This window comes from Phaseolus vulgaris, chromosome 8 (assembly GCF_051622355.1).
Source record: "Phaseolus vulgaris cultivar YP4 chromosome 8, ASM5162235v1, whole genome shotgun sequence".
In the NCBI taxonomy this organism is placed as follows: domain Eukaryota; kingdom Viridiplantae; phylum Streptophyta; class Magnoliopsida; order Fabales; family Fabaceae; genus Phaseolus; species Phaseolus vulgaris.
In genome coordinates this window covers 48809251-48881339 of record NC_143505.1, presented here as the reverse complement: position 1 = coordinate 48881339, position 72089 = coordinate 48809251, and the positions used below count along the sequence as shown (strand labels likewise).

At 33.1% G+C, this 72089-nt stretch overlaps 3 protein-coding genes and 3 pseudogenes across 4 annotated transcripts; 3 read left to right on the top strand and 3 right to left on the bottom strand.

Moving 5' to 3' along the window:
* Window positions 1-13694: 13694 nt before the first annotated feature.
* Window positions 13695-15731, bottom strand: LOC137826006 (7-deoxyloganetin glucosyltransferase). Of its 2 annotated transcripts, none has more exons than XM_068631843.2 (2): window positions 14983-15731; window positions 13695-14810 (listed from the first exon to the last, which is right to left on the bottom strand). In XM_068631843.2, exons 1-2 carry the CDS (start codon window positions 15515-15517, stop codon window positions 13870-13872), a joined length of 1476 nt encoding a protein of 491 aa, XP_068487944.1. In that variant the 5' UTR covers window positions 15518-15731; the 3' UTR covers window positions 13695-13869. The 2 variants fall into 2 exon arrangements, with proteins under 2 accessions (XP_068487944.1, XP_090150453.1); XM_090294327.1 differs by having other exon boundaries at window positions 13695-14756; window positions 14983-15675.
* A 5715-nt stretch (window positions 15732-21446) lies between these two features.
* LOC137825287 (uncharacterized) lies at window positions 21447-46986 on the bottom strand (annotated as a pseudogene).
* Window positions 46987-56866: 9880 nt separating this feature from the next.
* LOC137827361 (small nucleolar RNA R71) lies at window positions 56867-56972 on the top strand (annotated as a pseudogene).
* Window positions 56973-59222: 2250 nt separating this feature from the next.
* Window positions 59223-59968, top strand: LOC137825286 (protein-L-isoaspartate O-methyltransferase 1). The gene is made up of 2 exons (XM_068630961.1): window positions 59223-59355; window positions 59724-59968. The coding sequence occupies exons 1-2, from the start codon at window positions 59223-59225 to the stop codon at window positions 59966-59968; spliced, it is 378 nt and encodes a 125-aa protein (XP_068487062.1).
* A 136-nt stretch (window positions 59969-60104) lies between these two features.
* LOC137826504 (large ribosomal subunit protein uL22y) lies at window positions 60105-60750 on the top strand. The gene has a single exon (XM_068632484.2). It carries the CDS (start codon window positions 60148-60150, stop codon window positions 60691-60693), a length of 546 nt encoding a protein of 181 aa, XP_068488585.1. The 5' UTR covers window positions 60105-60147; the 3' UTR covers window positions 60694-60750.
* A 5790-nt stretch (window positions 60751-66540) lies between these two features.
* On the bottom strand, window positions 66541-67805 carry LOC150025629 (rust resistance kinase Lr10 pseudogene; annotated as a pseudogene).
* Window positions 67806-72089: the final 4284 nt, after the last annotated feature.

Genomic DNA, 72089 nt, shown 5'->3' with positions numbered 1-72089 from the left:
GAGCGAGTTTAGGCAAGTTAAAGACCTTCTCGCCGATGAGCGAGTTCAGGTGAGTTAAAGACCTTCTCGCCGATGAGCGAGTTCAGGCGAGTTAAAGACCTTCTCGCCGATGAGTGAGTTCAGGCAAGTTAAAGACCTTCTCGCCGATGAGCGAGTTCAGGCGAGTTAAAGACCTTCTCGCCTACATGCGAGCTTAGGCAAGATAAAATCCTTCTCGTCTCGAACGAGTTCAGGTATGGCGCAGAGGGTGGAAGAAGTTTGGAAGGTGGCTAAGGTAGGTTCGAAGAGAACGCCTAGTCAACCGGTCTTTTGTTCTGAAGTTCAGGGAGGTAAAGAAGGATCCCAAAAGGCGTTTCTACCCCCAGACAAAGAAACAATGGCCAAAGCATGAGGCTAGAAAGAAGCTGATATCACCAAGAGTCTTTGGCGATCGGGAAGAGTTCAAACAGCGGCGAGAAGGTTAAAAGACCTGTTTGGTGAAGCAGGTCGAGTGGAGCGGTGTTTAAGCCAGTGACTGAGTTACAGTTCATTGCTTGAGGGATATTTTTACGATAAGGTTAATTGCCTTAAGGTTACGAATTGTTAAGTGTTTGTTGCTTAAGGCTGAAGTGATCCGAAGCAGTTAAGCCAAAGGTTGTACCTACAGTTTTCCTAAGTCATTTCTTTGGAATTAAACAAGCAAGGAAAGTTGAAGCGAGTGAAGAAGTTATAAAAGGGAAAACGTAGCCTTTGTCATTAACAGTTAACAGTTCAGAGCATATACACGAAGGGACATAAAGTTTATTACAAGTTATAATACAAGGGAAAGCACAAAGGTAGCAGATGAAGAAGAGTTGATTAGTCTTCAGCAGGAATGACTTTTCCATCCACCACTTCATTGTTCAGCGACACCATGCCGAGATCCAGGTCGGGGAACAGGCAAGCAAATTGTTCCCGCGCAGCTTCGAATCCAGCAGCCAGAATTTGAGCGGAGTTCAGCTTGAGTTCTTCAATTTGCTTCTGAAGTTCCTCAATCCGTTTTCTGAGGTCTTCAGTTTGCTCTTTCAGCTCTTTATTCTGTTGCTTCAGCTCTTCAACCTGTTTCTTGAGTTGTTCATTGGTCTCTTGAGCCTGGAGAAGGTCTTTAGTAACCTTTTTGGATTCCGCTTGCGCTTGGGCCAGTTCAACAACTGCCTTTCCTTTCTCTTCGTTGGCTTTGGCAAGATCAGCTATGGCGTCGTCCCTCGCCTTTTCCACCTGCCCAAGGAGGGTCTCTCGGTCGGCTGACCTTTTCTCTAGTTTTTGCACCTTGACGGCGTCAGCCTTCATGAGAGCCTCCAGGTCAACCACTCTGACGCGAAGGGGCACAATCTTGCTCTCCAGTTCGACCTTCTCTTGAGCAAGTTGATGCACCTTGTGGCGAAGGTCAGCGGCCTCCTTGCGCGCCAGCCTGAGCTCGGTGTTCATGGCATCCTCCACTCGGGAGTGTTCGATTTCTGCGAGTGTCAGGCTGAAAGACAACTTCTCCACCTCGACCCTCATGGTGCTGTTTTCGGTTTTGAGGTTGAAGAGGTCGTCTTGGAGCCTCCTGGTTGAGCTCTCCACAGCTCTGGTTATGATCGCCGGGATATCTTCTGCTATGGTCTTCAGCTTGGCAGTTAGAGGCTCCCACATCCTTGTGACCTCCAAAGGGAGGTTTGCTGCTTGGAGAGGCACCAGGTGAGCCTGTTGTTGGTTCTTGTCGCCACCTTCCTTAGCGGGTTCTTCAGTAGGCGCTTCCTGGCGTGGCGACGGAATCGGGGATTCGGTGATCAAAATCGGAGAGGTATGAGCAACCTCATCCCCGATTGGAGCAACTTCTGCAGCTGAAGCGTTTGAAGGGGGACCCCCTCCAGCTGACACATATGGTGTAGAGGCGCTTGGGGGGTCCTCCATGAAGTTTGGCTCTTGGGCCTCAACTGCAGGCGGCGCAGTGGCCAGTGGGACCGCTTGGACTGGTGAGGTAGGAGCCCGTGGGGGTGGCGATGATGGAGGAGGAGCAGGCGTCGATGGAGGTGTTGAGGTTGGAAGAGGGGGTGGAGCAGGCGGTGAAGAAGGTGCCACCCTCTTCCTCTTTGAGACCAAACCGTCTTCGGTGGCCTCGTCATCTTCTTCCTCTTCCTCGTGGATCACCTGAGGGGCTTTCCTTTTAGGTCTCTTGAGGACCAATCTCTTGCGTTGGGCAGGTTCCTTGGGAGGTGATCGCCCTTGGACGATGGCTGTCTCCACCACCGAGTTGGGCACCGTTTGAGAACCCATCGCCAACCCGTGGTTTCGGGCGAGCGCCTTCAGTTCAGTGAGCATGCCTTTGCCCAACATGTTATCTGCATAGAACGAAAATGTAGGGGTTAACTCAAGGAAAAAATAAGTGCATAAGGTAGTACACAGCAAAGCAGATGATATGTGCAGGAAAGATAAAACCAAAGTCTTGCGCATAACGCACAAGACGCCCAGAAACAGCTAAACAGAAGCAGTATTAAAACAACAGTTTTTAATGTTCTAACCTATTCGAATTTCTAGCTGGTCTTCGTAAAATTCGAAGCAGATCAAGGTGGTCGTAAGGAAAGTAATGTTGGCGTCCGCCACCCTTTTCCAGAAGAGACAGAGATCTCTGTCCAATGCTCCCATGCTGTCAGGACTTCTGGGTCTCCTGAAACAGCTCTTGGACTCTTTCTTCCCCTTGTCCACCCAGTACAAGGGGAAGCCGTCGAGAAGGGAGGCGTCCTTGTCATTAGCGCGCACTTGGACGAACTTCCCCTTCCAGTCCTTGTAGGATTGCTGGAAGATAGCAAAGATGGACCTCCCAGCAATCGCGTTCAAGCTAACCCACAGGCGGTCTCCTGGGTGCTTGGCCTCGAAGAGAAACAGGAATACATCCACGGATGCGGGCAACCCCAGGTGGTCGCACATCACTTGAAAAGCTCGAACAAACGCCCAGCTGTTGGGGTGAAGCTGGGCGGCGGCAATGTTGAGCTCGGTAAAGAGTTCCCTCTCGAATCGGGTGAAAGGGAACTTGAGCTTCACCTTCTTGAATAAGGTCGTGTAGACGAAGCAGAAGGGCCCGTCGGCGCTCACCTTGTCATCGGCACAAACAGGCAGATCGGGGGGGCAAGGCAGCACCATCATCTTCTCGTCGTGCTCCTTGTGAAATGATTGATGAGGCTCATCCCCCTTAGTCAGCCGCAAAACTGCTCCCGCAGTGTTCACAGAGGATGTCTCCCTCAGAAGGGTCGAGTTGGCCCAGGGATACAAGGTTTTGAAGTCTGGCAGGGGAACGGGGGCTCCTCCGGCGATAGGTGGAGTTGCCTGGGCCAGGACAGGACGGGAAGACGCAGGCCTCTCAGCCTGGGAAGATGAAGCGCCACGAACTCGTGGTGGATCGTGTGCTTGTGAAGGGGGGTTTCTTGATGAAGGAGGAGGATTCGGGGTGATCTTTGTGCGAGTCATGGTTGCAGCTGCAAGGGAAGAAGAAAAGGAAAAATGATCAGGGGTTACAGAGGCTGACTCGATCATAGAAGGAAGGTGAAAAACGAACGAATGTAGGTTCGTTGCGACGATTGACGAAGCCCTAAGTTACGCAGAAGGAGAAATGGAAAAGCAACCCACAACGTATGCACCAGGCAGTTACAGGATGATGCGAATCGGTTAAAATGCAAGGAAAACTAGCAGAAGAAGGAAAGTAGGTACCTTTTGATGATCAGGAAAACGATGAAGGTTGATGGTGATTCAGAACGCTGGAGAGCGCTGAGAGTTTTCCGCAGAAGAAAGTTAGAGCGTTCGTGAATGCGAGGGAAAGTGATGGAACAGTGTTGAGTGAAAATGGGTTTAAGGGTTTTTTCGAAATGGGTTTAGGAAGCGCAAACGGCAGCTGAAGAGAGTCGTTGATGAAGCCACGTGTCGAGCGATGAGTGAGGGGTTTGGTGGAGCGTCAGAAAAGTAGAAGGTACAACCGTTTGGAATTCTGCGTCAGTGCCACGTAGACCGGTGTTGACGTGACTCTTTCAGTCTTTTCGCTAGACAAGTCTTCGCTTAAGACTGGGGGGCTTGTGTACCGCCCTGGTAGTCGGGAGTGATGACGTGGCATCCTGCTACAGTATAGGCGTGTTGGCAAGGCGCCAGGCTGGCAGAAGGGAAGGAAGTCGGGGGGCTCGTGAAGCCGCTAGTAATTAAGTTGGCGTGTTCCGATCTCCAGTATATCAGAATAGGCGATCACCGGGTTAAATATGAAGTCGCCAGATGTGAACTCAGGCGACCAAGCAGTTGGAGATCGCCAGAGAAAGCACATCGCCGAAGATGAAGGAGAAGCAAATTTTGAAGGCGGCCGGCGAGACCACAGGGAAGGTGTATGAGGACACCCTAACTCGCCAACTCCAGTAGAGATCGCACTCCCAAGTTAGCTATGCACTGGGCAGTACCATGCATAAGTAACTTAGCCAAAATGAGAGTAGAAGCAGCGCCAAGTCAAGGAGGCTCCAGATGATGGCACGTGTACGACTGGATGCGAGCCACGTGTCCAGGTCTGTAACTGCCAGGAGAGAGAAAACAACCAGGTATATAAGAGTTCTCAACAAACTTTCTGAGGTACGCATGTTCAGTTTATACTCTTTACGCTTGCGAGTTGTAGAGCTGACTGTGAGAGAGGATTTGCACGGTTCTTGTTCTCTTAGTATTTGGTGATTCGGTCACTGACTTGAGCGTTGGAGTGCGATCGGCCGCAGCGGCGCCGCTCTGTTTCTTTGCAGGTTCTTGAGGTGGATCTCGAAGAGGAACGAAGGTGAGAAGCGGTGCGCACGTCGATCCTTTGACGAGGCAGTTTCCAGCGTTCCGGTCAACAGGCAGGATCATTTCTGATTCTATATTGTTTGATAGAGAGTGCTTATAAGTTTATTAGAATTGATGTTGCATTGTAAGAAAACCAAACTTTTTATATTTGATATATTATCATTGATTAGAATTTTGTTGGCTTTCTGTAACGGGTTTCTCCTAGTCCACTTGGCTCAATTAGATAAATTTAATGGTTGATAAAGTTGTATTGACAGTGTCCTATATTCAAAGCATAACAATAGCTTTTGCTTTTAAACTTTTTATTGGGAAGATATATCTAATAGTAGTAAAGTGTTTACATTCATCAGGTAGTTTGGATTCTCATACAACTTTGAACAGAAAGGATGATTTGGAACTGGAGATATTTGTCTTCAATCTCTCTGTTGCTGTTGGGGTGATATTTAAGCTAGATTTCATAGATTTTTTATATTTTATGGTGCTTGTTAATAATTTTTGACTGAGTCTATCATCTCAGGTTTATATCACCTTGTTTAACATCAATTCAAATTGCATAACATTACTAGTTAGTTACATGACATCACGTACTATCAATTTGATGGATTCATTGATCATTGGGTAGAATATAAACAGAAGTTCTAATTTATGAAACAAAATATCTCCTTATTCTAAATTATAATCCCTTGAACTTTATTAAAATAATGTAGTGTATATTATCATAACGACTGCCTATTGCACTAAGATGTGGTGGAATGAACTTAAAGATTAACAGAGCAATATAGAACCAAGAAAATGTTACTTAATTTTTTAAATTGAAATCTAGTTTTAGAGAAAAATTAAATGAAAAAAATATTGTGAGTGGTATTAAGGGATTAAAAAAAGTATTGCAAGATGTCTAAAGATGCTCTTAATTACCTACGTGGGTATTTTTGACATGGATGATTGAAGTGATTTAATAATTATTTATTTAACATGTTTTTGTTTTCCTAGATTAGGTTGACAGTTGTCCTTTTTTATTACATTAGCTAAACATAATGAGGACAATTGGTTAAGGGTCCTGCACTAAAAGAGGAGGTTGGGGTACATTAGTTTATGGGATAAAATTTCGGTAGTTTCCTTAATGATTTGTTAATTTTTATTAGTCTGGTAACACCATTCAGTCTGGAAAAACCAAATTGTATCTTTTGTACACACTAAACATGTCACTAAATAATAATTCCAAATAAAATAAATTGATCAATTGACAATAATGAAAGTCATTTCACAAGGAGCAGACTCTTAAGTTCTGAAACACAAACCATAATAACTCTGATATTTTTTTTTTAATATTTAAATATATTTAAATTTATTTATTCCTTTTGCAGAATGGATTTCTTTATCGTGACAATAAGGACAAAAGTATCACAACATGGGATATCAAGTCTGAAAAAGTTGTATTGCTTGGAAGACGCACATACTTCTCATTACCAATTCTCAATATTTCTATATGTTTCTTATTATTTGACACTTGGATATTTTAGTTTGTATTAGTATTTGTCACTTTAGAAAACCATAAAAAAATTGATTATTTTTTTAAGTAATACCTCTATTTTTGGTTTTTCATCTAAATTAAATGAATAATAATTATAGTCTTTTTATCACAATATAGAAAATATTTTATTATATAATTTGAAACTGGCAAGAGACAATATTACATATAAAAAAAAAGTAACATTTTAAATAGGTGTTAATAATATATATAAAACAGCCACTGAAACTGATTTGGTGACTATATCTACAAAGCTGCTTAGCGACCGAAACACAATTGGTCGCTGTAATTAAAGAAATATTTAGCCATCGAAATAAAATTGGTTGTTATAAGGGTCTTCATTTAGTCACCGAACTTAAATCAGTCACTATAAGGGTCTCCATTTAGTCACCGAATTAGTAACCACAAGTTTTTTTTAATTAATTTTTTATTTATTTATTAGCGACCGAAAATAGTGGTCACTATCACATTCTATTTCAGCCACCGATTTAGCCACCAAAAATAGTGGTCGCTAATTTGGTTACTATATTTTGGTCACCAAATTTTCTGCGACTGATTTAGCCACCGAAATTTTGGTTGTAAATTTGTGACCACTTTATAATTCGGTCCCTAAATGTTTTATGACTAGGATTTTCGCTACCATCTTTATTTGGTGGTCGTTTTGGTTGCAGATATGTTTAACGACTAATTATAGTGCTTTTAGCGACCGAATTTGGTAGTCTCAAAACTGTTTCTTACATATTTGAAAACATAAACAAACCATTTATATTTTTCAAAGATTGGTCAAAGAAATTAATAAATGAGCGTATTCAGTTAGACAACATTTAAAACAGATTCACCATTCAAAACTGAATTTTGTTAGGATTTTCAAAAAAACAATCGATTGAAAGTACGAAACAACCGATTGTTTTGGCTTGACATTTAAGTCAACCAAACCAAAACAGTTTTCAACCTTTTTCAAAACTCCTAAGTGTTAGAATGTATGGCTTTAAACTAGAGGGGGCTGAATGGTTTAAAGAAGGTTTTCACAAACTTTTTAGTCTAGAATGAAATTTCTTTGAGAAAACTTGATTCAAAATTCAGTTTGCCAAAAACACAAAGAAATTTAATACAGCATCAGAAAAACAATCGGTTGTTTCACAGAAACAATCGATTGTTTATACCAGTTGACAAATATACAAACTGAAATTAAAGAGTTTAAGGGAGAGAGAGATTGCACACATAGTTTATACTGGTTCACTCTAAAACCAAGAGCTACATCCAATTTCCCAGAAACCACTGGGGAATCCACTAAGTAACCAAACCTAGATTACTTACACACACCACCAAAGAAGTAACCTTGATCCCCTCAAGAAACACACTTCCTTTGGCTCAGCACATACACCACCAAGAATGTTGATCTTGACAACCTCAAGACCACACAACACTTCTTGGCCTATCACTCTAGAGTTTACACAAAGTACAGAAGGATTACACTTGTTACAGAAGGATCTGAAATCAATACAAATGAAATCCTATTCCACTCTCCCTTGATCAAAGCAAGCTCAAAGCAATCTTTTAACTCTTGAAAGCAAAAACAGTGAAAAACTCAAATATATTTTTCTATGATTAAATCTCAGTTCTTGTTTGTTACAAAAGATGAACAAACTCTTTATAGCTTTCAAAGAATGGTCAAAGCATTTAAAACAGGAGCGCATTCAGTTACAAAATCATTTAAAGCTCAGTCAACACACAAAATAGTTTTCTGTTTTGAATTGAAAACAAACAATCGTTTGAATGTGTGAATCAACTGGTTGTTTTGGTTTGACAGCAAGTCAATCACCAAAAACAGTTTTCAACCTTTTTCAAAACACCTAAGAGTAAAACAATCGATTGTTTCGACAAAACAACAGGTTGTTTTTCACTTAGTTTGAAAAACACTTTCAATTCAAAAGGTTTGAAAATGCTTAAGCTTTGGATTCAATCAAGAGTGGATTTACACAGATAATCTACCCCAGATCCTATTCTAAAGCACCTCAGCAACAACAAGCACATCCAGCCTTCCATCAAACTCAAAGGATTTGAATTCTTCAAAGCTTGAACACACTTGATTCAACACTAAGAGCAAAACAATCGGTTGATTCGACAAAACAACAGGTTGTTTTTCACTTAGTTGGAAAAACACTTGATTTCAACAAGGTTTTAAATCACATCAGTTTTAGATTCAACAAAGGAGTGTATCACACTTTATTCTACCCAGATCCCACCTAAACACAACAACAACACCAGCCTTTCATCAATCTCCTTGGATTTGGATTCTTCAAAGCACATGATCACTCTTGATCAACAGGTAAATCCAAAATAATTGCTAAGGTAGTTCCATCCAAAACGTTGCAATGAAGGTTTATTGTTTTTTTTTAATGCTAGAGGTCTGGCAAATAAAAAAATTGTGGAGTTGCGGTTTAATTTACTTAAATAAGATAAACCGTTTATTGTTTTTATTGTTGAACCCATGATGCCTTACACTAATGCTTTGGATGTTCTTTTTAAAACTGTTAATCTACATTTGGTTACTAATTCTCGTATCGTTAATAAAGCTACTAAGATTTGGTGTTTGGCGGTTCCAAATCTTGTCTAACATTCCATGGTTAATTCTCATTTTATTTCTGTAAATTGCTTTTTGCATAATAAATGTTTTAGCTTTGCAGGGGTTTGTGAAGCTAACACTTACTCGGTTAGAAGATTTTTGTGGAGGGATCTTAGCTTCTTCACTAGCCCTTGGTGCATTTTGGGTGATTTCAATGTTGTTGTCTCGGCTGATGATTGCAAAGGTAGGGTTGCTCCTAATCAGGTTTCTTGTAATGAAATCCTTTATGGGATTAATAATAATAGTCTTATTAGTATACCTTTCTCTGGTCCTTGTTATACTTGGAGTAATGGGAGGAGTTTACATAGAATGGATAGAAAGCTTGATAGAGCTTTATGTAATGAAGAGTATCTGGATGAATTGGCCTCTTATACTTATCAAGTTCTTGTTAAAAATTGTTTTGATTACTCCCATATTCTTGTTATTCTTTCTAGTAATTATTTTCACAAGGTTATCACTTTTTGATTCTTTAATAAGTGGATTCAGGATAGATCGTGTATGAAGCTTATTCACGATTCTTGGAAGAATAATGTTGTTGGTTGTCCTATGTTTATTTTGCAACATAAATTGAAAAGGTTGAAAATTGAGCTCAAAATCTGGAATAAAAAATCTTTTTGTAATGTTCAGAATGAAGTGATTCTTAAGTAGACTTCCTTACTTGCTATTCAGCAAAGTTTAAAGACTACTAGTTCGACAGTTCTTGATATGCTTATTTGTCAAGAAAAGATTGCTAAAGAGGAGCTTGATCATGCCCTTCATTGTCAATACTTGTTTTTGGAAAGAGAAAGCCAAGATGCTCTGGTTTAAAGATGGAGAAAGAAATACTGCTTTTTTCCATGTTGTAGTAAAAATAAAAATCTAGTGGGATTCATAGATTACGAATTGATAATGGTGTTATTGAGGATCCTAAGCTCATTAAGGATCATATTTTGGATTTTTATAGAAATCTCTATGTTGGTTTTAATTTTAATGCTCATATCATGGGTAATATGAAAGATTTTATTTGGTCTTATATTCCTGCAAAGGTTTTCTCTGAGGAGAATATTATGTTAATTAAATGCCCTGATCCTGATGGTTTTTGTGGTGTTTTCTATCATTCTTGCTGGGAGATTATTGGGACAGATGTTTGCAAAGTTGTTCAACAGGTTTTTAAACAAAAATGGATTCTTCCTGGGATGAATAGTTATGTGGTTTCCCTCATTTCTAAGATTCAAGGTGTTGATTCTATTAAAGATTTCATACCCATTGTTGTTGCCAATTTCAAAATTTAAGATCATTTCCAAATTACTGGCAGATAGGCTTGCTATGGTGACTTCTAGAATCATTTTTCCTAATCAATATGGGTTTGTGCTAGACAGACAAATTCATGATTGTATTGGTATTGCTTCTGAAGCTATTAACATGCTTTCTAAAAGGGTTAGAGGAGGTAATGTGGCTTATAAAGTTGATATTCATAAAGCATTTGACACTCTGAGTTGGAATTTCTTATTGTTGGTTTTGACACGATTTGGATTCCATCCTTCATTTGTAAGTTGGATTAGTACAATTCTTCTATCAACTATGCTTTCTATTAGGATAAATGGAAGTTTTTTAGGTTTTTTTGCTTTCTATTAGGTGATCCATTATCTCCCTTACTTTTCTGTCTTGCAGAGGAGGTTTTAAGTAGAGGCATTTTTAAACTTGTGAATGATAAGAACATTCTGCATATGGCTAGCCTAAAGGTTATATCATTCTTTCTCACATTTTATATGTTGATGATATATTTGTTTTCTGTATGGTAGATAATAAGTCTCTTAAAAATTTGAGTATTTTTCTTAAAAAATATGGTGATTTTTCTGTTCAGTACATTAACAATTCTAAAAGTAGATTTTTTTTATCATGGATACTTCTGCAAGATTTGTTACCAAAATTCAACGTCATATTTCTTGCACTCATGGTCTTTTACCTTTTAACTATTTAGGGGTGCCTATCTTTGTTGGTGTTGCAAAGCGCAGGTTTCTTCAACCTTTGACAGATAAAGTCAAATTGAAAATAGCTTATTGGAAAGGGAAATCTCTTAGCATGATGGGTTGAATCCAGTTGGTTAATACTGTGGTTACTAGTTTCCTTGCTTATAGTTTTAATGTGTATAAATGACCTGTTTCTATTCTTAAGCAAGTTGAGCAGTGAAGCAAAAACTTTATTTGGACTGGTGATATTATGAAGAAAGGCATAGCTACAGTTAGTAGGGCTAAGATTTGTTCTCCTGTTGAGAATGGAGGATTGAAGATTAATAACCTCCAACACGAAAATAATGCTTACCTTTTTAAGCTTACTTGGAATTTTTCTTATAGTAATAAGCCTTGGTCTCTTCTCTTGAAAGCTAGAGTTCTTAAATCTAAGTACCGACTTAAATTGGCTTATAGATCCTCTTTTATTTGGCCTGGATTAAACAATTTTATGACACTATTCTTGAACATACCTCTTGGAAAATTAGTACATGTATTGTTATTAATTTATAGAATGATAAATGGTGTTTTTCTACTTGTTTATTAAACTTACAGGGGTACCTGATGGTTCTAGAATCCTGATGACTACAGTTTCGCAATTTTGGAATGGTCGTGATTGGATTATTCCCTTGCCTTTACAACAGGTGAATCATTTTTTTGAACATATCATGATTAGGTAGGAAAAGAATACTCCTAATTGGATTTTGGAAGACTCTGGTCATTTCCCTCTTAAATCTGCTAGGAAATTTTTCTTAGATTTAGGAGTTCCTTGTGGTTGGGGTAAAATCATTTGGTCTCCATATATTCCTCTTTCCAAAACTTTAGTAATTTGAAATTTTTTTCATGGGCGGCTTCCTACGGATCAACACATTCAGCACAAAGGTTTACATATATGTTCTATGTGTACTCTTTGTGAAAAGTAGGAAAATCTATTCAACATTTATTTTTTGAATGTCCTACTACATTGTATATTTGGAGTTGGGTTTGACAAATTTTTCTTAATTCCTATTTCTCTAATGTGGATGATCTCCTTTCTTTTATTAAGAGTGATAGTAGTTCTTTGCTTAATTTCATTAAATTTTTTGTGATAACCTTTTCTATTTGGATGATATGGCCTATGAGAAATTATGCTAGATTTCAGGTTAAAATTGATTATTTTAGGACCATTTACACCATTAAAGATTTCACTTAGCTAGTGGGTAGTTCGTCTAAAAGCTCTATGGTGAATAATATGTTTGTTTCAATGTACTTAAGTTCTTTTATATTAATACTCGTAGTGACAAAGTTTTTCATCCTCTTCCTGTTAGATGGGAGTTTCTTTCACTAGGTTGGGTTAAAATTAATACTGATGGTGCTGCTAGGGGTTCTCCTGGTTTTGCTCCTTGTGGTGGTATTTTTTGTGGGAGTATGGGGGAGTTTATTGGTGGTTTCTCTACTTTCCTTGATATTCAGACTACTTTGGTTGTTGAGTTTTATGGAGTTATACATGCCATTGAAGAAGCTCAAAAGATGGGTCTTACTAGTTTATGGCTTGAATGTAATTATGCCTTGGTTTGTGTTGCATTTTCTGCTAGAACTAGTGTTTATTGGATTATTCGTAATAGGTGGAACACTTGTCTTAATTATTGTGGGAAAATCAAATTTATGATTTCTGTTTTTCATGGAGGGAATGCATGTCCTAACAAGCTTGTTAACTTAGGCTTTATTCATAGAAAACAATTTCATTTGTATAATAAGTTTTCATCTAGTCTTTTCTTAGAATTCTTTATTAACAGGTATATATTGTCTAAGTATCGTTATTGTTAGATTTTTTATATATGAATTTTGATTTAGTCCTCTAATATTTGTTTGTATTTTTTATATTTTTTTAATAATATTCTTTTCATGTGGTGACAAATGATTGTTGTTACTTAAAGTCTGAGATGTCAAGTTTCATAATAATACCTAACATAAGAGTTTTTATAAGTTGTAGTAAGTGTTTTAAAATATATACAGTTATGAATTTTCGCTTTATAAAATAGGAGTGGATATGCTTTTGAAACGTAAATTGTGACTTTTATTCTAAATAAGTAAATAATTAAAAGATATTACAACTTATACACATTATTCTCTCTTAACTTATAAAAATATTTTAAAATAAAATTGTTAGGTTGACACCAAATTTAGAAGCAGATAATTACTTGTATATGTTTGATTAATTTTAATAACGCTATTTTAGTAAACTTAAAATGGAAGCTTTTGTAAATTTTATAATTGAGATTGTTAGCAAGAGATAGGAAGATTGTTACTTTGTGTTTGTGTTGTTGGTTTGAGAAAAAAAAGCTTGATGTAATTTGTCATATATATATCAAAATATATTGTAATAATTTTTCTCATTCACTTTGTAGTTCTCAACTGTTAAGACTCGTATAAAATATCCGTACTTGACAAATAGATGTTAATACCTACGGTGATTAATAATAGAAATAAAAATTCAATGTTCAAGTCAAAGTTCCACAAAGATACATTCACGACAGACATTAATTAATTATACCACGTTTCTCAGGTGACCATCAAACATATATTATAAAATTAAAGGAGATAAAAAAACAAAAAACGTTGACCAATAAAGAAAATTTAATATAATATATATGGATATTATTTTTCCTTTTCACACAAAAATCAGTGAAAAATATATATTGATATGTTTTATATACACCAGAAACCCCGTTTGCAATTGAGCTTTGAACTTTTAAAATCACTTCAAAACAGATATCAGAATTGAGAAGCTTAAAAAATAAAGAGGGAAATAAGAGTTACAGATAGAGAAAGCAAGAAAAAGTGAAAGGAGTAGATGGCAAGTGGAGAAGAAGACATTGTTTCACATAATGGTAAATAGATATGGTGGTGTGGTTAAGTACCAAGTTAATATTTGAAATCTTCTTTCGCTAGCGTTTAACACTTTCGCCCACAAGAACTTCACGAATCATATTCTCTAAATTAAGAAACGAAGATCCATGCGGACCATAAGTAGCACTTACTGCCAAGTCCTTCCACTGTATAGCTTTCTCCTTCATCTCTTTACCCTTTTCACCATCCATCAACTCCCTCACAAGCCTCTCTATTTTGTCTCTCTTAACATCTTCAATCTCCAACCCAATCCCCCACTCTTTGCAACAGAACCTACAATTGGTTTGTTGCTCCGCAAAGAAAGGCCAACATATCATTGGAACACCTCCACACACACTTTCCAAAGTTGAATTCCAACCACTGTGTGTCAAAAATCCTCCAATAGCTGGGTGTGCCAACACTTGCTCTTGCGGGCACCAACTAGACAAGAAGCCTCTGTCTTTGGTTTGTTCCACAAACTCTGGAGGCAGAACAACGTTTTCACCCCCCACAACATCGGGTCTTATGACCCACAAAAAGCTCTTGTTGCTGTTAGCAAGTCCCCATGCAAATTCATTTAGCTGTTCACTTGTCATAACCGTGATGCTCCCAAAATTGACGTATATAACACTGTTGGGCTCTTTGGTGTCAAGCCACTCCACACACTCAAACTCCTCCTTCCAAAGATTGGACCTAATTACATTCAAGTCTTCATCATCAATATCCTTCACGAGTAAATTCAAAGGACCTATGGAATAAACAGGAGGCAAAATAGACGATAATGCTTCCAAAACATCATGCTCCATAGCATCAAAAGTGTTCAGAATGATTGCAGAAGCTTCTCGAGCTCTCCCGCACTCCCACTGTAGGAACTCAATCATAAAATCATCCGAATCTGTAGTCCTAACGAAACTGGGAAAATCCCTCAATCGAATTTCCTTGATTCCTGGTATACTATCGATTTTAGTCTCCAAATACCCATTGGTGACAGAACTTGAATCTACATGTCGGACGCAAAAAAGGTTCAACTAATTAAACTCATACAAACTACACCACCAGACATTAAAAGTCATATGTATGAACTATATGTTTTCTTAATTTATGGTAAATTTTCATGTTCCAAAGTACCAAAGAGTTTGTAGTTGTGACAGAAATCAAACTAATTGAATTACCTTTGAGGGGTATTAGGCCCTTTTGAATGAGTTGTTCAAGCTGCACATAACACATGAACCCACATGCACTAGGGGTCCAAAACAGCGCCAGTGGGACACCCAATTCTTCTGCAGCATCAAGAGTGAAGCTCATGACACCATCAGCAACTAAGCAAGTCACTGGAGGGACATCTGAACTATTGATTTTAGTGAGAAGGTTATTCAAGTGAGGCAAGCAAGTTCTTCTGGTGGAATCACACAGGGAAGGTATATCCTGTGTGGCATCGACAGCAGGCTCTGGTAGACCATCAGGAATGGTTTCAAAGCGAAATGAAGAGAGGCCCTTGAGAGAATCAGGACCTCTGGATTTGAGAAGGCGTTTGTGGGTATACTCAGTGTTGACAAAGGTGATATGAAAGCCTTTGAAGTGAAGAAGTTTTGCTAGTTTTAGCATTGGGTTTATGTGCCCTTGTGTTGGGTGTGGTATGCACACAGCATGGGGCTTCTTCATTGTGGCTGAAGAAGCCACGTTTGATGTCTCTTCCATAGATTGCATCTCTCAAATAGAAAGAATATGCAAGTGCTTGCAACAACCGTTCCACTGACTCTGCTATCAAAAGCTAATTTTCAAAGAAAAAGGCGAAGAAAATTATTACACACTCGGCCTGATTGATATTTAGAGATAACCTTTGACCCGTATGCTTTGCTTGCACTTGGGTTAAGGTTGAAAGAAAATAAATAAATAAATAAGAAAGTAGAAAATAAAGTTGTTTCGAAAGAGATAAAGGCAACGAAGATGAGTAGAAAATGCACGCGAGTTTTTCCAATATTTTATATGTAAATATTAATATTAAAATTAATAATTTTATTTATATATATAAATTATAAAGTTGATGAAATTAAATTAAATATAATGCAATAGCATATGTTTACATATTTTTTTATATTAATAAATTTAATATAACATAACATAAATAAGTAAAAATTAATGAATAAATTTTTGCCATAGTAAATACATTACAATACAATAACTTGAACAAATATATTATATAAACAATTATCTAATACTATGTTCCCATAATGTATTTACAGTGAAAATGAAGTTCTCTTCACCAACCTTATGATATCTTCATGCTGTAATTTAATCTGCAAAAAAGCTCTCTGAAAAATTATTGCAATTAAAAATATAATTCATTATATTATACCAAGTACAATTATTGCAAAAAAACTACCAGTAAATGTGTGTTTCTTCCAAAAAGCATATTGTAGGCAAAATCATATTAAATTATGAAGTCACCTTTTATCATATAAATTAAATTGCATTGTAATATAATACAAATAAAACATGATGAAATATAAATACAATGAAATACTATTTATATAAATAACTAAAGATCTTAAAAACCATACAACAATAATAAACATATATGCATCGTCAGGTTTTTAGATAAAAACAACAACCATTAATACTTCAATGACTAATTAATAATAAATAATATACAAAGAATAAAATGAATATAAGCATTCTATAATATTAACACAAAATATATAAAATAAAAAATATGATCAAAGATTTTTATGACTTTAATATACTGACAATTGTTATAGTGTTAAACATATGTAATAATGTCAACCTATTATAAATATACTAGATAATGAAACAAAATTGTAATAATTTATGTATTCACGTTGCAAGAAATGCATGAACAAATAGAATATGAATACTACTAAACAGAAATATATAGTGAATATAATATAAACAGAAAGAGCACCTAACTCTTCAGGTTTCCAAAAAATTACAAGCAGAAAAATAAATATGTCTGAGCTTTCTTAATCACTGGTAACTATTATCCTAAGAGAATAATAAAACAAATTATGCATGATAGCTTAAACTGTGAATAGAAGTAAGTAACAAAACCCTGATATGAGAAGAAGGATTTCTCGTATCACATTCAAAGATAATCTTGTCTCCTTCACGAAAAGAATGAAGACGACAAAAATTCTTCCACCCTTTGCCAAGTTTAATCCGTCTAGAAGGAAACTTCCCTTTCAACACCTTGCATTCCACATCCATTAGTAGACCATGCAGAATAACCTTATTGAATTTCTCTTGTCGAATATATTGTGAAAATGGAGCAGGAAGATCCTACAACAATATCAAAATAATAAGTAAATAGAAATGAAGTAGAATATAATACAGAGCATTTTTAAATAAATGAATAGTATACTAACCAGATAACTGAGTTTGATACTTAATCGAGACAACTTTATGGAAAAATGGTCAAAGGGACCAATGCTTAAGGGTTCCTTCCCTTCAATTTCGTCCAAATAACGATTTACTCCACTCTCAGGGACGTCATCCATATAAACAATTATATGGAAAGCGTTGTGACCCACATAACGGAATAAATTATAGTTATCATCTATGAAACCATAAAAATCAAACAAATTAAACCATCCACTCAATATTTCCGGTGACAATAAATTTTCGTTATATTCCACTATATGGACGTTTCCTTATGAATCAGCTAGGGTCCACTCCTGTCCAAGTTCTTTTTGAAACTCGATGGCGAAAGGCCGATCTACATAACCAAGCTATTGATTTTCAAATAAAGAAAAAAAAAAGTTAGGAAATGAAGAAAATGTTTAAAAGATTAAATTTTTGAAAAAAAGATAAATATACATACTTCACCACGACTGTTCATGCACCAAAAGACTTTTCTTGTTTGAAGTCTAATGATTTCTGTTAGAATATATGACCTTAAACGAGAGGGGGGTGAATTGTTTAAGGGGGGCTTTTTCAGCTAGAACAAAATCCTTTGTATGAAACTCAATCAGAAATTCAGTTAGCCAAGATATAAAGCACAAAACAGCATAGCACCAGAAAAACAATTGGTTGTTTCTTCGAAACAATCGGTTGTTTATACCAGCAAAGCAATAGCAACTGAATTTAAATGAGTTTAAGGGAAGAAAGAGATACACAAACAGTTTATACTGGTTCAATCTTAAACCAAGAAGCCACTGGGCAATCCACTAAGCAATCAATTACAAATTACACACAAACACCACCAAAGAAGTGACCTTGAACCCTTCAAGAAACACACTTCCTTTGGCACAACACACACCAAGAATGTTGATCTTGACAACTTCAAGAGCACACAACACTCCTTGGCTACAACACAAGAAATTACAAAGAATTCAGAAAAAATTACACTGGTTTACAGAAAAAACTGAAATCAATACAGATGTAATCCTATTCCACTCTCTCTTGAGAAAACCGAAGCTGAAAAGTGAATGTTCAAAACTTGAAAGAAATCTCTCACAATTGAAAAACTCAAATTTGTTTTCTATAAAACATAAACAAACTATTTATAGCTTTCAAAGATTGGTCAAAGCATTTAAAACAGGAGTGTATTCAGTTGAAAATCATTTAAAGCACACTTAACTAACAAAATAGAATTCTGTTAGGATTTTCAAACAAACAATCGATTGAAATCATGAAACAATCGATTGTTTTGGTTTGACAGCAAGTCAACCAACCAAAACAATTTTCAACCTTTTCAAAAACACCTAAGAGTAAAACGATCGGTTGTTTCGAAAAAACAAGAGGTTGTTTTTCACTTAGTTTGAAAAACACTTTAATCTTAAAAGATTTTAAAAACACTTTAGCTTTAGATTCAACAAAGAGTGGATTACACAAATAAAACTACCCAGATCTTATCCTAACCACAGCAGCAACTCCAGCCTTGCATCAAACACTTGGATTTGGATTCTTCAAAGCCTTTGATCACTCTTGATCAACAATCTCCCCCTATTTGATGAAGACTAATCCCTGGTTGCTTGTGTTGGAATTGTTTGAATATGAAGCAGTACCTGCAAAACAAAACTTATGCAATAAAAAGCATCTATAACAGTAGGTTAGAAAAGTAATTCACTAAGCACTGTATCAGAAAAACAACCGGTTGTTTCCTCGATTCAATTGGTTGTTTCTGTCAGCAGAAGCAAAAAATAGTTTCAATTTCAAAAATTGGAGAGATTTAACAGTTTGAAACATATTATAGAGAGCAGACAACACAAAAACCAACCAAATTCTCCCCCTATTTGTCTTCACAAATAGAATGAAAAAAATAGTTTAAGAGAGATTTTGAGAGTCAAGAATACCTAACTCATTTCTCAAGAAGAAAAAATATCAGCCAGTTGCAGTTTTGTTTCAATGAATTTCACTTCACAATTTCCATGTATGAAGTGATGGCGAATCTTAATGTGCTTAGTTCTTGAATGTTGAATTTGATTTTTGGTGAGATTTATAGCACTTGTGATGGAGATCAAGCTCAAGTGGACATGGAGGCCAATCATCAAGAGCAAGAAGAGGTTGAGGCTCAAATGGAGGACGCCCATGGAGGTCAAAGCCCACCTCAAAGGCTTACAAGAGGCATGTTCAAAGCTTTAGGAGCTAGGGGACGTTTATTTTCTCTTTTTGTAATTTCTTTGGTTGAAGGTGCTTAGAGGGAAACATTAGAAACCTCTATTGTTAAAGCATCTTTTAGTCTTTAGTTAGGAGTCTTAGGAGGGGGGTGCGTTAGTAGATAGGTGTAGGAATAAAAAAGGAGGTGCCAAAGTGAGAGAAGAGATCACACCTTCCTCATGTCTTGTTTTAGGCGTCGGTTCCTTTTGTTTTTAGGAGGGAATTTTGAATTCTCTTAGCTTGATTTTCAGCACCTCTAGGCTATAAATATAGGTGTTGCCCTTGTACATTTCATATTTGAATTTTAATTAGAGAAACTATACTCAATTTTTGAGAGAGCATTGGAGAGCTTTGTGCCTTCTTCACTAGTCTTATCTTGATGGTTCCATGGTTACCTCAAGTGGCGGCTTGCACACTTATCTTGGAGTCTCCATCCTCCTAGTGGCGTGATCATCCAACCATACATCCATCTTCATGAGCTTTCTCTTCTCCTTCCTTCCTTCTCTTTTGATATTCATGTCTTAAGCTTGTGTTCTTGTGTTTTGGTTCGGCACTTTCATTTTCCAGCAGTTGTTCTTCTTCTATTTTGAATTTTGGTTCGGTGCTTTTACATTTCCAGCACTTCTTTTCATTATTCTTGCCTTTTAGTTCATTTTAATCGGTTCATTTCAATTCTATGTCAATTCTATTCGGTGCCTTTGCATTTTCTTTCAATTCAATCGATTCAATTTGACAATATGTGGAACTTCCATATGAGTTTGTGTTTTGGCACTAGTTTTGGTGAGTTCTTGTTCATAGAACCTTGATCCAATTCTATGATAAAGTGCCTATCTCATAACCAACTCAAGATGATTCCTAAGAATGTCAAGAATCATTCTAATTGTGCTAGTGGAATCATATCAACTTGTGTTGTCACAAAGCAAAGGAACCTTGCTAATCTTCAATCCAAAATCTGCAAGTTGTTGTTTAAGCCAAAGCTTTTGTGTATAGCAGCTTCCAGCAACAATGTATTCAGTCTTTGCAGTAGAAAGAGCTACACAAGCTTGCTTCTTACTATGCCAAAAGATGAGGCTTGATCCAAGAAGATGACAAGTGGCACTTGTGCTTTTTCTGTCCAGCTTACACCCTGCAAAATCAGAATATGAATAACCAATTAAGTGTATAGGAGAGTGAGAAGGATACCATAAACCAACCTTGGTTGTTCCTTTGAGATATTTAAGAATCCTTTTTGCAGCTTTGAAGTGAGATTCCTTTGGATTTGCTTGATATCTTGCACAAAGACACACGACAAACATGATATCCGATCTACTTGTTGTGATACAGAGTAAGGAACCAATTAACCCTCTGTATTTTGTTTGATCTACCTCTTTTCCAGCAGCATCTGTATCCATATAACAACTTGAAGGCATAGGTATTCTTGCTTCCTTGCAACTTTCCATTTCAAAGATTCCATCCTTTGTTTGCTTGACCTGCAATCCAAGAAAGAAAGAAAGCTTCCCCATCACAGACATTTCAAGCTCACCTTGCATAGCTGCCACAAATTCTTCACACAAACTATCTTGGGTAGCACCAAAGATGATGTCATCAACATAGATTTGCATTAGGATAATTTCAGAATTTGACTTCTTACAGTTATAAAATCATTTAAAGCTCAGTCAGAGCACAAAACAGTTTTCTGTTATGGTCCCAAAACAAACAATCGGTTGAATGCTCGAATCAATCGGTTGTTTTGGTTTGACAGCAAGTCAACCATCAAAAAAAAATTTCAACCTTTCTAAAAACACCTAAGTATAAAACAATCGGTTGTTTCGACAAAACAATAGGTTGTTTTTCATTTAGTTTGAAAAACACTTTCAATTAAAAGGTTTGAGATGCTTAAGCTTTGGATTCAATCAAGAGTGGATTTACACAGATAATCTACCCCAGATCCTATTCTAAAACACCTCAGCAACAACAAGCACATCCAGCCTTCCATCAAACTTCAAGGGTTTGGATTCTTCAAAGCTTGAACACACTTGATTCAACATTTGGCACCAATAACATTTTTCCCTAAGTGAGTTACCTGTAATCTTGTTCCATTGCAAAGTCCATTGGCTTGATCAATATTTCTTAGAAGCATTATTGGAACTCCAACTTTTAATTTAATACAATGATTGGGAATTCCAGAGCATTTGATATCATTCAAAATTTCAATTGTAAACCACTTAGCTTGAGCATTTTCTTTTTCTTCAGGTTTGCAAGGACTGTCTGAACTTAAATAAGTAACTTCAGATCCTGGTATTAATGATAAAATGAATTCATTCACTTGATCCACACATTCTATTGTAGGACATAATACTGCACCATCATCAAAAGAACCATCAGATGTCAAATTGTTTATGTAGGTGGGATAACCAAACTCAACCAACTGCAGTAAAGGTTGTTCAATTCTCTTCCGGTATTTCAATCATTCCTTGTCCCAACTCATTTAACTCCATATCTCCATCTCCAATGTGAAGTATCCAATTAGCAAACTCTTTTATTTCTGTTTGACTTTGCATTGATGTATGACTCTTTAATCTCATATTCTCTGTAAGTTTTAAGATTTTGCAATGTTTCCATAACTTCGAGTAATTTATTGTTGCCTTCACAATGTCATATTTTGATCCATTTTTTACAACAGGTAATATCTGACGAAAGTCTCCTCCCAATACAATTACTTTACCACCAAAAGGTTTAAGAGCATTTTCTTCACTTTCAGCTCTCATGATATCCATTAAAGTTCTATCCAAGGCTTCAAAACATAACCTATTAATCATTGGGGCTTCATCCCATATAATTAATTTAGTTTTGATCAACAATTTGGCCATAAGATTTTCTTGAGGAATATTGCAGGTTGACTCTTCATTTATTAACAAAGGAATGCAAAAGGTAGAATGAGTTGGTTTTCCTCCTGGAAGTAACAAAGAAGTTATACCGCTAGAAGCTACATTTATCACAATCAACCCTTTTGATCCAATAGCAGTGGACAATGTTTTCCAAATGAAAGTTTTTTCAGTTCCTCCATAACCATATAAGAAAAAAAAAACCACCAACCTCTGACAGGACTGTGGTCATTATATTCTCATAGACATCCACTTGCTCCGGAGTAAGAGATTGAAAAAGAGAACAATTCATTTCAGACATTTCTATTTTGTCATAATCCAATTCATCAATAATGAATCTATTTTGATAAATAAAAGAATCTGAATGAATAGGTTGTGGGAGACTTGGAAAGTCTTTCAAACACTTACCATTTGAAATTAATAACTCTTCTACTTGTAGAAGACAAAGGTTTTGTATTTGAGCATCATCAATTCTAAGACCTAGGAAAGAAATTATATGTCATACAGTAATTATAAATTATAAATTTCCAAGAAATAAAAGATTTATACCTAGTAGGACAAACTCCTTTCTTTTTTGGTATAAAATGTCATCTGATAACAACTTCCATGTTTTGTTCCACACTTCATCTGGTCTAGACATAGTATTCATCAGTAAAAGGGTAATAAAGAGTCTTCTCAATTGATTTCCTAAAGTAAGGTCACTGGACTCTATAATGGCATCAATAAAATCTTTATCATCTGCCAATAGCCCCATTGCATAGCATGCCTCTTTATATGTTTTGTGAATGAAACCATTAACAATTTTGATATTATCATAGTTACAGCAACCCTTTTGATAATTCAACAATAACCTCAGATAATATAATTCCCCTGACCCTGCAAGAATATATGTTAATCTTCACCAATTTTCCTTAGCTTCCACTCTCTTTTTTCTGCCATCCAAACAAAATATCTAGGGTATTCACAATAAGTCAATTTTTTTCCCAGTGGATAAATTTTGTTAGCTTCAAACCAAGCTAAAAACATTGTTCTTTTATGTTAATTAAAGTTCAATATTTTATCAATGTCGTCATTGTCTTTAAAGAGAATTGGTTGCTCGTACAATAGATGAAAAGTCAATAGTTGAACTAGAGGCCATCTATGATGAATATCAAAGGAAAATATTCTCCACACAGCTTCACATGGGGATATGTATCTACAATCATAATATTGTTTAATTTCATCAATTACTGGGGTCTCTGTAGAGTCTTTATCAGCAGTAGTAATTTTCAAATTGGCTTTATCTGGACCCTTGTTCAGATATTTAAACAAATACTTGATTGAATTTGATTTGTTGCAATATTATGTGTTAACATGGGCTTGGTACCTCAGTAGTAGTAATGGGCTATATGGCACAACATTTCTATTGTCCAACTTAATTCCATTTTTAAGAATGAATGTTCCATTATCTTGAATGCATATCCATCCTCATCAATAGTAGTCAACAATTTAAATTTTTTGGGGTAAAATTTCGAACATCTACCGTTAATCATGCAAGGTAAACTTATTCGACTTACCCCGCAAGGGCCATGTATCATGTAGGTTGTCACTGCCTTTGACAATTTAGGATATAAAATTGCATCCAGTAATTTTGTAGAGATGACTCCATCAATATCTGTTGGAGTTCTTAACTTTTTCTCTCCATCGAACCACAATAATATGTGGGCATGAGGTAAACCCTTTTTTTGAAATTCCACAGTGTACATGCCTATGAGAATATGAAAAAAATTCTTCAAAATGCAATACATAAAAATGCAATACTTGCATTAACTTTGCCAAAATAGTCATCTTTTTTTAAGTCAATCATCATTTGATCTAATTTCATCTTGAAAACTCTACAAACAATGGCTGGCCTATCAGCAGCAGTTAATCCTTTTGAAGTAACAAAATCACGTATTTCTGACCAGTTTACATTGCATGTAATAGTGATAAATAAATCAAGATATCCAAATGTTTTGCAAATGGCCATAGCATCTTGGCAATTGTTAAACATATACCTCATTCCTCTTGTAAAAGATGCAGGTAAAACTATATGCTTTCCAATTGCAGAAGATTTTGTTTCTCCTCGATTCATTGTGATGGAGATCAAGATCAAGAAGGGGTAGAGGCCGAAGATCAAGGTCAAGAGGAGGTAGAGGCCGAAGTTGAAGAGGCTCAAGAAGGCATTAGCTTACCTCAAAGGCTTACAAAGTGCAAGTTTAAAGAATTAGGAAGTAGTGGTAGATTGTTTTCTCTTTTTATAGTGTCTTTTGTATAAAAAGTAGAATGTTTAAATATATAGTTTTTAGGAAGGTGCTTAGAGGGAAACATTAGATACCTCTTTTGTAAAGCATCTTTAGGCATTAGTTTAGAATATTCTAGAAGGTGTCTCTTCATGTCTCACTATAGGCGTTAGAAGTGAGTAGCATGAAAGAAACTTTTGGTTAGCTTGTGATGCAAGCTTTGTTAGTCTCATGACCGGTCCTTGCTCCTATAAAAGGAGGGCTTAGGTCCTTCAAATAATAGAATTGATTTTTGATGTAATGAAACTCTCCCAAATTGGTGATTGAGTGAGTGAGAACTTGCCTTCTCCTTTTCCTAGTCTCATATTGAGTGCCTTGGTTCCTCAAGTGGCGGCAATTCACACTTATCTTGGAGCATTCACACTTCAAGTGGCGTGTTCATCAACCAAGTTCTTCAACCACATAAGTCTTCTCTCTTTTCCGTTTATATCTTTCATCTCCATGTCCATATGATCTCTTAAAACATGTCTTAAGTTCTTTCTTGCAATTCTATTCGGTGCTTTAGCTTTATTTCATGTTTTGTTCGGTTCATCTTCTTCTTTGCTGAATATAATCGGTTCATCTTCTTCTTTGCTGAATTTTAATCGGTTCATCTTCTTTCTTCTTGCTTTTGTTCGGTGCAATTCATTTGTTAGGCATTTTAAACGGTTCATTTGAATTCTTATGCCTTTTAACCGATTCAATTGACAAGAAATGGACTTCCATATGAGTTTTGGCTTGGTTACTTAAGTTTTGGTGAGTTCTTGAATGATAGAACATTGATCCAATTCTAGAAAAGTGCCTAATCATATTCCAGCTCAAGTTGATTCCATAAAATGTCAAAGAATCATCTATATCTTGCTATTGGAATCATATCATGTGGTATCTAGAGTTTAGGTTTATTCTTGTTTGTGTTTGAGTTGTTTGTAGGCTCTTTAATTCAAGAACTTTCTATTCTTGTTGTTTCCTTTCTGTTTTAGGTTATTTTTGGGTGTTCTTGCTGTTTTCTTTTTTATATTACATTGTGTTTGTGTCTTTTTAATTTTTGAATCCTTATAAGTTTTGTCATAGTCATGTTTTTCCAATAATGTTATCAATTCTTTGTGGTCCTTTTGTTTTAATTTTTATTTCTTGATTTTGTGTTAAGAACAGTTTTATGTGTTTGTTTCTTGATCCTTTGGTGCATTTTCTTTTTAGTATTGAGTTCATACTTGTATTTTAGACCTATACAAGTTCTTACACATATTTTCCATTGTCTTTGCTAGTTCTTAATTCTATTTTTCATTCCTGATTAGGTTTCCTCTGTTTTTCTGAAAACGTGCTAACTGTTTCGATTTATTGCAATTGATTTACTTTCTGGAAATTTCTGAAATTCTGGATTTGAGTTCGTCATAGTTTTATAAAAAAGAAGAAAAAAGAAGTACTTCAAAATTCAAAGTACAAAAAAAATGATAAATGAAATACAAACAGTGTGTAATTCTGTCGAAAAAAATACGGTAATCTGGCAGTGATTTTAGAAAATTTATCACAATTAATTGGCTTACTGTTTTTGATTAATTCTAGTCCCATTTTTGAGCTAAGATCTTGAATTTTCTGTGGTTACAATTTCATTATCCAGTTCGCTTTATATCATTCCAGATAAATCGGTAAACATCACGCACAGTTTGCACAAAAATATTTTTCAGTAGTTATGTTTTTGTTTTCTTCATCTACTCTAGTACTTTTCTTTAGGTCTCTTTTGTGTGCCTTCTTTTTCATTGAGTACCTTATTTTCTTGCTTGTCTTTTATTCCTTAATCTTTGAGTTTGTCATATATCTTGTATTTCTTTTGTTATAGCCTTTTCTTGTTTATACCTTTTCTTGATTGTCTTTCATTGATTCTTTGGTTTTGTGGTGTTTAGCTTTGAGATTGTGTGCTATTGCTTTGACATCTTTCATTTGAGGTTACTAAAGGCCTCAAGATCAGATTGGTAAAGGGGAGTTTTCTTTCTTTGGAGTGCTTTGAGTGACTCCTACCTTCGGCATTTTGTTCTAATTGTTGTTGCTAACTTTGTTTTCTTAACATTGTTTGTTCTTGTGTTTACTGTTTTCTTTTCTAATGGATACCTATTCAAGTGATGAATCTTCAAAGCCACGCTCTACTCATAGAGCTTATGTTCTTAATGAATTGAAAGAAGCAAGGAAGGCTCTTGCTCAAAAGGATGAAGAATTGCAAAGATTATAAGCACATTTGGCTAAGATTGAATTGCAACAAGAAGGAGTTGTCCATTCTTTGCATGAAATACAACCTTCTCCTAAGCATTCTTCCATGGGTTCTGCATCTGCTCACGGCTATAGAGATGATCCTAGACGAAGGAGGCATCATCATCATTCCAATGAGAGAAACCATCACGTGACCAAAGACCTCACCATGAGTCCAAGCCTCAAGTTCCTTTTGTCAAAATTCCTAGTTTTAATGGGGATAGTGATCCTAATGTATATCTAGATTGGGAGGCTAAATGTGAACAAATCTTTAACACCTATGAGGTTGAGGAGGACCAAAAGGTGAAGATAGCCACCCTAGAATTTGTTGATTATGCCATGAAATGGTGGCATGGCTATGTAACGGACATTTGCTATAACAAGAGACCTCCCGTGGTCTCTTGGAACAATTTGGTTGAGTGTATGCGCTTTAGGTTTGTACCACCACACTTTAGGAAAGACCTCATGTTGAAGCTCCAACGGTTTCAACAAGGCACGCTAAGTGTGGATGCATATTTCAAGGAGTTGGAAACGCTTTTGCTTAAGGTTAATTTGAGAGAGAGTGAGGAAGCCTTGATAGCTAGGTCTGTAAGTGGTCTAAGGAGGGATATTCAAGATGTTGTTGAACTTCAAGAGTATTCATCTTTGGTTCATCTTGCAATGAAGGTTGAGGCCCAAATTGCTAAAAGAAATGCTTTTAAAAATCTCCCAATGATGGTTACTACAACAACTCTTGGAAAAATAGAAAATCTTTTTCCAAAAACCCTTCTAAAGAGTCTTCTTTCAAACCTAAGGAATCTAGGCCTTCAACTTCTAATCCTAAATCTCCAATCAAATCATCTACTAAGAAATGCTTTAAGTGTATGGGTTATGGTCACATTGCGGCTAATTGTCCTTCTAAAAGGAATATGTTTGTGCATAATGGCATTGTAGTTAGTGAGCATGATTCGGATTCACATAAGCATTCTTCACATTCTAGATCATCTAGTGAGCATGAGAGTGAGAGTCCACTTGAAGGAGATTTGTTGGTTGTGAGAAGACTTCTTGGACAAGTTTTACAACCTTTTGATAAAAGTTTAAGGGAAAATATTTTTCATACAAGATGTCTTATTCAAAACAACATTTGTTCTTTAATAGTGGATGGTGGTAGTTGTGATAATGTGGCTAGTACAAGAGTAGTAGATAAGCTTGGATTGCCTACTATCTCTCATACAAAGCCCTACAAATTGCAATGGCTTAGTGAAGTAGGCAAAATCATTGTGAATAAGCAAGTCCTCATTAATTTTTCTATTGGAAAATACAAGGATGAGGTCTTATGTGATGTTGTACCCATGGAAGCAACACATGTTCTTTTGGGAAGGCCTTGGCAATATGATAGAAAAGTTTTTCATTATGGCTTTACCAATAAACTCTCTTTTGATTTCCATGGTCACAAGGTCATTTTGAAATCTCTCTCTCCAAGAGAAGTCCATGAGGACCAAATTCTTATGAAGAAGAAGAGGGAGAGTGAAAAAGTAAAGAGTCCTAAGCCTACGCTTCTTATTTCTAGGCATGAGGTCCAAAGGGATATAGTGGCTCGCAATCCTATCTTCTTAGCTATTCCTAGACCTCTTAAGTTAGAACCACTTGTAGATAGTCCTCATTATTTGGATAATTTGGTAAAGGAGTTTCATGATGTGTTTCAAGATCCTCCAAAAGGCCTTCCACCTTTGAGAGGGATTGAGCACCAAATTGATTTAATTCCGGGCTCTTCTTTATCCAATCGTCTGGCCTATAGGACCAATCCAAGTGAGACTAGGGAAATTCGCCAACAAATTGAGGAATTAATTGCTAAAGGTTGGGTTCAAGATAGCATGAGCCCTTGTGCTATGCCTATTATACTTGTCCCTAAAAAAGATGGCACATGGAGGATGTGTTCGGATTGTAGGGCTATAAATAACATTACAATTAAGTATAGGCATCTCATACCAAGGCTTGATGATTTGTTGGATGAATTGCATGGTTCCAAAATTTTTACAAAGATTGATCTTAAAAGCGGCTACAATCAAATTCGTATAAAACCGGGTGATGAATGGAAGACGGCCTTTAAGACCAACTTTGGTTTATATGAGTGGTTGGTTATGCCATTTGGCTTAACTAATGCTCCAAGTACTTTCATGCGCCTCATGCATCATGTTTTAAGACCATTCATTGGCAAGTTTGTTGTTGTTTATTTTGATGATATCCTCATTTATAGCTTGTCTTTGTGTGACCATAGGATGCATGTTAGACAAGTCTTAGAAACCCTTAGGAAAGAACATTTGTATGCTAACCTTGCTAAATGTATGTTTGCACTTGATCATATAGAATTCCTAGGGTTTGTTGTGAGTAAAAAAGGGGTCCATGTAGATCAATCTAAGGTAGTGGCCATTCAAAATTGGCCAACGCCTACCAATGTGAATGATGTCCGAAGTTTCCATGGTCTTGCTTCTTTTTATAGAAGATTTGTACCCAACTTCGGTACCATAGTTGCACTTCTCAATGATATAGTGAAAAAGGATGTGGTTTTTAAATGGGGAGAAGCACAACAACATGCTTTTGATGTTTTAAAAGAAAAATTGACTAATGCTCCCATTTTAGCCCTTCCTAATTTTGCTAAAACATTTGAGATTGAATGTGATGCTTCAAGTATAGGCATTGGGGCTGTTCTCCTTCAAGAGGGCCACCCCATAGCTTATTTTAGTGAGAAATTGAAAGGAAGTCATCTCAACTATTCCACTTATGATAAGGAATTATATGCACTTGTTAGAGCTTTGTTTACTTGGCAACATTATCTTTTTCCTAAAGAGTTTGTGATTCATAGTGATCATGAATCTCTTAAATATTTGAAAAGCCAAAACAAACTTAACAAGAGGCATGCTAAGTGGGTGGAATTCCCTGAGCAATTTCCTTATGTGATCAAGCATAAGCAAGGCAAAAATAATGTTGTGGCCGATGCACTTTCTAGACGCTATGCCTTGCTCAATCTTTTGGGTTCTCACTTTCTTGGCTTTGATCACATTAAAGATCTTTATCATGATGACTTTGATTTTTCTCTTATCTATCAAGAATGTATCAAAGGAGGACACAAAGATTTTTTTATACAAGATGGCTTTCTTTTTAAAGGAAAAAGTCTTTGTGTTCCCCAAAGCTCCATTAGATTATCTCTTGTTAGAGAAGCACATGAGGGAGGATTAATGGGTCATTTTGGGGTTGCAAAAACTTTGGATGTGTTACATGAACATTTCTTTTGGCCGCATATGCATAAACATGTTCATAGTTTGTGTGAAAAATGCATAGCTTGCCGTAAAGCTAAATCTAGATTGCATCCCCATGGTTTATATACTCCTCTTCCTATCCCTTCAATGCCTTGGGTTGACATTTCTATGGATTTCATCTTAGGATTACCCAAGACATCTAAGGGAAATGATTCCTTTTTTGTGGTAGTGGATCGTTTTTCAAAGATGGCTCACTTTATTCCTTGCCACAAAGTGGATGATGCATGTCATATTGCAAACCTCTTCTTTCAAGAAGTGGTTCGTTTACATGGATTCCTAGAACTATTGTGTCCGATAGAGATTCCAAGTTCTTGAGTCACTTTTGGAAGACCTTGTGGGGTAAGCTTGGTACTAAACTTTTATTTTCTACCACTTGTCACCCACAAACCGATGGTCAAACCGAAGTGGTAAATAGAACTTTGGGACAAATGTTGAGATGCTTTATTTCTGGGAATCCTAGAGTTTGGGAGAATTTACTACCACATGTTGAATTTGCTTATAATCGTGTAGTAAATTCTACCACTTCACATTCTCCTTTTGAGGTTGTCTATGGGTTTAATCCCTTAACACCTCTTGATCTTCTTCCTATTCCCATACTTGATGATGTCTTGTGCAAAGATGGTAATGACAAAGCTTCTTTTATTAAAAATTTGCATAAAGACATCAAGTTGAGAATTGAGAAGAAGGTTTGCAAGTATGCTGAACTTGCCAACAAAAGGAGAAAAGCATTGTTATTTGATGAAGGTGATTGGGTTTGGCTTCATTTGAGGAAAGATCGTTTTCCTACTAAAAGGAAGTCCAAACTAATGCGTCGTGGTGATGGATCTTTCCAAGTCCTAAAGAGGATTAATGATAATGCTTATGAGTTAGATATGCTTGATACATACCTTGGTAGTCATACATTTAATATCAGTGATCTAACTCCTTTTTCCGTAGGTCTCCAGAATTCATGGTCTAATTCTCTCCAACTCGGGGAGTATGATGGAGATCAAGATCAAGAAGAGGTAGAGGTCGAAGATCAAGGTCAAGAGGAGGTAGAGGCCGAAGTTGAAGAGGCTCAAGAAGACATTAGCTTACCTCAAAGGCTTACAAAGTGCAAGTTTAAAGAATTAGGAAGTAGTGGTAGATTGTTTTCTCTTTTTATAGTGTCTTTTGTATAAAAAGTAGAATGTTTAAATATATAGTTTTTAGGAAGGTGCTTAGAGGGAAACATTAGATACCTCTTTTGTAAAGCATCTTTAGGCATTAGTTTAGAATATTCTAGAAGGTGTCTCTTCATGTCTCACTATAGGCGTTAGAAGTGAGTAGCATGAAAGAAACTTTTGGTTAGCTTGTCATGCAAGCTTTGTTAGTCTCATGACCGGTCCTTGCTCCTATAAAAGGAGGGCTTAGGTCCTTCAAATAATAGAATTGATTTTTGATGTAATGAAACTCTCCCAAATTGGTGATTGAGTGAGTGAGAACTTGCCTTCTCCTTTTCCTAGTCTCATATTGAGTGCCTTGGTTCCTCAAGTGGCGGCAATTCACACTTATCTTGGAGCATTCACACTTCAAGTGGCGTGTTCATCAACCAAGTTCTTCAACCACATAAGTCTTCTCTCTTTTCCGTTTATATCTTTCATCTCCATGTCCATATGATCTCTTAAAACATGTCTTAAGTTCTTTCTTGCAATTCTATGCGGTGCTTTAGCTTTATTTCATGTTTTGTTCGGTTCATCTTCTTCTTTGCTGAATATAATCGGTTCATCTTCTTCTTTGCTGAATTTTAATCGGTTCATCTTCTTTCTTCTTGCTTTTGTTCGGTGCAATTCATTTGTTAGGCATTTTAAACGGTTCATTTGAATTCTTATGCCTTTTAACCGATTCAATTGACAAGAAATGGACTTCCATATGAGTTTTGGCTTGGTTACTTAAGTTTTGGTGAGTTCTTGAATGATAGAACATTGATCCAATTCTAGAAAAGTGCCTAATCATATTCCAGCTCAAGTTGATTCCATAAAATGTCAAAGAATCATCTATATCTTGCTATTGGAATCATATTACATTGCTTCTTGTACATCTTGCAAAAATATCACAACGAATTGTTTTTTGGTTTAGCCTTATGAACGACAAGCTTTGAGCTTCAACCATTGTATATGAATCAACCAAAAACTGTTGAAACAATCAACGTGAGTGGACTATATTCCCAAACTCCACATTTCTTTCTTGAATTCTAAATGCAATAAATTCCCTTAATGAAATACGACTTCTCTTACGTTCTCTGCTCTTACTTCCAGAATTTCGTATTGGAATCTGTTCTTGATACCCATCCTCTCCAAAGGGGAATATTAATGGATATTGTAATGGAATAAAGGTTGTATGTGTTTCATGGAGTCTAAACAATTGTCTTGAACTTTTTTTCAATATGATATCTCGCCCTACATCCATGTTGCTCATATCACCCACAATTAATGCTGCTATCTCATCTGTTGTAGGGGTATTGTACAACCTTGGATCTTTGCAATGTAAAATCTGAATTTACATCATTATGTACAAAATCTCTTACTCTTCTAAAACTTTTTGCCAAAACATTGTTGTCATCAATCATCTTGGTAAGATCTTCCATCAAGGATTTGTCGAACTTCACATTTTTCACTTTCGACCTACATGCAATTTTTAAAAATATATCATTAAAAATTATCTTTGAATTAATTCAGTAAATAGAAAGTAAATCATTAAAGTAACTGAATATAACACATACCCAAAGTGAGATAATCTATTTGACACTTCATTTTGAGTGTCATATATGTAAAGTTGTGCAAGCTTAGGAGATGATCCACTATCGGGGAGCAAGCTTCCAATCCTATGATAGTTTTATCCATGCAGAATAAATTGAGGAGGTCCATATCCATCATTTATCGAAGAGTGAATATTCCCTCCAATTGAAGTAAATGAAAACATACTATTGTAACTTCTAATATTTTGTAGATAGTGTTGACTTCGACTATCTTGCCCATTTAATAACTCTAACAGCAATTTAGGAGGTTCTTGTAAGAAAGTGAGTTGTACTTTTCCCTTTTGACAACAAATAGAAAAAACATTAACAGAAGTCTTAGATTTCTAAGATCTTTCTTCATACCAGACCTCGCCCAAGCAGTATTGACATTGAATAGTAGGTTGTCCAAATTCAACAGTATCTATTTTCAGAAAATTAAGAAAGGTGATCTATTACTTTTCTGAGATAAATGGATTTAGTTTGCATGAAGAAGTGAAGAAGTTAGAGTTAAAGATATGGACCTTCATTTTCAACTTTTGAATATAATTCAGAATTAGAAACTTGTGGTATCATCGTAAACAAAATAATAATAAAAGAAAGTGGTTGTTAAAAAATTAAAATAAAATAAAATTATAAATTAACAATTTTTAGTACCATTATTTTCTTCATTTTGGACACCTTCGTCAAAATTCAATCTCTGAGTCACTGATTCAAGGATTTGAACACTGTATGTACCGAACTAGTTATGTAAGTTTAGTGTGTTACTAACTACATACCCTACACTCCCTGCAACTGAATTACCTGGATAAAATATGTTCCAAAGCAGCAATTAAGTAGTAGTAAAACATCAGTATGATTTTGAAATTTAATTGTCATAAAAGAATAACGAAAAATAATTTACATTGGTTTCCTGAACTAACCTTCAAATTTAGGGGTAGTACAGATTGTTTGTAAACATGACAATGATTGAGAAGTTGCATCCATCACGTTCAAATGATTCTTAGGGGTCACTGATTGAGAAACACAATGATTTAGGTTAAACAAATGTCTTTCATTAAATGAATTTTCATTTGAATGATGAATTATTTTATAAGTCATTATTGAAGGAATAAATGTACGAAAATGAATAATGTTTTAGTTTATATTTCTACTACCTCTAGCTTGATCACCCGTTTGCATCTTTCCCAAAATGTGCACAAATACAAACAAAAAAAATATTTTCCAAAAAAAATAAAGAAATAAAATTCAAATGTATTATTGCTATAGATTGTAATCAAATATAACGAATAATGGATTGTAAACTAACCATGAAGACGTTGAGTGAGGATAATGTCTCCATAAGTAATTGTTTGCATTCATGACATTGCTTTAGTAGTAGAATGCATCATGTTTAAGTCATTGTTAGGAGTAAGGTTGTCAGAAAAAGGGAAATTTGAGCCTGTAATTCTAGATGTTTGAGAAGCAAAATCCTGACTTGATTTAAGAGTACTTTGACCTAAAACAAAAAGTTTCAATGAGTGATAGAATAAGATAAATCAATTAACAATCAGTATATAAGAACTTATAAATTCTTTTATATTAAAGTTAATCTTTCAACAATGATTTGAAGAACTTTAACATTTTAGTGTGTTTGAAATATATATATATATATATATATATATATATATAATATGATAATTATTGCTACTTAATGATTTCCGCTGATTAAGAAAAAATATAGTAAAACATAAATTAATACTATAATAATAAATCTAAACTGTCTGTATATTTGTAATAATACTATAATTGTAATCAAACCATGTGAATGATCCATTAAGAACTAACCATGAACCTGCACTTTAAGCCCAAATTCTTCATACTAACTGTACCCATTGTTGACAATACTTTTGTAATTGAAGGCATGGTGTTGAATTCATTGTCAGGAGTCAGGTTTACAGAGACAGAATCATTTATGCTTGTATTTTGAGAAGTTTGACACAAAAATTGCTTAGTTGAGTTCACAATAGTTTGACCTACAAAAAAATAAATGAGGCATAAGAGTTGACTTTAGTACTATAATTAGAAATTTCATTGAATGATATACTGCGAGAGTTAAATGAAATAAAATGTCATTGTTACTACCTCTTGTTTGATCAACCTTTTCTCGCTGATCATAAATGAAGTTTTTCCCCTCTGACCTTGCAGATTTTGCAACATCTGATTAATATAAACAACAAAAAATGATTCCACAAAAACAATATATATAAAAATTAAAATGTCTATTGATGTAGTATTAGTATAAATTGTAATGAATATAATTTATAATACGTTTTCACTAACCTTGAAGCAGTTCTACATTACTAGCAGTACCCATTGATGACAATACTTTGGTTGTTGAATGCATTAATTGATTGTTGGGAGTAACCTTCTCATAAACAGGGATATTTGTTATCATAATTCTTGATGCTGGAGAACCAAAATCTTGATATGAGCTTGGAGTACTTCCACCTACAACAAAAAGTCAGAATGAGTGATAAATAAGGTAAACGAATGACAAATTACTATATATTTCTTTTACACATTTGATATCAATTGAAAATTAATTTGAATTGGTTTTACACATTCAATATCAATTGAAAAATAATGTTAATTCTATTTTAAATATAAATCTAAATATAAATATATATATATATATAAAGGTAATTAGGTTTCGCTACTTGTTTTAACTTCTTTGTTGCGCAGTTCATATAATATAATTCTTCTTTTTCTTCTGGCATATTTTCCATTATCAGCATCGAGAACTAAAAAAAAATTACAAAGAAAATCATATATAAATAAGATAGAGTACTTTGAAGTAAAGAATATTCTTAAAGTTATGCTTACCATTGCTGGATTCATATATGCATGTTGTGTTTGGATTTTGATTCTGTAGAAAATAAAACCCATGTAAACTAATAAGCTGTTAAAAACTATAACATACCATCTATTTTTTTATATATTTTTACCATAAATTGTGTTGAGAGTTCATTCACTCTGACATTATAACTGATTATTAACTTCTTTTATGAACCTAATTTTTAAATATATATAATAAAAGAATTACATACCATTAAAATTAAGTTCATATAATTATATGACATAAGTGTATTCCATTTGAATTAACATGTTTCAAAATAAGAATACATGGATAAATTTTTAGTATTATTAATGATAAAAAAAAAGGTAATTATGTTCTCTACCTGTTGTTTTGACTTTTCCGCTACGCAGTTCATACAATATATTTTTTCTTTTTCTTCTGGCATATTTTTCATTATCAGCGTCGAGAACTAAAAAAAAGAATAAATTGGAAAGAAAATCATAAATAAATAAATAAATAACATATAGTACTTTCATGTAAACAATATACTTATATACTTAAAGTTATGCTTACCATTACTGGATTCAGATATGCATGTTGTGTTTGGATTTTGATTCTCTGGAAAATAAAACCCATGTAAAACAATAGGTCAAATCATAAACAGACACTAAATCTATTAAGAACTATAACATACCATTTATTTTTTATATATTTTTACCATAAATTGTGCTGAGAGTTCATTATATATTATTACATCATAATAAACTATGAAATTGTTTTCTGAGCCTAATATTTAAATATATATCTATATGTATGTATATATGACACTTAAAAATCTAAATATACGTTGTAGTTGTTGTACCTGATACATTAGAATTTGTTTGAGAAAGACTAACAATCCTATTTCTTCTATTAATATTTTGCTTCAGTTGCTCCATAACTACTGAAAGCTGAATGATTGAACTTCAGGGAGTATTGTAGTAAGAACTATTTTCAGCCATAAAAGTATGTACTGTTTTGAGGAGTAAGTGTGTACAATATATTGTTCACACTAGTTTTGTTTTGGCTGTTTGTTTTGGCGCCAATTTTGACGGTACATGGTCAGGAACGGGACTTCCTTATATGTTATTACTTTGACATAATGCAGTTATTAATTAAATATTAAAATATTGAACAAATAAAAATGTGTAGTTTTTTTATATAATAATAATGATATCTAATTATATATAATTATATAATAATGATATTTAATACTTAAAAATGTTCAACCAAAAATTTACCTTTTAAAAGGGATAACTTGCACCTTTTTTCTTTATTTTGCATAATAAACAAAGTTCGAAATGTAACATAATTAAAAAATCAAATAATAACAACCATAAAAACATTTACAAATTTAGATAGTATCAATGTTCAATGAAGAAAGCTCATGCAATGCATGTCTAGAAGTTGTTGTGAAAAAGGGGAACTTAACTTTTAAGATCTGAAAACAACAAATTCATGTTCCAGTCCAAAAAGAACAACGTTCTACTTTAAGCATTATCATTAATGAATTGTTGGTTGACTTTTTGAAAGAGCAAACTTGCAAGGAATATACTTATCAGATTGTATATATAATAATATATATAGTAAATATTAAATATAGTAATATATTTGAACCAACATTTATCTAGAAACAATCATCTCTTAAACCACAGAAGAACGAAGCAACATCGAAAAACAGAAACATAAAGTATGTCAATTATAAAAAAATATAGCATGATCTGACAACCCTAATAAGCAAAAAAAAAAGAAAAGAACTTTTGCTAACTTTCTTTTGCACCATTATAGAACAACTTTTCTGTTTAACAAAAAAAAAGAATCCTTGCATTGGATATATCTAAAATAATACACAGCATGCAAAAACACGTAATATATGTATACCGCCCAAAAAAATTGACTAAAATAGATATGCTCATTCTGTATTTCCTAATTTGACTAAAACAGAAATCAACGAACAAAACATATAAATGAAAAAGATGGTAAAGAAAATTATTATTATAAGCCCATTTTTTTATGAAATGTATATACCTTAAATCTATGAACTAAAAACATTTAAAAATGGAAACTTGAATCAATATTTATGCTCAGAATGAAAAAAGATCCAAACTTTAATTACCTTTTCCATTCTATATTGGGAAATCACAGTAGAAGAGAAACAATTTTTATGTCTTAAAGCCTAAGAATAGACAAATATTATTATAACAACATTTTTTTTATGACATGCATGCACCTTTAATTAATATTTACGGTCGGAATGAAAAAAGATCCAAGCTTTAATTACCTTTTCCGTTCTACAACGTTTCACTTGTATCTCCCAGAATCAAGCAGAAACAAAGTAAACAATCTAGTAGATCTGGTATTTGGTTATTTGGTTATCTGGTATCTGGTATAATGGATAAAAAGAAGTTGCTGAGACAAAGAATAGAGAAACTAAGGTTGTTTCTAAACTGTAACAAATAGATATCAGTTGGGTTATGAATGTCGAAAAAGATGAAGATGATAAAGGGAAAATGAGTTTGAACTAATATTAGCACACCCAACTTTATGTGCTTTTCCAGAAACTTCCTCAGTCATTTGTTAATGATTTACTCTGAAAATTGTGTTATTAAGTTATTTTGAATTTGCACTAATATTAGTTTTTTTTTTAAAAAAAATTTCTTTTTAATTTAACTTCAAAATTTGTACTCAGTGTGAAAGTAATGATTACCTGAAAGTTCTCGAAGTCTTAAATAATATTTTATACAAATTTATTTTATTTGAAAATAATATAAATGTCCTTTCTTGGGCTACTTTAATTCTTCTTAACAATGTTTTTTTTATTGTACTTTAAAATTATAATAAGTCTGGCTAAATATAAAAATTGTGAAATTCAAGAATATAAAAATAGTGAAATTGAGGAGTTGAAATTTAATTTAATTAAATTAAATATAATAAAAAAAATTAACATTAAAATTACACAATTTTACAATGTTAACAACCCACAAATTATATGTAAAAGTGAAAGAATAATTTTTTTCCATAACTTGTAACTTACAATACATTACAATAATTTAAACTAATTTAAACTAAATAAAACGTTTTCTAATACTATGTTCCCATAAGATATATACATGAAAAATGAAGTATTAAAGACCAACTTCCTTCTTTAAGTTCATCCTACAAAAAGTACTCCACAATAATTACTGCAATTAAAAGTATAATTCATTAGATTATATCAAGTCAAGTCCTTGTAAATAAAAAAAATGTGTGTTTCCTCCAGAAACAGATTGTAGGCAAATTCATATTGAACTATGAAGTCACCTCCAGATATATATAATAAATATTTTTAAAATGAAATAGTACTCATAAAAATTACTAAAAATTAGAAAAATGATACAGAAAAACAAGCATATGTACATCAAAAGGTTTCAAGATAAAAAAAATAGTTAATACATCAATAACTAATTAATTAATAAATAATAATTAATAATAAACAATATAAACATAAACAATATATAGACAATCAAATTAATATACATGCATTCCACAATCTAAAACAGGTTTATGATTTGTTTAATATACTGGCAATTCTTATAGTTTTGAGCATATTTAGAAATGTCAACACATTATTAATATGCCAGATAAAAAATAAAAAATTAAAAGCAGTATGTATACATATTGCAAATATTGGAACCCTAAACAATAAATACAAATAAATAAAATGAGATAATTAAACATAACCACAATAAAATAAAAATAAAGAGTAAACCAAATAAACTATTTTTGTTTCCTCAAAGTGGAAACTTTATGCTTCCCAACAAAAGGAAGCAATGCTTGCAAAATAAATTAACTTAAAAAGAGTAATATAGTTCAAAACAATAACTGATTATCCTAAACACTAAGTCTTTTGTAGTGACTTGTCATCAGTAGTAGAACCCCGATATCAGAAGAGGACTTCTTGTTATAACATTCAAATATAATTTTGTCATCTTCACGAATAGAATGAAGACGACAAAATTGTTTCCACCCGCTACAGAGTGTAACACTTCTGGAAGGAAACCTGGACTTGAAAACGTTGCATTCTACATCTTGTAGCCATCCATGTAGAGTAACCTTCTTGAACTTCCCTCTACGAACATATTCAGCAAAAGGAGAAGGCAGATCCTTAAACAATAACCAAATTATTAGTTAATAATTAGTTAATAAAAGAAATAGAATATATCAATAATAACCATTTAAAAAGAAAGGATGGTAAATTGACCACATATCCTCCATAGACCTGTTTGGAACTCAACTTTAAGCCAAAATGTATAAAGGGGCCATTGTTGAGCGGCTCCCTCCCTTTCACATCCTTCAAAAAATTTCTTATAACCATTTCACATAACTCCCCCATAAAAACAGTTATATTGAAGGAGTTATTACCCGCGTAACGAAACAATATACTGTGGTGACCTTTAAACCCATAAAAATCACTCAGACTGGACCATCCATACAAAATTTGGGGACAAAGTATATCTTTGTTATAATATACTATATGAATATTGCCTTGACTGTCGCTGAGGGTCCATTCCTCATCCAGTTCATTTTCAAACTCAATGGCGAATGCACGATCCACGTGTCCATTTTATACATTTTAAAACCATAAAAATACTCAAAGAACTAAAAAAACTATGAAATATAGGAATTTCAGAATAAAAAAAAACACATACCTCCCCACGAATGTTAACTGTTGTAAACAAACCTTTAGCAGAAAGTTTTACAATCTCTTCAGGAATGACAACCATGATAGTGAGAAAATGAAATATGAGGATGATGGAAGTAGGAAAGAAGTAGAGAAGAGTAATTTAAGAAGTTACAAAGAAGAAAGCAACAGGTTTGTGAGTAATAAAAAGCCCTATGTTACTTATATATAGCCATCATACATTTTCAGTCACAAATCTACGATAAGTTTTCTATGAAGCAACATGTCCTTTCAGTTCCTATATTAAATAATAAAAAACATAATTAAAATCCAATAATGATAGTAAAATAAATTAAGAAATAATATTAAAGTAAAAACCAATAAATACGAAAAGACAAAACTATAAAAAGCAGAATAGGTGAGTTGTTACTTGTAATTATTCTTTGACGTTTCGATTTTCTATTGCCTTATACAATAGAGTTTTTTCAGTTTAAATAAGTTATTAACAAATTAATAAATAATAATTAATAAAAAATACAACTATTTCCATAGATAAATAATAATAATATTAATGACACGTAGAATTAATTAACATTATATAATAATAAATTAAAATAGTGAACATAAAATTGTATTATAATTTGTCCAATATATACATATTATATATATATATATTATATATAAATAAATAAATATATACATAAGTATAAAATAAATATAATATAAAATATATTAAACATATTAAATATTATATTATATATATTATATATTATATATATACATATATTTAAATTACATACTTAAACCCTAACCTCTAACATTAAATAACCTACCTGTAATTAAAATTTAAAATTTAAAATATAATTTGATATTGAATTTAAAATATAATACTTTTAACTTCTGTAATTATTACTTCTATCCATAATTTTAATTAATTAATCTTGGAAGATGAAATGAATACTTTGAGAAAAGTGTAAAGGATACCGAAGGGACAAAGTTTATGCAAAAATAAAAAATGAAGTGATGCATTAATTGCTCTGACACGTATTTAATATCATCTTATATATCCGTTTGAATCATTAGAGGTTGAGTGTAATGAGAATTTATTTTTTAAAAAAAAATATTTTTCGTAAGGACAAACATATCATTACATAAAAATTTCTTTTTTTATCACATACTAAGGTATTATCTATAAAAATTGAATGACGAAAAAACAATACATGTAATAAAGAACTTGGGAAAGGAAAACAATATTTCAATAACCTTCACAAAAAAAACACAAATTATAATTAATAAAATATTATATAATTCTATATAAATTCACGAATTAAAGAAAAAGTAAAAGTTGAGGTACTTACCATTACGATTCTGAGCTTTCATGAAAGAACCATTGTTACAAAATAAAGTTACAAAAATTATGCCATAATATGAATTACCCAAAAACAAACTCATTAAATACATTAAAATGTACACATAAAATTGAAAAAAAAAAAATATATAACAACTTCAAAATGAACTATAAAGTCATTACGTACCTCAAACATAATGTCAACATATGAAACCATCAATATTACATAAAAAGATTTAAAAATATAATTGTACCAATACATCATAATATGTTCTACATACAAATTAAAGAAAGTCTACAATACATGAAAATAGATCATTCAAGTTACAAAACATTAGAGAAACAATATGAAATTATACTACTCCCTTTTCGATCTTGATATTTTTGCTTAATATCCTCAGTGGGATATCATCATCGGGAGTGAGCAAGTGAAGCAAAATCTCTTGTAACCCGTGGAGCAACCACTTCAGTAGCAGTACCTAAGACACTATCACTGCCTAAATCAACAGTTTTAGATTGCAAATTAGCAACTTCAGTGGAAAATTTATTAAATAAATCATGCGATGATAACAAAACATATTAGTAAGAGTAAATTATTCACTTTTTTAAGTTAATACTTTAAATGATAATTACATGAGAAAGTGGTACAGATGAATCATCTTGTTGGACATCTTTAACAGTACACAATCTTTTCTTCTCAGAATGAAGTTCCTTCACAAAAAGAGAATTAAATTAAGTAAAAATAGTATAAATAAGGAATTTAAGGGTAAAATGTAAGTAAGAATACACTGAAATTAGGAAACATACCACATTTTCAACACGACCATCACAAAACCTTTGTATAGTACTATCATCAATACACACTTTTTTGACACAAAATGATTGGTCAAACCTAAGAGATTGATCTTTAACATAACCAACTTTAAACAACACAGCTTTGTCAATCAAAAGATCAAAGTCTTTTGGTAGTACACCAGAATCACCGTTCTAAATATTAAAAAAATATATCAATTAATATAATAACCTTTTCTTATATGCATAAATAAACATATGCGTGGTTCGATAATTTACCTTATCATGACTTTCAAATAATTCGACGCAAGATTTATTGATCAGTGTAGTGACATCCGTGTCAAATAGAACGAAAGTAGTGGAATCCGTTTCATCAATCACTCGCAACTTCAGCTTATACCTGAAATATAAAATACATAAAGGTTTACGAATTCTATCTATAATTTAACGAATATAATTATTAATTAATTAATACAATAAGTAATAAGTATTAAGAAATATGTAATATGTAATTAAAAATAAATTCAGGCAAGTACAAACACTACCTCTATTGGACTTTGATAACATGTTTGTTATATTTCTCACAAAAAAAAAATTTTTGGAATCAAGGTAAACAACTTTACCGCATAAGCAAGCTGTGTACCACCAATCGTCATCAGCTACAATATGTTTTATTGTAGCTAAGATAACAAAAGTGCTTTCATGTAAAAAGAAAAAAAAATGATCTTAAAATATTAATAATCCATTTCAATAAACTGTTAAAAAACATTAGTAATACCTCTTTGCAATCTTTCAGGCCTTGAATAGGCCTTGAATAGTATTTCTATGAATGAAGCTGATGAATTCATCCTCAACATTCTGTTTTCCAGAATCACACAATTGACTGAGTCCCTGTGTAGGAGAATCTATACTTTCAATCATCCTACACATGTAAAAGTTGTGATTAGAAAGGTTCATAAATAAGTACAGAATAAGAATATATTAAACTAACCTTTTCTTGAGTTCGATTGTATCTTTGAACTTATCATTATATATTATTTTTGTACAGTCCAAGAAATTTTTGTAGAAAAACCTTATCTACATTAAAATATAATGCATTGTTTTATAACAAATATCATGTAAATACAATAATCAAATAAAAAAATATCATGTAAATTAATCACTTCACTCGAAAATCTTTACTTTAGCAAAGTGCACACTGATGACAATATTTTCCACCTCTCCAAATGACAGAAATGATTGAGTTCATCAACATAGTTACCAAATAAAGTACACTCAATGCGGTAGCGGTTGTAAGTTAAAATTACAATTGTAAGAAAACAAATTTTGGATTCGTTATGGTACAAAATATTAGCTTACCTATCAACTTCAATAGAAATCGCATTTAGCTTAGTTGTTGACTTTGATCTATTCAACTCTCTTTCAGTTCCCACACCAGTTAATATTCCAATAACATTTGTAAAAACATATTCATTTAAAAACATGTCGAAAGAAATCTGTTCAAGTAAAAGAATATTACTAACCGACTAAGTAGTCCGTATCAAAACCAGGCGCCTTTAACACAGTAATTGGTGTGTAATGAGGTTTTGCACATGAAACCAGATCATTACCAACAGAGTTTACTTTGGTTCCAAACTTAAAATTTATTTTGTATTGGTGACAGGTAGTGCGATAAGATCCTAAATTAATAGACACACTAAAGAAATTGAAGGAATAAACTTTATCCTCAAAAATATCATTTTGAAATTTATATATTAGAGTTCTTCTAACAGAAACATGAATTATATCACCCTAAAAGATAGCAACAAACATTAAGCATGATTAATAAAAATTTCATTAAACTGTAGTACAAAAAAATATGAAAGAAAATGATAAATTATTTTACATCTTTGTCTTGTATCACCATTTCCATGGAGAATGAAAACTTTTTTTTCTTGAAATCAGAAACAAACCACAGACGTATAACCCTTGCTATCAGGATCCAATTTTCACTTTATGGATTAACATCTTTCACACAATTTGTATTTTGTCTTAACACAAACATTGCAAGGGTGATCTTTGAGTAAAAGGAAAATGTAGAATGCAATGGTCAATGTGAAACACAAAACATACCCATATACGTATATATATACTGAGGAGGTGGTACGAAATTATTTTCAAAAAGATAAAAAAACAATTTTACAATTTCAAAGTGAAATAGCTGGTAAGAAAACATAATAAAGTATAACAGTATTGTGAAACAAAAACAAACATTCCAATTTTCAAATGGGATATAGTTTTTTAGCTAAGAATAAAGATGAATTTAGTTCAAATATGTCATAAGACAAAATTAATCATAAATAACTTTAAATAAATATACAGGTAATGACAAAAAACTTAAGTTTAAAAATGTTCAATGAATGACAAAAACAAAGTTAAGCATGTCAAGTTTCATACAGAAGAGATTAAGCCTATAAAAAATTGAAACTTTAAAACGTGCAAACAATTCTACTTTCAACATTGCGATTAATGAACTTGTTGTTTGAATTTTAAAAGTCAGGTTGCATAAAGAAAACATTTAAAAAGAAAGTACAAATTTTTTGAAATTCCTAGCATGATATGAAAACCCTACTATGCAAATAAATGGAATTTTAGGTAGGTTTGCTTAGGACATTTGCAAAAGAGGATTCTTGTTTAGAAAAATTAATATTTGAAGATTAATAATAATAATAATAATCTTGGAATTGGAAATAAGTGTGCAGCAGAAGAACTCAGAAAAAAGAAGATATGAATCACAAAGGGAATTAATGTTGTTGAAATTTTAAAATTTTAAAATCTGAAAAATTAAATATTTTAAGATTATTAGTAATAATAATAATCTTGGAATTAGAAATAAGTATGCAGCAGAAGAAGTCAGAAAAAGAAGATATGAATCAGAAAGGTAATTAATGATCTTGGAATTGTAAAATTTGAAAATATGAAAAATTTAATATTTGAAGACTGTTAAGAATAATAATAATCTTGGAATTGGAAATAAGTGTGCAGCAGCAGAAGAAGTCAGAAAAAGAAGATATGAATCAGAAAGGTAATTAATAATCTTGAAATTGTAAATTTTGAATATTAATATTAATATTAATATGGATTTTGAAGAATTTGAATTTGAATTTGAATTTTGAAGAATAATATAATGCGAATAATCTTAATGTTAAAGTTTTTCTGAAGAATACATTAATCCAAATAATAAAATTAAATACATTAAATATAATTAAATGCATTAAATTGAAGAATAACTTTTTATGAAGTTTAATTTATTTATGTCAACACATTATTATAAAAAAATAACACACATTTCATGTCTCTTTTCAAAGTAAACTATACAAATACAACCTTGAATTTTCACAGCACTAACAACACCATCATATGAATTGGGGTTACTCCACTTATTAAAGATCAATTTGTGGTCTTCACAGAGTGCATGGATCTGACAAAATTCCCTCCATCCACAACCAAATTTAACAGAAGCTTTGGGAGGTGGCCTTATCAGAAATTTGCAATTTACTTCATTATTATGTCGATGAAGGACAACATACTTTAACCTATTTTCCCGAATATAATTTGCAAAAGCAAAACGAAGATCCTAAAGAAAATAAACACATGTATAAATACAGTAATGAAGTAATATGAAGTAACAAAAGAGTAGCCATTCCACTACCGGTTTCTGCACATCTTTGAGAGGAAGTCCAAACCCTAAGTAGCCCAAAAAAAACTCCATTAACGATTTTATCAACAAAAAAAATGAACAATGAAAACAACCATGAGAACAGAGGAAGGAAAAGATTTCACCTTGATGCTTGAACATACGATGGATATGAACGAAAATCCCATTCCACTTCCACTACAGGTTGCTGCACAAACTGAACTATAGATGGAAAAAAGGTGTAAAATATTTGCCAAAGAAAGTTTAACAACAAAAAGGAGATCTCTTTGAGTGGAAGTCCAAATCCTAAGTAGCCCAAAAAAACTCCATTAACGATTAATCAGCAAACAAATGAAAAATGAAAACAACCATAAGGATAGACGAACGAAAAGATTTCACCTTGGTGCTTGAACATACGATGGATATGAACGAAAATCCATTCCATTTCCACTACCGTTTGCTGCAGAAACTGAAATGTAGATGGGAAAAACGTGTAAATTTTTTTACAAAGAAAGTTTAACAACAAAAAGGAGATCTCTTGGAGTGGAAGACCAAACCCTAAGTAGCCCAATAAAAAATTCCATAAATGATTAAATCAGAAAAAAAATGAACAATGAAAACAACCATGAGGACAGATGAACAGACGAAGGAAAAGATTTTACCTTGGTGCTTGAACATACAATGGATATGAACGATATCCATTCCACTTACACTACCGATTGCTGCAGAAACTGAAATGTAGATGGATATCATTTTTATGCTTTGAAACGTAACAAAAAAACACAGAATCAACAATGTGAAGAACAAAGAAGCAAAGAAACGGTAAAAGAGATTAAAAGAATCAGTAGAAACATGAAAAGAACGAAACTTTGATAAGAAAAACCAAAAAAAGTATCATTGTTATGTTGTGGAACAAAGAAATCGTAAATGAGATGAACAGAATCCACATAACAATATCAATAATCACCTCGAGAAGGAGAAGGTCAAAAATGAAATGAAGAAGACAGAAATGAAGAACCATATAGGAAACCCAGAGAAGAAGAAACCAAAAGGCAACGAAAAAGAAAGAGAAACCGGGAAGTAGAGAAATAGGAGAGAGAGAAACGCTGAAAGTATATAAAGAAGGGGAGTATTTAAAAATGGGGTTTTGCACACGTGTAAGTTCTACAGCGTGCCACTTGTCACTCCCAAAATGAGTTTCAACTTGCTATTTTTAGTTAAATTTTCAAATTTTTTCTTTTTGAATTTTTTTTAGAACTTACCCTGGGAGTGCCTTCTATTTGTATTATAGATAGATGTATTGTAGTGAAAATAGGTAAAAAAATTATAGAAGAATAAAAATGAATAGAAAATTTGTAGTAAATATGATTAATATAATTAAAAAAATTAATGATATTATACAAAGAATTACTAATATGTCCTTGAGTGTATTTTATAAAAAAATTAGTATAAATTATATTTGAATAATGAACAATTATGTAATGCAAAAAAAAAAAATAGAAATATTTATTTAAACTTTTAAATTAAATAATATATATAATAAATTAGAAATGAGGTTAAATTTTTTTCTTCGTATGGAAACACAAAAGTGTATTAAAAATGTGTAATATTTTAAATTTGATTTAATAAAATATTAACGTTTTTATATAATTATTTGAATTTGTTTAGTGTTATGATGTGGTAGTTTACAAAGTGTGAAAATTTATTGGTTTCTAATCAAAGGAATGATAAAACAAAATTTGTATACGGGATAGGACACTAATCAAATATTTAAGATCGATTTTTAAGAAATGATTATTGTTCAAGAACTATTTAATCATTCAAATTCAATTACTTGAATCTCATAATTGATTATAGTAGTTTAGATAATCTATTATGCTAACATTCAGATATAATAAATTATGTACGTTAGCGTGATCGATTATGTATGTTATCATAATTGATTATATAATCTTCTGAGATGCATGAAAGTCTATGGTTGGACATAAAGATAACTAGAATAACTAAAGAAAAATGATGGTTTCACATTTCATTTTATACTCCACTAAATATTAATATTTTAACTTTTTTAATTTTTTTAATTTTAAAAATTATTTTAATATTTTATATTTTGTCTAATATTTTATTAAAAATATTTTTTTTATTTTTAAATTTTTTATTATTATAAATATTAATATTTTAGTGTAAGTGTAAACTGGAGCGGGTATCAAAATATAATCACCCATAACTAAATTGTTTCATTGAACAATAACCCATGTATGAAATCAACAACACCATAACTATAATATATTTGGAACAAAAGTGTTTTGACAAAGTTTACATCTTTTTACTCGGAAGTGGTATCAAGTTCAATCATGATAATGTCAACTCCAATTGTCGGTAAAAGTTGCAAATACACCAAACCTTAACCTTAAGTATAAGGGCAAAGGTGTAAAATTTTCTTTCTCCTTTTTTCATCACACAATAGAGGGGCAACTCTCTCTCACCCTACCTTTTTCCATTAAACCATTTCTTCCTAAATCAACAAATTCATATGGCTGACTGTGTGTCACCATGGCAAAAAAAATTAAATTTTCTCTTTGAATTAACATCTTATTTTAGACTTTTAACCATTGACTTAAGTATGGGGTTAGTGAACCCCATGAATTTCCAAAAGTATCTTGGGATAAGCCATAAATCGTTTACTCTCAACATCTCGACCATGAAGGTTGCGCAATGCAAAATCATAATTCACTAACACGATTAATTAACAAGTAATACACTATAATCATCCATGCTAAGGAGGCTCAAAACAACCTCTATAAATAGATATCATTCTTCCAAAGTAAGAGGTAATAAAACTAAAATCTTTAATTTGAACCTAAACTAAATAATAAACTAAGCAAAGCGTCAAAGTAAATCACAGGTACACCTACCAATATTGAAGAGACTTGGACACAATCCAAGAAGTTGAAAACTGAGATTAACATGTATAAAAAAAATTAGACCTTAATATGTGAACATTAAACACTCTTTCCCCACTCCTTTTCTCAATAAATACAAAACGGTAAAGTAAACAAATTATAAAAGTTAATAAACTTTGATAAATTATTTAGAATAATGAATGGTTCATATATCATTATCTTTTATTAATTTAAAGTTTTGCTAAGTTTGACATCAGGATGCTTTTCACATAGTGTATATGTAAAGAACTTGTCTGCTTTACGCATTACAATATATGCTCGGAAGTTAAATACATAAGTTAAATTCATAGGCATAAGAGCATTTACTTGTTCAATTATTGACTTGGTTTACTTGGAATAAATTTTTTAGTTAAGAGTTTTGATATAATATTTTAAAATTATTTAAAAAAATGTCTTGTTTACTTACCGATTCACTTCTTCAAACAACTTATCTGAAAATTTAAAAAAAAATTTATTAATTGAAACAATAAATACTATTTTATATAATAATCAAATCTAAATTTAAAAATATATAAAATTATGTTATAGAGTTTTTTTAAAAAAAAAAATATTGAAGTAAAATTAAGGATAAATTTTTCAAAATTAAATATATAATAATATACTAAGAACCACAAATAACATTGTCCAACTAAATTACTTCTATTGGAGATACTCTTGAATTAATGGGTTGATTAAAAAAATTTAGGCACACAAAACTCAAGCCACAAGTCTATAAATCAATTTCACTTAGAAAAGATTTTAATTTGTTTTTCAGAAATAAATTTCAGAATTAATTTCAACATATTATCTTTAAAAAACAACTTATTATTTTCTTAATTTTAGTAATAGAAAAAAATTAACAGATTAAACTTGAAAACAATATAAGTATTTCAACTTTCAAGAACCAATGAAAAATTCAATACAATCAAACACACTTTTCAAAAAAAAAAAAATATTCAAACAATACAAGTGTATACACACAAAATCAGTACAGGATTCACACCCAATTTCTTAGAACATTTGTTTTGTCCAATTCAGAAAGCAAAACAAATATGCAAATAAAAAAAAACTCGATTGATTTAAAAAAAAACAAATTGATTTTTAAACCAATAAGAACAATTATGTAGAAAATTAAAATACAGTGATAAAGAAAACTTAAAGCACATTAAGATTTATACTTGCTCACTCACAATAGAGTTACATATAGTCTCACCTCACACCTTAAAAGAAATGTATTTAAACTGAAAATACTTGATATCTTACATATTAACACTACAAGAACATCATTAAATAAAAACTGATTTTAGAGACCAAAATAATTAGTTACTATTTGACTAAATTAGATACCCTTTTATAAATTTTTATTAATAATAGAAACCACTTTATATATGAAAAAAAAAATTACTAATTATTTTTTTGTCTCTAAATTTGGGTATGTAATAAAATTAGAAGTGAACGGGATTCAAAACCAGGTTCCTTCAGCAACCAAAGAAAATTTAACCACTACACCAAGCAAATTCTTTAATTTTATTATGATTTTTATTATACTTATTATTATTAATAATATTAATAATACTAACAATATTAACAATATTAACAATATTAACAATATTAACAATACTAACAATATTAACAATATTAATAATACTAACAATATTAACAATATTAATAATACTAACAATATTAACAATATTAATAATACTAACAATACTAATAATACTAACAATATTAACAATATTAATAATACTAACAATACTAACAATATTAATAATACTAACAATACTAACAATATTAACAATACTAACAATACTAACAATACTAACAATAATAATAATACTAACAATATTAACATATGAATCACATTTAATTTATCTATAATCTACTTGAATCTAAACATAATTTATTATATTATCTATTAGTATGAATCACATTTAATATATGTCATACTCATAGTCATCATATTACCTATTACATTAAAATCAACTATCATACTAATTATTATTTTACGATCATATTGACTTAATTAAGTTCATTATAGGTAGTTGGTTTTACTTGTGTGTTATAGTAAAGAATATTGTCAACAAACAATATTATCTTTTAACTTAGAATGATGACTTTTACATTAACTATTAAAGTCATTCACCTTGATTCCTCACAGATGAAATTCATAAGATAATTTCTCAAATACTGATTCCTCACAAATGAAATTCATAAGATAATTTCTCAAATACTGATTCCTCAAATATCTAACAAATCATCCAACTTTATGAACAAAATTATGATGCAATTAGTAACCTGAAATCTATTCCTAACATTACAAGTTATCAAGTATTTTCGTTTATTTCAGATAATTAAAGGTACTTTCCAATTAAATTTAAGGATCAAAATCAAGACTCCACTTATCAGATAGAATCAAGAAATAAGCATGAAACTAAAATACCAAGAACAAGTAGAAAAGAGAATATTATATATATATATATATATATATATATATATATATATATATAACACCAAGAATACATTTGATCAAAGTAAATTACATTCAATCCCAAGTTAGAAAGCACTTAGCCACTCATGACAACTCCTTCAATCTTCATTCTTGATTTGGATTGCATAAGAAGGGCTGATCTGAGCAAGTTCTTCTCCTAAGAATAGAGGTTTCTTTTTCTTTTCTCACTAATCTATCTCTATAAAAATCCAATCTTTTTCCACCGCTTCCGTTTTTAGTTTGTTCCAAAATTTATATATTGAACTTTAGCTCAAGCTAGCCAATTTAGCTTAAGCTATATCTTTCGGTGCATTTTTAGCTTGAGTTAGCAATTCTAGCCTAGGGTAAATTAGTATTGTACCTTTAATCAACTTTGGACAGTTTTAGCTTGAGCTAGCAATTCTAGCCTGGGCTAGGTTAGTACTGTACCTTTAATCAACTCTGACAGATTTAACTTGAACTAAATCCTCTAGCTTGAGCTAAATCTTCTTGTGATCCAATTAAGTTTTAACTTTCTTTCTTTCAATGCTTCATATTCATCTACAATTTACACAAAAATTGAGATTAAATTTCTTCATTTGTTTCTTGGTTCAAAATATATAATCAGATTCAATAATTCTCATATTAGGGTAATTTTCTTACATTAAGCAACAATTAAGTTTCAAAGTGTTCAATTTTCTCAATCATAAAAACTACACATTGGCACTTATCAATTTCCCCCCAACCTAGAATCTTGCTTGTCCTCAAGCAAAGTAATTGAATCCCAAAAAATATGAGTTCATTCTTCCCCAAAATCCTTAGAAATCAAATCTATAGCTCAATATCATAACAACTTCATGGAAAGAGCACAAGATAATTCAACAAAAAATTATGGTGTTTCCTATCAATTCAAACCAATACAGGATAAGAATGTATTCAATTTCCAAGGTAAACAATTGTCACTCTTCATTGAGAATCAAACTAAGGAATTTCTCTCTTCATTCCTCACTAGTGAGTGTTTTCCCTCTCTTTTCACTGATTTCCAAGCTAATTTAAGGTTGCCCTTCATTTCTAGTTGATTACAAACACTTTCACAAACATAGATCTTGAGGTCTTTTTCAGGTTGTAATGAGGCCGGGTTACAAAGAAAATTTGATTTTTCCAGGATAACAAAATGCACACTTAACAAATGATTAGCATATTTGCAATTCAACTTCTAATTGTGTTATCCATTATCCCTTCCATAAGATTCATCCACATTGCTTCTTTTTCTATTCTTGTAATCCCCTTTGTTTTTCTTTTTCTTTCTTTCTTTCTTTATTTTGTAGAAAAGAGAATGAGAATTTGGATAATTTTGTCATTCCCCTTTTTTCTTTTTCTTTTTTTTTTTCATTCTCAAAATCCCAGCAGCCACACCAAATCCAATTCTTTTAATTATAGAAATTTGAATTGCACCTATACTTTCCTTTTGTTAGCATACCACAAGGTAGGAAAATATATGTATATCAGAAGCTATGGTGCAATAAAACAAATTTCAGCTTAAAAAGGGTTATTTTTCTGTACATTTCATCATATATTGCAAAGGTTAGTTGTTTGCCTCTGAGTTTTCTCACCTCCAACTCTATTAAACATGCCTCAATCATCTCCATATTTGATTTTGTGATGCAAATTGACTAGAAAATTAGGCAACCTCAATTAACTATTCACTAGTGAAAGTCTCTCAAACTGTTTAAAGGTTTCACACTCTCACTTGGTTGGCTAATTTCAATTCCTCATTTGTTCTCAGACATTGCTTTCAACTATTTACCTTGTTCCAAATTTTGCACATTATTATCCTTTCTCTATTTGAGTGATGGTTCCAGCCACAAATTCTTTTTCAAATTAAGTCCCTCATCAATCCATTTGGTGGTTCTAGTTTAGAACTATGATTTGCTTTCTTTCTCCCAAAAATTATACCATCATCTATATACAAGATTTCACAAAATATGCAAACATCAGCCACTATACTAATTTAAGCTTGCCATCAACAAAAGCTAAAGTAAGAAATATTAAACTAAACTGCTAAAGTCAACTTACTAAACTAAACTACTTAAACTAAATTAATACTAGAATTAAAGTTAAACAAAAAAAGATAAAACCAGTTTTTCTGTTCATTGTGCATGAGAATTATCAATCTCCTCTTTTGATTTTGTTCCGCTCTGTGCCAACATCATCATTTTGAAATTGATTTGAATCTTCATCTGCTGTTGCTACTCCAGATGGTCCAGCTCCTATTTCTGGTGTATCTTCAACTTTAGTCCCAACTCCAAACGCTCCTGCCTCCCCTGAAAAATTGTGCCTGTCCCTAGGTCAAGATAGATAATCATCAAATTCAGTGGGTGTCAACGACGGATTATGTAATACCAACTATGGATTTGGTGCGACTCATTTTTCTGCACATGTAAGAATAAGCATTTCTCAAACCAAAGTGTTCTATTTGGTTTAACAAACACTTGGTATGCAAGATATAGAATGGCATTGAATGAGTAATTTTTGGTATTTAATTCATGGAAGATAGTGCTTAACTTTGGATAAACTCAAAATAACAATCATATTCAACATCAAAACATTCAAATATCAACAAGATTGAATCTTTGAGTTTATAGCAATTTAGCAATGAAATCTTAAAATGAATGGAGAAGGCAACATGCTTGAATGGAAATGGCAATGATGATGGTTATGGAGATGATAGATTTATACATAAAACACTTACCTTGATAATGGAAATGTAGATGAAATGTTTGAATGAGTATGAAAGCTTTGGGATGGAATGACTGAAAATGAGTTAGGGTGTAGGGTTTTCAAATGTGATTTTAAAATGCTGTAGTTTTTTTTTTTTTTAGAAAAAACCCACTAGCTTAGGTTAGATCTTTTTAGCTCAGGCTAAAGTTTGGCAAAGAGCAACAAATTTGTTTAGCGCAAGCTAGGCCTTTTTAGCTCAGGCTAAAGTTTGGCAGAGAGCAACATATTTGTTTAGCTCAAGTTAGATCAGTTTAGCTCAGGCTAAAACTTGGCCGAGAGCAACAGAGTTTTCTAGCTCAAGCTAGCTCATTTTAGCTCAAGCTAAAGTTGCAGAACAAAATTTCTTTATTTTTCTGCATATCAAGCTTAGGCTAAATTTGGCCGAGAGCAACACATTCTTTCTAGTCAGACTAGCTCATTTTAGCTCAGGCTAAAGTTGCAGAACAAAAATTCTTTTATTTTTCTGCATATCTAGCTTAAGCTATAAGAACCTAGCTTAGGCTAAAATTACCCTGCAATGAAATTTTCTTGGAAATTTTCATTTTGTCTTTGCCAAAAGTTTCAAACCTGTCTAAGCTTTCTTCCATCCATTCATTTCAAACCTACATGATCATTTCACATATCAAACTGGTTTTAAAGACATCAAATATTAAAACATACTACTACATCAAAACAAAAATTAAAGACACATTTCAAAACAAAACACTAGGTTGCCTCCCAGCAAGCGCTCGTTTAATGTCATATAGCTTGACGCCTGATTAACGTCATTAAAGGTTCAACAACAATCACATCCACTCTGAAACACTCTTTCTGATCATTTAAATATTTCATTGCTTCAAAAACATTAAAGCTTACTTCTTCATCTTGAACACAAACCTTCAATCTTCCTTTGTCTACATCAATTATAACTTTGGCAGTTTTCATGAATGGTCTTCCCAATATCAAAGGTACTTTAGCATCTTCTTCAATATCCATTACAACAAAATCTAATGGGAATAGAAATTTATCTACCTTTACCAACAAATCTTCAACTATTCCATGTGGATATTTGATTGATCTATCAGCCAACTGCAAAGTCATTCTTGTTGGTTTCATTTCTACAACTCCAATTTTCTTCAGCATTGACAAAGGCATCAAATTAATACTAGCTCCAAGATCCAATAATGCCTTTTCAATAGTAAGATTTCCTATGGTAACTGGCAAAGTGAAACTCCCAGGATCTCTAGATTTCTTTGGTAATGATTTTTGAATTATAGCACTGCATCCAGCTTCAAATTCAACTATCTCCTATGGTCATTGATTTTTCTTTTATTTGTCAATAATTCCTTCATGAATTTAGCATATGTAGGCATCTACTTTAAAGCTCCAGTAAAAGGAATATTAATTTGCAATCTTTTAAGAATATTCATAAATCTTGCAAATTGTCTTTCTTTGCATTTCTTTGTAGGAGCATGTGGATAAGGTACATCTTTTATAGGAACACTCCTCTCTTGTTCTCACTTTTTTTTATTTTTTTTTCTATTTTCTCTCCAATATGTACAACATCTTCCTTATTCCTTCCTTCTCCCCCCCACACTCAATTTGTTCTTTTTCACTCTCTATATCTTTTAAAACCTCCTCCTCAACAACTAAGTTTTCCCCAATTCCTTTTCCTATAACTTTCCCATTTCTGGTAGTGATAGACATGCAATGCTCCTTGGGATTGGTTTGTGTATTGGCTAAAAATTGACTTCCTTGATTATCAGCTAACTGTTTAGCCAACTGCCCCACCTGTGTCTCTAAATTCCTTATTGATGCTTCAGTATTTTTCTGATTGAATAGAGAGGCTTGCATGAACTTCTTAAAAGTATCCTCCAATTTTGATGTTCTCTCATGAATGGAAGGATATTGTGGTTGGAACCAAGGAACTTGCCTGTTAGATGATCCAGCTTCTTGCTTCCATCCAAAACCTTGATTTGGATTTTTTCTCCACCCTTGAGCCATGTTATTTGGATAGTTAGATGAAAAGTCACCTTGCCTTCCTTGATTATTCATATACTAAACCTCTTCCTCTGATGGATTTTGGTAAGAGCATTGGTCATTAAGATGATCTCCCCCACAAAAATCACACTTCAAAGCTTGATTCTGAATTGAAGGAGAATTTACTGCATGTAATTGTTAAGGAAGTTTTGACATTTGCTTGGTTAATGCCTCAATTTGCTTAGTCAAAATCTTATTTTGTGCTAAACTTGCATCTGAAGTACTAAGATCCAACACACCTTTCTTTTGCACTGTATGTCTATCGTGTTGAGCTTGGTAATTTGTTGAGGCTAAGGCATCAATGATTCTTATAGCTTGTTCTGCATCAACAGTCATCATTGTACCTCTTGCTGCAGCATCCAAGATCATTTTAGTATCAGGCCTCAAACCATTGTGGAATATGTTCAACTGAGCAATATCCTCAAAGCCATGATTAGGACACCTTCTTAACATCACTTTAAAACGTTCCCAAGCTTCACAAAAAGGTTCATCTGGCCCTTGCCTGAATGTGGAGATATCAGACTTAGCCTTGATATATCGAGAGAGTGGGAATAATCTATGTAGGAATTTCTCTTCTACATCATTCCAGCTACTTAGACTTTGGTTTGGATGCGACTTTAACCATTCTTTTGCTTTGCCTGCAAGTGAGAAAGGAAATAGATGCAGATAAACAGATTCAATATCATTTTCCTCGAAGCCCATGGTCCCAACCAACTCATAAAATATGGATAGATGAGTATAAGGGTCTTCATGATCCATTCAACTAAATTGATGAGTGCTGATTAAGCTAAGAAAATTTGGCTTCATTTCTAATGATTTGGTGGCAGGAGGTATGGCTATGCTAGAGAAATGCCTCAGTCCTTGTTGCATAGCATAGTCTCCCAATGTCCTTCTAGGTGGATTTTGTCTATTATCAGCCATTTGCAACTTTGTTTGATTGTGCGAGTTGAGAGTATTGGAAGATTCTCCTTTTTCTTGTCCCTGCTTCTTCTTTTCTTCTCTCTTCTTGCTCTGGTTTTTTCTAGCTATCTTCTCAATTTCTGGATCAAATTCCATTTGATCTTCAGGAACCTATCCTCGTAATAGCATATATCTAAGACAACTCAAGCAAGGATTAGCACAGGATAAAAGAATAAGATCTAAACAAGTGTTTATTCACAAACAAAACAAACTATTCACAATACTCAATAAGTTATACTTTAGAAATTCTTAAAAGAAATTGCTCCCTGGCAACGACGCCAAAAACTTGTTGATTTTTCTCGGCAAGTGTACCGAATCAATTGTAATATAGTACTCTTTAAAGTACGAATGTCGAACCCACAGGGAACAATTCTAATTAAGATGTTCTGTTATAAAACTCATTAAGTATAAAAAATAATTTTGAGAAATTGTTCATAACCAAATTAAAGATTTCACAAGTAACTCAGAGATTTAGGTTTTGATTCAACCAAAAACAAAACTAACTTATCAAATATAGAGAAAGATACTTGGGATTGAATTGTGTTTCTCTCAATCATGTGTATTTTTTAATAATACAATATATAATACTCAAAACTACCTATTCTTGATGCTTCATTTAAAGTCATTCACCTTGATTCCTCACAGATGAAATTCATAAGATAATTTTTCAAATACTGATTCCTTAGATATCTAACAAATCATCCAACTTTATGAACAGAATTATGATGCAATTAATAACCTGAAATCTATTCCTAGCATTACAAGTTATCAAATATTTTCGTCTATTTCAGATCCTTAAAGGTACTTTCCAATTAAATTTAAGGATCAAAATCAAGACTCCATTGATCAGATAGAATCAAGCAATAAGCATGAAACGAAAATACCAAAAACAAGTAGAAAAGAGAATATTATATATATATAAATATATATATATATATATATATATATATATATATATATCACCAATAATACATTTGATCAAAGTAAATTACATTCAATCCCAAGTTAGAAAGCACTTAGTCACTCATGACAGCTCCTTCAATCTTCATTCTTGATCTGGATTGCATAAGAAGGGCTGAGCTGAGCAAGTTCTTCTCCTAAGAACAAAGGTTTCTTCTTCTTCTCTCACTAATCTCTCTCTATAAAAATCCAATCTTTTTCCACCGCTTCCGTTTCCACTTTGTTACAAAATTTATATATTGAACTTTAGCTCAAGCTAGCCAATTTAGCTTAAGCTAGATCTTTCAGTGCATTTTTAGCTTGAGCTAGCAATTCCAGCCTAGGCTAAATTAGTACTGCACCTTTAATCAACTTTGGATAGTTTTAGCTTGAGCTAGCAATTCTAACCTGGGCTAGATTAGTACTGCACCTTTAATCAACTCTGGACAGATTTAGCTTGAACTAAATCCTCTAGCTTGAGCTAAATCTTCTAGCTTGAGCTAAATCCTCTTGTGATCCAATTAAGTTTTAGCTTTCTATCTTTCAATGCTTCATATTCATCTGCAATTTACACAAAAATTGAGATTAAATTTCTTCATTTGTTTCTTGGTTCAAAATATATAATGAGATTCAATAATTCTCAAATTAGGGTAATTTTCTTACATTAAGCAACAATTAAGTTCCAAAGTGTTCAATTTTCTCAATCATAAAAACTATACACTGGCACTTATCACATAGTTGTTTCCATGTTAATTTGTGTTTGGCTTTGTTGAACTCATTCTAGTGTTTGGCTTTTCGCATTTTAATCTTTAGTTGGTGGTCACAATTCCAAATTCGACTTGTGTTCAAGAACGGGGTACCTGACCGCGTGCTTTGCCTTGATGGTTGGACCCCTAGGTCATGTTGTTGGTGTAGAGCATATTCCTGAATTGGTTTCTTTTTCGATAGAGTATATTCAGAAAAGCGTTGTTGCTACACAATTGAAAGATGGTTCCCTTTCTGATCATGCTGGTGGTATGGTTTTTCAATTTTCTGTTTGAATGGAATCTGAAAGATTGAATATTTTCATTTTAGCACAATAACTGAATGCAATCCTTGTTTCTAGCTTAGGTTTTAAACACATAATGTCGTAGTTTGAATACGTATAGTTCTGTAGAACGGTAAAAACATAACCTGTTTGTCAGGATTTTCAATTTCTTTGATGTTGAGTCCATTAAAGTGCATTGTTCTTTTTATGGTTATCTAAAATATTCGTGTGACATTGTATGCATGACAATAGAATTTACTGAATCTACTATTGTTGCATGATTATTTCTTAACTAGTTAAATAAACGTCTACTTGGGATTATGGATTGGAGGATTGATAATTGTGGTGTTGACAGATGGGAGGCAAGGTTGGCCAGAGTTTGCACCTTATGATGCCATTAACGTTGGAGCAACAGCACCAGAAATTCCCCAGCCACTTATTGACCAGTTGAAGCCTGGAGGTAGAATGGTGATTCCTGTCGGAAACATATTTCAAGATTTAAAGGTGGTGGATTGGCATTCAAATTTTTTTTTGCGTAAGCAGCTTAGGAATAATCAAACACTTGGAAGGTTAGTACATGAGTGGTGTGAATTGAACTAATCTCAGTTTGGAATAGACATGTACTTCTAATTAACAGCGCAACAACCAAAGGTTCATATTATTATATTATAATTATGACTTGATGTTTAGTTAATTACCTAACTATGATTACCACACTTATTTATGATGTCGTGAGCCAATTCTTTGTTTGAATTGTGAAGGTGCCGAATTAAGCAACAATGGTGAAGTACTCAAGGGAGCCAAACAATCCCACTAAGTCTTGCAAGGCTAGAGGTGCCGACCTTAGCGTTCATTTCAATAACACTAGGGAAACTTCATTTGCAATCAGGAAGTTGTCCCTGGTTAAGGCTAGAAGGTACTTGGAAGATGTTCTTGCCCACAAACAAGTCATTCCGTTTAGACGTTTCTGTCGCGATGTTGGAAGGATAGCCCAAGCAAAGAGTAGACACTCTAATGGCCAAGGAAGGTGGCCTGTCAAATCAGCAAAATTCATCCTTAATTTGCTTAAAAATGCCGAGAGCAATGCTGAAGTGAAAGGTTTGAATGTTGATGCGCTTTACATTTCCCATATCCAAGTCAATCAAGCGCAAAAGCAAAGACGCCGAACATACCGAGCCCATGGAAGAATCAATCCTTATATGTCATCCCCGTGCCACATAGAATTAATATTCTCGGAAAAGGAAGAACCCGTCAGGAAGGAGCCCGAGACAAATTTGACAACAAGCAAGAAGTCCCAAGCTCTACGAAGTAGTGCCTCTTCTTAGGTTTCATTGGTTTTATTTTTGTGCAATTGCTTGATGAAGTTTCATACTCTGTTTCAAATTTGGAAATATTACAAGACAAGAAGCTGTAAGCATTGTGGGCCAATTTACATTTTGTTTATCATTATTCATGATCGTAAAAAAAGGCAAGCTTTAGTTCTAAATAGCTGGATGACTTAGAGCATGTATTTTTATTATTATATTTATTAATTTTAATTATATTATGAAGTTTAATTATATTATATTTATGTTATGATTTAATTATATTAGGAAATTTAAATGTGTACTGGAATTTAATTATAATATGAAATTATATATTATTATAAATTTAGATTATAAAACATAATTGAATAAATTATTAAATTTTTTAAAAATAAAATTAAATATTTAATACTCGAATTATGACAGTTGTAATAGTTATTATAAACGTCATACTATAATGTATTAAGTGATGCTTAAAACTGTCACTATTTACATTAAAATTGATTTACTCAATTTCAAAATTACGACATTTATAACTGACGTAAATTACACGCTTAAAATTGTCACTTTATACAATGTATTATATGGCGTCTATTACAACGGTTCTCAATTGGTATCGCCACAAAGTTTAATGTGGCGGTTATAAACGTCATATTTTAAGAAAATAACCATCACCACATACACTTTTTTTTTGTAGTGGATTAATTGTGTCGAGGTGGTTCTCCCGACTTTTATTTAAGATAGAGATTCTCGAGCTAGAGAACTTTGAGTTGTATGATTTACAAGCATAATGTTAGCATTAAGAATCACTCAAGGTTAAATATGAATTGCTTTTAGGACATAAAAATATAATTTGGGCATAAAGTAACAATTCTAACTATAAGGTCCATAGTTTGTTTTATTTATTTTTTATGTGTGTCCAATCAACAAACTCATATGACTGCTTACAAGTATGGGCGAACACAAGGAAAAATACGAGGAATGACATATGGCTATAGGGGAGCATGAACAAGCAAGACATTGGAAGTGGTTGTTGCAACTAAAACAAAACGGAGTTCGGCACACCCGACAAATAATATTGAATAAATAAAACGGAATAATAAAAGAGATAAAGAGGAAAAAACACACCCGAAAATTGTTAACGGAGTTCGGCCTGTTTAGCCTAATCTCCGAGCACAACTGAAATAGCCCGCTTTTATTATTATGGGAGAAGATATTACAAATTGGGATATATAACAGTGAAGGAGGAGAGTTTAATTTATAAAACCCTCAAACCTCCTTCCTAAACAATGAACCCACCGATGTGGGACTTGGGATTAAGCCAAAATCAACAAATCTCCACCTTGACTTAATTTCAAGTCCCAACTAAAACAAATCTTCTCAAAACATAACAAAAACAAACTTTGCAGTGCTTCAAATTTGCGCCTCCGGGCGCCAACTTCAAATGTGCAAGATATTAACCAAGTCTAAACAATGTTCAAACTTGGCCCTTGTAACCACCTTGGTGAGCATATCTGCAGGATTCTCCGTAGTGTGAATCTTCTGGAGAACAATCTCCTCTTCTTCGAGAATCTCACGCACAAAGTGATAGCGAACATCAATGTGCTTCGTCCGTGCATGAAAGACTTGATTCTTTGCTAAATGAATAGCATTTTGACTGTCAGAATATAACTCAAGTTGTTTCTGACCAACTCCCAAGTCTTTAAGCAACCCATGAAGCCAAATTGCTTCCTTCACAGCCTCTGTAATCGCCATATACTCTGCCTCTGTCGTAGACAAAAGCCACCGTAGACTGCAAGGTAGACTTCCAACTAACTGGCGCTTTTGCTAAAGTAAACAAATAGCCAGTTGTAGACCGTCGCTTATCCAAATCACCTGCATAATCATAATCACAATATCCAACTATGCATTGACCAAGTGATTCATCTTGCTCAAATGCCAATCCAATATCTAAGGTATTTTGGAGGTACCGTAGAATCCATCTTACAGCTTGCCAATGTCCCTTGCCTGGATTATGCATGTACCTGCTAACAACACTCATAGCCTGTGAAATATTTGGTCTTGTACACACCATTGCTTACATCAAGCTTCCAACTGCATTTGCATATGGGACTTTCGCCATGTATTCTCGTTCTTCATCAGTCGTCGGAGATAAACGGCTACTCAATTTCAAATGAGGAGCAAGTGGGGTACTTACAGGTTTTGTATCTTCGTGTATACCAAAACGTTGTAGTACCTTATGCAAATACTGCTTCTGTGACAGCCAAAGTTTTCCCCTCTCTCTGTCCCTGTTTATCTCCATGCCGAGAATCTTCTTGGCTTCCCCTATATCCTTCATCTCGAACTCTTTACTCAACTGAGCCTTTAACCTGTCAATCTCAACTGGGCTCTTTGCTTTTAGTAATTGTGCCAGCTTCCACGTCTTGTTCTTCTTCAAAGACTGCATCTCCTCTTCCATCGTACCTGCCCAATTACCACTCTCTGAACTCAAAATGGCTTCTGGGTAAGTGAATGGAATGTCATCAACAACTGGAAGTGCATAGGCAACCATATCCATGAAACGAGTAGGCTTCTGAATATCTCGTCTCTGTCTTCTAACTGCAATTGGCGCTAATTGCTGTTGAGATTCTTGGGTAGGAACCTCTTCCTCATCTGACTCTTGTTCTGCCATAGGAGAGTCACTTGTGGTATTTCGTGTGGGGATCACCACTGTCGGCTCAAACTCCACCTGCTTCCGGACACACTCCACCTGTTGTGGAGTACTATCAGCTCCTTCTGGATTTACCTTCTTTAACATGGAAAATTCATCAAAGGTAACATCCCTGCTGATAATCGTCTTCTTTGCCTCTAGACACCACAAACGGTATCCCTTCACTCCAGGACTAAAGCCCATGAAAAGAGCCTTCTTTGCCCGTGGATCCAACTTTGTTTCAATCACATGATAATATGCAATAGAACCAAAAACATGCAAAGAATCATAATCAGTTGCAGGTTTTCCAGACCATATCTCTAACGAGGTTTTGCCATCTATAGCAGATGATGGCAAAGGATGGACGAGATGTTGAGCGTATGTCACAGCCTCAGCCCAAAACTCTCTGCCTAACTCAGCATTAGACAACATACAACGAACTTTCTCCACATGTGTCTTGTTCATACGCTCCAACACCCCATTCTGCTGTGGTGTTTTTTTAACAGTGAAGTGTCGAACTATGCCACAATCTTGACATACCTTCAGGAACGGATCACTATTGTATTCTCCTCCATTGCCTGTTCGGAGAACCTTAATCTTCCTTCCTGTCTGGTTTTCAACTTGAGCTTTCCACTTAAGGAAAATTTCAAGCACATCATTTTTGTTCTTCATAGTAAACACCCAAACTCTCCTGGAAAAATCATCCACAAAAGTGACAAAATAATGCCTACCTCTGATTGACGGAGTCTTGGCAGGTCCCCACACATCTGAATGCACATAATCCAAAATACCCTTGGTATTGTGAATAGCAATGTCAAACTTCACTCTTCGTTGTTTTCCCAGAACACAATGCTCACAAAATTCAAGTTTGCAAGCCTTCGTACCTTTCAACAATCCCTGCTTGGTAAGAATTTGCAAGGATTTCTCTCCAACATGTCCCAACCTCATATGCCACAACTTCGTTGCCTCAGCATCCTTCTTAGAGCTAGAAGTTGCTGCCGCTACTGTCCCCACCACTGTACTACCTTGGTAGTAATACAAATTGTTCTTCTTCACGCCTTTCAACATCACCAGTGCTCCTGAAGTTGCTTTAAGAATTTCATCTCGCATCGTCACAACCAGACCTTTAGATTCTAAAGCCCCCAATGAGATGAGATTCTTCTTCAACTTTGGCACGTACCCGTACATCCCGCAAAATTCTGGTGGATCCATCATGATTCCGCAGCTTGATTGAACCTATCCCAGCTGTCTTACATGGATTATCATTACCCATGTAAACAACCCCGCCATCAAGTTCTTGAAATTCAAAGAACCAATCCCGAATTGGACACATATGATCGGTACAACTTGAATCCAATATCCACTCATCTGGATACGATGATGCTGAAAGCGAGACAATTAAAGAGATATCTGATTTCACATCACTTTTGCATTCTGCAACATTTGCATCTTTTGGACCCTTCCCTTTCTTCTCCAGTTTTGGACAGTCTTTCTTCCAGTGTCCTTTCTCATGACAGAAAGCACACTCATCTTTGGCAACGGCTCGACCTTTAGACTTAGACCTCCCTCTTCTCCCCTTTGTCTAGCTTTGCTGACGACCTCTTGCCACCAATGCTTCTTCCGATGTCGTTGATTTGATTTTCATCTTATCCTGCTTTCTCAATTCATGACTATATAAAGCAGAACAAACAACATCTAACGACACATTCTCCTTCCCGTGAAGGAGCGTAGTCTCCAAATGTTCAAATTCATCAGGAAGAGATGATAACAACTTCAAAGCCAAATCCTCATCCTCAAACTTCACATCTAAATTCAACAGGTCTGCTACTATTTGATTAAACATAGTGATGTGTGCATTCATAGTAGTACCTTGTTGGTAGTCAAATCGAAACAACCTTTTCTTCATCAGGAGTTTGTTCTGACCACTCTTCTTCAGAAACTTGTCCTCCAATGCCTTCCACAGTTTGTGTGCAGAAGTCTTATTTTTTACAGCATACTTCTGCTCTCTGGACAGGCAGGATGAAATAGTTCCGCATGCCAACCGGTTGATGATGCTCCATTCTTTCTCCTTTACCTCTTCTGGTTTCTCTCCTTCAATAGCAATATCAAGACCCTGCTGAAAAAGAGAGTCCAAGACCTCTCCTTGCCACATGCCAAAATGTCCAGTGCCATCAAATATTTCCACCGCCAATTTCAAAGTGGACACCTGGAACCTCGACCATGATGACGAGGAGCTCGACACTCTGGATACATCATTCGCTTCTTCTTCTTGTTTTGCCATTACAAACTCAAATTATAATATTCAATATTACAAATAATTTCAAACAACCCAAGGGCGAACCTTCGGCTCTTGATACCACTTGTTGGGAAAAACGGGTAATTTTCCCACTAAAAAAAAACCCTAACAGAGCTACCCGACAAATAATATTGAATAAATAAAGCGGAATAATAAAAGAGATAAAGAGGAAAAAAACACACCCGAAAATTGTTAACGGAGTTCGGCCTATTTGGCCTAATCTCCGAGGACAACTGAAATAGCCCGCTTTTATTATTATGGGAGAAGATATTACAAATTGGGATATATAACAGTGAAGGAGGAGAGTTTAATTTATAACCCTCAAACCTCCTTCCCAAACAATGAACCCACCGATGTGGGACTTGGGATTAAGCCAAAATCAACAATATGAATATGAGAATTTGTTTATTACACATGACTGTCATCACAATGAATAAGCGACTGGTCATACAAACAAGAAATTTTCTAGATGTTATGATGCTTTTATATGCTTCTATGTGTAGTTTTGAATGGTTTAATTCTCCTTATGAGAGTTTGGGCTGTTAACTATGGTTTTATGGTATGGTGAGGGGAGGAAGGTATGTAATGGTGAGTATTTAGTTACCTTTAATTTGTAAATATTTTAGACTTTTGTATATGCTTGGAATGTCCCAACTACTCCATTCATCTATATACTTTTCTTGTTGATAAAAAAAAAACAACGATTTAACATAATAGTACAACCCGTGATAATAAATTGAAGAAGAAATGAAGACATCACGATTTGTCTCCTTTTGAAATATGTGAATATGATTACTCAGATTGAAGTATAAATTTCAACAAATTTTAAATTTGATAACACATATTTTAAACTTCAAAATATAAAACTAAGGAAGGGTAATACATACAAATCACATATTATAGATGAGAAAATGTTCAACAAAGTAAGGTGGATGAAAATAAATAACCATTGTGCATAATCAAATGTTATTCTCTATTGGATTAATCAATTTCCAAAGAATAACTAGAAGAACAAGTAAATTCAGTTGTTATTGTTTGTTTAGAGTTTTCTGTTGCTTCATATGGATATAAAGAAAAATTTGGAGGGATTTCCAATTTTTTAATGTCTCCTTCAAGCATTTCCACTACTTTGTTCATGGAGGGACGATCATTTGGATTCATTTGTATACACCAAAATGCAACTATGATCATCTTCTTTACTATTTTCTTTTCCTCCTCTGTGATATCTTCCATTTCTTCTATTTTTATATCTTCCTCTTCTCTAATGTGATCATAAACCCAAGAGGGAAAATAAATTTGGCTTAAATTCTCGGCATGGGGATTTAAGTTTTTCCTCCTGCTTGCCATCTCCATTAAAAGCATTCCAAAACTATAAACATCAGACTTATAGGATATTCCCCAATATTTTTATAAAACAATTCTGGAGCCATATATCCAATTGTTCCTCCTATTGTTGTCATGGTGACAATGCTATTATCTATGGGATATAACTTTGCCAATCCAAAATCAGAGACCTTTGGATTGAATTTATCATCAAGTAGAATATTATGGGGCTTTATATCAAAATGCAAAATTTGCATCTCACATCCATGGTGGAGATAAGCAATCCCCCGAGCTACCCCAATTGCTATATTGTATATTTTGTCATAGCCAAATTCTATATTTTTGTCTTTAGAAAAAATAATTTTATCAAGAGATCCATTGGACATGAATTCATAAACAAGAGCACGTCACGAACCCTCAACACAAAATCCAATTAATTGCACTATATTTTGATGATGTATTCTTCCAATGGTGGCAACTTCACTTATAAAGTCTTGTCCACTACCTTTTGATTTACCTAACATTTTTATTGCCACATAAGATCCACTAGACAACTTTCCCTTAAACACACGGTCATAGCCTCCTTCACCCAACTTTTCTTTGAAACCTTTCACCATTTTCTTAATTTCCTTGTATGAGTATCTAATAGGCATCATGTTATTGTGTTCCAGATAATTTTCAATATTTTCATATTTGACAAATTCCTTTTCCGCCACTTGTATATCCCAAACAAAAATCTGACTGCCAAGAAAGATGGTAGAAGATAGCGTCCTATAATAAATGATACCGGACCAAAGTAGAAGTTTAAACCAAATCTTAGCTTTCCTAGTGTTATTGTGTCAAGCAGTACTGAAAATTAAATAAAAAATATAAGTGCATTTCAATAAAGAATGATAAAGAAAGAAATATGTAAGTGCAATAAAATATAAATCTAATTTTTCAATTTCTCTACTTTCACTACAAGAAAATAATTAAATTGTAACTAATTTTACAGATAAAATTTGAAATTTGTTTTGTTAGTGTATTAGTTAACTTAGATAATATTTTATAAATTAAAAAATTATTGGTACCTAAAATAGTTCATATTATTAATAAAAATTTGTAAACTAGTTTCTAAATTAATATCTAACTTAATCAATATATTAACTAATTATTTTTTGTTTATAAATTTAGTTTTTATGGTGTCTAAAATGAGAAGAGTGCATGCTAAAAGATAAAGAATAATATTAACAATTAAATAAAAAATCAACTATATAAATATTTTAATTAATTTTAAAGTTTGTTATATGAGTATTTGATTTTGTCATAATTTTCAATTGTTGAATTTTCACTAAAAAAATTTAAATAACATCTAATTTTATAGATAAAAATAATTAATTATTATATTTTTAAAATTAGATACTATTTATAAACTAAAAAATTATTGATATCTATTATTAATATAAATTTATAAAGTAGTTTCTAAATTTATATTTAACATTAGCTATCAAGTTTTTAACTACTAACTACTTTATATTTTAAATTAAGATTAATTTAAAATTTAAAATAAGTAACTAAATCCTTGGTAACTAAGATTAAATATCAATTTAGAATTTTAGATGTAAATAGTTTTTAGTTTATAAAATAGTATCTAATTTAATTAATATAGTAATTAATTAAATTTTGTCTCTAAAATTAATTGTTATTTAGTGATTTTTTTTATAGTTTTTAATCAATAATTATACTTTATTTTCTAAAGTGCAGTATTTTAAAAGATGAAAATCAAGCTTCTTGCTATTCAAAGGTTTTTTATTAGATGCAATGATAGAAACTACCTTATACAAGTTATTATAATCAATGTTACAGTAAAAAACTGGCATATAACTAATATTATTTGTAGCATAAAGAAGTAGATGAACTCACCTCTGCAAAGATTCTCAAAAAAATCTGCAAGAGAAGTATAATTGAGTGAGTAAATGATGTGAAAAATATTTGTTTGGTCAGGAAATTAATTAACATCAGATAAATTTGGTTTGTAAAGTTTGATACTAACCATTAAACTTAGTTGGTAATAATAAAAGGAAAATAATTTTGTTTTTAATTTATATTAATAAATTTATTTTTAATATTACTCTATGTTCCTCGAAGACTGCCACCCCAACGAAGTCTTAAGTGTTAAAGAAAATAATATTTCACATAAATAAGTAGCTCTAATAATATTATCTCAATAAATTTTAGATTGTTTATTAATTAATTTTTAATTGCAAAAACGAAATATAATTATATTTTTTTATTGTATAAAGGTTTAAAAAAGGTTATCTCTATTTTAGGTAACTGATTAATATTTTACATATATTTATTAAATTAGGTTAATATGATACTACAAAGTTATTGTTTAAAAATTGTGACAAATTAATGGTAATGATTCTACTAATTTATATTAAATATATTTGGTCGTATACAAAATATTTTGAAAGAGGGACAAATACAAATGTATTATTATCGAAAAATAGCATATGCTTAGCAATGTTTTATTACATGATTTATAAGTAGCTATATTTTTCTAAATACTATTTTAAAAATTAAAAAATTATTAGTATTTAAAGTAATTATTATTATTAATATAAATTTATAAAATTATTTTTAAATTAGTATTTAATATCAACTATCAAATTTTTAACTTTTAACTACTTTAAATTCTATGGAGGGGAGAAGAACTCATATGTATGGAGGCCATGGGTATGACCGTAAATCACATAAACCTACATATGATTTTAGAACCTTCTTCTTCTCAAACTTCCCAAATGGCTTTGGTGAACTAGACATGATTAAGGTCTTCCAAAAAAGGGCTAGGGTAAAAGAAGTTTTCATATGACATAGGCTAAACAAATGGGGGCTAAGATTTGGGTTTGTGAGATTCTTTGAAGTGGGAAACGCAGGATGGCTGGAGAGGGAGCTAGACCAAATCTATATAGGAAACATGAAGCTTTATGTGAACATTCCAAGATATCAGAGGTATGAGTTGGAACCTAACAAAGCATCGAGAAGGGAAAACAGAACCCTACACAAGGAAATTCCAAAGGATACCAGGAAGCGAGTCCAGGAGGTATCGGTGGAAAAGAAAGGAAACAAATCCTATGCTGACATAGTTAAAGGTGAATCGCAACAGAAATGGAAGGGACCCGTTATCAAGACGCAACATCATGTATTGTCGTGGATGGTAAATAGTGTCATTGGCCAGTTCAAAATAGACATGAACTTTGCCCAGTTGGAAGAAGAATTTGTGAAAGGAGGAATGAACATGATAAAAGTGAGGTATTTGGGTGACAACCTAGCCCTTCTAACACCAAGAGATGGGGAGAGCATGGAAGATCTTCTAAAACTCAATAAGGAGTGGTTCGAAAGTTTCTTTGAGATCATTGACCCTTGGTCGGAAGATTACGTCGCGGGCCATAAGATAGTCTGGGTGAGGTGCTATGGTTTGTCGATCACCTTCTGGAACAAGGACTGCTTTTCTAAAGTGGTAGGAGAAGTGGCAGAGCTGGTGGCCATAGATAACTCCACGTTATTATGGAGAACCTTGAATACCCTAGACTTCAAGTTCGTGTATTGAAGAGTTGTAACACTAGGTTGGTGAAGGGTATGCATATAAATGACCAAACGTTCAATATTTTCATTGAAGAGGAGCACCTGACAATAAATCAAAGCCAGTGTAAGTGTGCCCTCAATGGCTATGAGTCTTTTGATAGTATCTCTTCGTCGGAGACCTATATAGAAGAAACAAACTTATTTGTGAAAAGTTGTGAGGAGGAGGTCAAGGTTTGGGATGGGAAAGACCACCGGTCAAAGGGGGAAGTGAAGGAAGGAGAGGCGGATGAAGGTGGGGAACAAGAAGCGCATACGACAAAGGTTAAACCATTTGAGGAATCTGCGACGAAAGGAGAGGTAAGCCAAGAAAAAGTTGCTAAGTGTTTCACTAATGAAGGAATGAAGGGTCTGAAAGTATCTGAAGAGGTTGATCCTGCCAACCACTCTACCTACGTCTGTGACCCAGCTAGTGATAGTCTCTCTGTACACGCTGAGCTGGCTAGACTTGTGGTGGATGTTGAGAATAAATTTACCCAGAGTAAGCCCAATACCGCCTCAGCCTAACAGGAGAAGTATTTGGCCCGAAGTGGACAAGAGAAGGGTTGTGCGCTGGCCCAATTGGAAGAGGGAGATGGAGGGTCTATGCAGATGGGTTGTGGGTCAGGGTGTGAAGAGGAAATTGGCACTGGAGAATTCGGAAGTCAAGCTACAAATTTAGTGGTGCAGGTGCTAGCGGAAGAATTGCAATGAAGCAAACATGTTGAGGCAACCAGCCAAACCCGAGTCGCTTGCTGGGTTGACGCTGAAACAACGAAAGCAAGATGGTCTACATGATAATCGTGACACGCATAGGGCCAGGGAAGATAATGACGACCCAAGGGACTCTAGCCCAAGCAGGAATGTATCTCTCTTGCTAGGAGATGAGGAAGCATCTGTGGGCAACATTTGCAAAACACCTCCACGAAGACATAAGATGAAAGGACTATGGGAATTGGGTGAACCAAGTACCCATCCTAGGCGGTCAGTTAGAATAAGTGTGAGAACATCCCAGGTAAGGGATTCCTCTCACTCTTGTGTAGGAACGAATTTTGTAGCCATTTCTGATGGGGATATCAATAATTGCAACTCAAGATATCGTGAGTCGGAATATATGGAGGAACCATCAAAGCTATGGGAGATTGATAAACATATTGGTGTCGCTTGCCGTGGGGATGAAGTAGAGGTTGTGAAAGAATTCCAGTGTATGGAAGTGAGAGATTTGGAGGTTATGCAGAGTTATGAGGAGGGTAACAAAAGTGGTTATTTATGTTGATAGTAAACCTGAATATTAGAGGTCTGGGGGGAGGTACCAAAGCTAGGTACATGAGGCATATAATCTCTTGTGAGGGAGCAAAATTTGTATGTCTGGAAGAAACAAAAACAATTGTCTTTTCGGATCCTAGATGTTTTTCTATGTGGGGGGGACAACAAAGTTGAATGGATACACAATGAATGAGACAACGAAGCTGGAAGTTTGTTGTCAATGTGGCACAAAGAAGCTTT

What these genes read in the sequence shown, in the direction of transcription:
- LOC137826006 (XM_068631843.2), bottom strand. Translation starts at nt 15,517, where the DNA reads ATGCAATCTATGGAAGAGACATCAAACGTGGCTTCTTCAGCCACAATG. An exon ending in GGGCCTAATACCCCTCAAAG is followed by an intron (nt 14,811 to 14,982) that starts GTAATTCAATTA and finishes TCCGACATGTAG; the next exon opens with ATTCAAGTTCTGTCACCAAT.
- LOC137825286 (XM_068630961.1), top strand. Translation starts at nt 59,223, where the DNA reads ATGGTTGGACCCCTAGGTCATGTTGTTGGTGTAGAGCATATTCCTGAA. An exon ending in CCTTTCTGATCATGCTGGTG is followed by an intron (nt 59,356 to 59,723) that starts GTATGGTTTTTC and finishes TGGTGTTGACAG; the next exon opens with ATGGGAGGCAAGGTTGGCCA.
- LOC137826504 (XM_068632484.2), top strand. Translation starts at nt 60,148, where the DNA reads ATGGTGAAGTACTCAAGGGAGCCAAACAATCCCACTAAGTCTTGCAAG.